This window comes from Zingiber officinale, chromosome 5A (genome assembly GCF_018446385.1).
Source record: "Zingiber officinale cultivar Zhangliang chromosome 5A, Zo_v1.1, whole genome shotgun sequence".
NCBI lineage: Eukaryota > Viridiplantae > Streptophyta > Magnoliopsida > Zingiberales > Zingiberaceae > Zingiber > Zingiber officinale.
Genome location: NC_055994.1, coordinates 46,105,855 through 46,177,943, shown reverse-complemented (window position 1 = coordinate 46,177,943; position 72,089 = coordinate 46,105,855). Strand labels below are relative to the sequence as shown.

Genomic DNA, 72,089 nt, shown 5'->3' with positions numbered 1-72,089 from the left:
AATAAAAAAAACACAAACACAAATTACAAATTCGAAAAACTAGAATCTAATGCCTCTTGTGTTTGGAATTCTTACAAAGAAAAATAACTAGCATGATGCGGAAAACAATTACTAGTTATACCTTTTCTTTGTATGCTAATAACCTCGAGATCTTCTGCCGTATTCCTCGCCTCGCCTTAGACGTCGTGTGGGTGACGATCCTCCAAATGAACACCACCCAAAATCCTTCTTCCTCCTTCTCTAAAATCCGACCACCACCACAAGAGAACAAAAGAGAGCAAGGGGAAAAAGAGAGGGAGAGGGCCGACCACAAGAGAAAGCACCAACTTGAGAATAAGAATTGATAATACATGAGGTCTCCTTTCCCCTTCTTTTATATTACTTGCCCAAGGCAAATAAAGAAAGACTTTTTACAAAAATTAAAATCATCCTCTTGTTTTTTCATTTCCCCTTTTATTTTTCCTTTTCTTTCCTCTTGATTGATTCAATCATCAATCATGGATTGATTGGCCGGCCCCTTGCTTGGGCACCAAGCAAGGGTGGCCGGCCACATCATCAAGGAGAAAAATAATTTTTATAAAATTTTATAAAAGAAGAAATCCTCTTATAAAATTTTACAAGCTCTCTTTCCTATTGTGGAAGTTAAAAAAGGAAAGTTTTAAAAATTTAAAACCAAGTTTTAAAATTTAAAACTTCTCTTCTAAAATTTTTCTTTTTTAACATGGTTACAAAAATAGAAAGTTTCAAATTTAAAATTTATCTTCCTTTTTTCTAAAAACCATGAGGATGATTAAAAATGAAAGTTTTCAAACTTTTGAACTTTCTTTCAAACCATGTGGCCTAATTCAAATAAGGAAAGTTTTTAATCTTAAAATCTCTCTTTTAAAATTTGTAGATTTCTACAAAGAGAAGATTTTAAAAATTCAAAACACCCCTCCTATTTGAATTTATTGTGGTCGGCCCCTCTTTGCTTGGACACCAAGCAAAGGGCCGACCCCTTTGAGAAGGAATTGGCCAGTCCCTATGGCTTGGTCACCAAGCCATGGGCCGACCCCCTCTTGGACACCAAGAAAGGCTTTTCATGAGTGGACTTGAGGCATTAATGAAGCTATGACAGGGACCTAGAGGAGAAATTGGTTTTGACCTTCCGATGAGCTTGAGTATCCCGTGTTCGCCCCGAACACACAACTCAAGTTCATCAACAATAACTCATTCCACTAGAGAGTTATTATTGCACTACCGTATTAGTTAGAGCCATAAAGCCAATCATATGATGATTGTTGTATGGACTCGATGTATCATATTCCTATATATTTATAAAGACATTTCATTATGGTTATTATACTTACTTGTATTGGTGTCAAATAACTAAGTATAATATCGTCCTTGAGTAGAAGGTTCTTATCTATATCAATCGATTGGTTGAATCGATAGTGAGATGATATAGAGAACACTACTCTTAATCATTCCTAGTCAAGTATTAACATTCAGGGACAATGTTAATGCAACGAGACTAGCATGTAGTTCAACTCGATGACTTGATCTCACAAGTCATGGATATGGAGATATCAAGTTCACACATGGGTATGCATTGGAGAATGCATACTGAATGACCCGCCATGAGAAAGTATCATGGATCGTTATATGAGTGTCATATACTTTCTCATGTGACTATTAGTATGACTATTAGTCCTTGAACCTGAAGTCACCATGGTTCCCTACATAAGGAGTTGCATACTTTGACTTCGTCAAACGTCACCCGTAACTGGGTGGACTATAAAGGCGATTACTGGGTATGTAACAATTTATGCGGAGGGATATGAATGATGTAGATGAGATCTATCCCTCCTATATGACGGGAGTGACATCATGATTCTTGATAGAGTGAGACCACTAAGTGCATGGCCATGCCCAAATGAGTCAATATGAGATATTGAGCTCATTTGTTTAGAGTGAGTCTACTTGGAGTTCAAGATATAGATTGATTAGAGGATGACACGGTCTATGCCTCAATTTAATCAATCTAGATGTCAAGGATAGAAGGACATTATCATATATTGTGAGGGTCACAATTAGTAGTCACAAGGTGATGTTGGATCTCAACATTCTTGTAACTTGGGTAGTAATGATGTGTTGCTAGATACCGCTTATTACTTATGCTTCTAAATGAGTTTAGGAGCATTGCCAACATTACAAGTACCTATAGAGTCACACACAAAGGGCAATTAGATGGAGATTAGGTTCATATGATGAATCAAGAGGATTAGGTTCATGTGATGAACCAAATTAGATCAAGAGTAATCCAAATTAAACTAATTGAGTTAGACTCAATTTGATTTATGTGTCCAATGAGTCTAATTTAGATTATGACTCATTAAATTAATTTAGTTTAATGAATAGAGATTCATTAAATCAAATTGGCTTGAATCAATGGTTAGATTTGATCAATCATGGGAGAATTTAGGTAAGTTTGACTTGACTTAGGAGGGAAGATGAAGAGTCAAGTTTTACTTGACTTTGACTTGACCAAATGCCATGTCATTGTGACTTGGCATAGGGCCGACCAATGATGGTGTTACACATCATCAAGGCCATATCATTTGGTCAAGATTGACTTGACCAAATGCCACCTCATGAGGAGACCAGGAGCCATGACTCTTGGTATCCCATGGAGGTTTATAACCTCTCCATGATGTGGCCGACCACTTGATTGCAAGTGAATGAAATTGTGTTCTCATTCACTCCTTCTTCTTCCTCATCTCTTCCTCTCTACTCTCCCTCTTCCTTCATTGCCGTGAGCCACAAAGAGTGCTAGCACACTCTAGTGACTTTTCTCCATCTCGTTGTTCGTGTCGATACATATAGAGGAGTGTTCACTTGACACTCTCGAGATCTGGCAACCTTGGACGAGTGGGATAAGCGAAGGGCTTCACATAAAAGGTATAAAATCTCTACCATGTAGATCTAGAATAGAAACAAGTACATGAATTTATTTTAATCTTCGCACAGATCCGGTGGCAAGACTTCGGGGTTTCTACAACGCAAAAAAAGCATTTTTTGTGGCCCGAAAGTCCCAACATATCGCACCAATCCCAAATTATATTATGGGCTCCTTCTTATCATGAGTGTGTTAGTCTCCCTGTGTTTAATATATCGAATGTCCACTAATTAATTGAGTTACTGACAACTCATTTTAATTAATGTCTTAGTCCAAGAATAGTACCACTCAACTTCATTGTCATGTCGGACTAAGTCCACCTGTAGGGTTTAACATGATAATCCTTATGAGCTTCTCTTGAGGACATTCTCAACCTAGATGACTAGGACACAGTTTCATTCTATAATCAACAACACACACTATAAGTAATATCATTTCTCAACTTATCGGGCCTATTGATTTATCGAGCTAAATCTCACCCTTTGATAAGTCAAAGAAATAAATACTAAATATATGTGCTTGTTATTATATTAGGATTAAGAGCACACACTTTCATAATAACTAAGATCTTGTTCTTTTATTAAGTCAGTATAAAAATAACTTACCTTAAATGGTCCTACTCAATACACTTAGAGTGTATTAGTGTAATTTATTAATCAAGATAAACTAATACCTAATTACACTATGACTATTCCAATGGTTTGTTCCTTTCCATCTTAGTCGTGAGCTACTGTTTATAATTTATAAAGAACCGATAACATGATCTTCTGTATGTGATACCACACACCATGTTATCTACAATATAAATTAATTGAACAACTACACTTAGCATAAATGTAGACATTTTTGACCAATGTGATTCGTTATTTAAAAATAAATGTTTACAAATGCTAGGCTTTTAGTATACACTCTAACACGGCCACCTCATGTGCTCCAAATAAGGCAAGTTTTAAACACAAAATTAAAACTTCCTTATTCGTTTCCGAAAATTTTTAAAATAAAAATTTCTCTAATAAATTTTCCCTTCATGGTTGGTTATAAAAGGAAAAATTTTATAAATTAAAATCTCTCTATTAAAACATGTGGATGATTTCCAAAAAGGAAAGTTTTCTTTAAAATTAAAATCTTCCTTTTAATCTACAAATAAGGAAAGATATCAAATCTTTACTTAATCTTTTGTAGAAACTATAATAGAAAAGATTTAATTTTAAAACTCTCTTTTAAATTATGTAGATGGTTACAAAAAAGGAAAGTTTTATCAAAAATTAAAATCTTCCTTTTAACTACAAATAAGGAAAGATATCAAATCTGTCACTTAATCTTTTGTAGAAAGCTATAAAATAAAAGATTTAAATTTTTAACTCTTTTTTAAAACCATAGTATCCACATAAGAATAGATTTAAAAAAAAAATCCTTTTATTTTATATATGGTTGGCCACACTAAGCTTGGGCTCCAAGCTAGGGCCGGCCACCTTTACTTGTCTCAACCTTTGGCTTGGCCGGCCTAAGCTTGGACTCCAAGCTTGCTTGGCCAGTCACCTAAGATTGGGTAGGAAGGTGGGTATATGTAGGTATAACACTTTATAAATAAAAGGCTACGATAGGACCGAGAGGAGGAATTGGTTTTGGTCTCCCGATGAAACTAAGCTTCTCGTATTCGCCCCGAACACCCAACTTAATTTCATCAATAATAATTCATACCACAAAGAATTATTATTGAACTACCGCACCAATCTCAAATTACATTTTGGGCTCCTTCTTATCATGAGTGTGTTAGTCTCCCTGTATCTAAGATACAAAATGTCCACTAATTAAATGAGTTACTGACAACTCACTTAATTAGTATCTAGCTCCAAGAGTAGTACCACTCAACCTTATCATCATGACGGACTAAGTCCACCTGTAGGGTTTACATGACAACCCTTTTGAGCTCCTCTTGGGGACATCATCAACCTAAATTACTAGCACACAGTTTCCTTCTATAATCAAAAATACACACTATAAATAATATCATTTCCCAACTTATCAGGCCTCTTGATTTATCGAACTAAATCTCACCCATTGATAAGTCAAAGAAATAAATACTAGATATATGTGTTTGTTATTATATCAGGATTAAGAGCAAACACTTCCATAATAACAAAGGTCTTATTCTTTTATTCAGTCAGTATAAAAAGAACTTATCTTAAATGATCCTGCTCAATACACTAGAGTGTACTAGTATAATTTTATAGTTAAGATAAACTAATACCAAATTACACTACGACTATTCCAATGGTTTGTTCCTTTCCATTTTAGTCGTGAGCTACTGTTTATAATTTATAAGGAATTGATAACATTATCTTCTGTGTGTGACACCACACACCATGTTATCTACAATATAAATTAATTGAACAACTACACTTAGCATATAAATGTAGACATTTGACCAATGTGATTCTTTATTTCACAATAAAATGTTTACAAAAGGCTAGGCTTTTAGTATACACTCTAACAATCTCCCACTTATACTAAAAGACTATGCTGCCATATTCTCTGCCATACATCTGATTCCCAACCCTTCAATATGCCCATCAAAGGGTCTTGCCTTAAGGGCCTTAGTGAAAGGATCTTCTAGGTTATCATCTGATATAATCTAGGTGGCAACAACTTCTCCTCGTTATACGATATCTCATATTGGGTGGAACTTGCGCTTGTAAGAACTTTTAAGCCGCAAAAATCACTTTTTGCGTTGTGGAAAACCTCGAAGTTCTTGCCACGGATCCGTGCGAAAATAAAAATTTACATATACATAGTTTTCTCCTAGATCTGCACTAGATATACATGGTAGAGATTATACCTTTGTAGCGAAGCCCTTCGCTTATCCCGCTAGTCCAAAAGTTGTCGAATCTCGTAGAGTGTCAAGTGAACACTCCTCTACAAGTATCCACACGGAAAAAAGGTGGAGAAAAATCACTTAGAGTGTGCTAGCACTCTGAAGGGGTTTCGGCAATGGAGGATAGGGAGAGAAGAAGAAGAAGAAAGGAAGAAGATGATGTCTTGAATGAGAACACAAAATGCATTCATTCACCTACAATGTGGTCGACCACTTTTAGAGACTTTTAAACCTCCATGTAATACCAAGAGTCATGACTCTTGGTCTCCGTCATGAGGTGGCACACACTTGATGTAGCCTTGATGATGTGGACCATCATCATTGGCCAGTCCTATGCCAAGTCACAATGAGGTGGCAATTGGTCAAGTCAACCTTGACCCTTCATCTTCCATCTCAAGTCAAGTCAAACTTGACCTCTCATCTCCCATGGTTGATCAAATCCAACATATGATTCAAGTTAACTTAATTCAATGAATCTCTATTTATTGATTTAAATTGACTCAATGAATCATAATCTAAATTAGACTCATTAGACACATGAATCAAATTGAGTCCAACTCAATTAGTCTAATTTGGATTACTCTGAATCCAATTTGGTTCATCATATGAACCTAATCCTCTTGGTCCATCATATAAACCTAATCTCCATCTAATTTCCTTTTGCGTGTGACCCTATAGGTTCTTGTAATGTTGGCAATGCTTCTAAACTCATTTAGAAACATAAGTAATGAGCGGTATCTAGCAACACATCATTACTACCCAAGTTACAAGAATGTTGAGATCCAACATCACCTTTGTGACTACTAATTGTGACTCTCACAATATGTGACAATGCCCATCTATCCTTGACATCTAGATTGATTAAATTGAGGCATAGACCGTGTCATCCTCTAATCATTCTATATCTTGAACTCCAAGTAGACTCACTCTAAACAAATGAGCTCAATATCTCATATTGACTCATTTGGGCATGACCATGCACTTAGTGGTCTCACTCTATCAAGAATCATGATGTCACTCCCGTCATATAGGAGGGATAGATCCCATCTACATCACTCACATCCCTCTACATAATTTGTTACATACCCAGTAATCGCCTTTATAGTCCACCCAGTTACGGGTGACGTTTGACGAAGTCAAAGTATGCAACTCCTTATGTAGGGAACCATGGTGACTTCAGGTCCAAGGACTCATAGTCATACTAATAGTCACATGAGAAAGTATATGACACTCATATAACGATCCATGATACTTTCTCATGGCGGGTCATTCAGTATACATTCTCCAATGCATACCCATGTGTCAACTTGATATCTCTATATCCATGACTTGTGAGATCAAGTCATCGAGTTGACCTACATGCTACTCTCATCGCATTAACACTGTCCCTGAATGTTAATACTTGACTAGGAATCATTAAGAGTAGTGTTCTCTATATCATCTAACTATCAATTCAACCAATCGATTGATATAGATAAGAACCTTCTACTCAAGGACGCTATTATACTTAGTTATTTGGCACCAATACAAGTAAGTATAATAACCATAAGAAATGCCTTTATTAGTATATAGGAATATAATACATCGAGTCCATACAACAATCATCATATGATTGGCTCTAGGGCTCTAACTAATAATCTCCCACTAGCACTAGTGCCAATCAGTGTAGGCTCTAAGGCCTAATGACCTAGTGTGTACTCTGCACCAAAGTCTTGGTCAAGGTATCAACGACATTAGCCTCTGTGGGTACTCTGCAAATCTTCACATCTCCTCTATCGATGATCTCTCGAATGAGATGGAAGCATCGTAGTATGTGTTTGGTCCGCGGTGTGAGCGAGGTTCCTTAGCCTGTGCAATTGCTCCATTATTGGCATAATAGAGCTCTATAGGATAGGCTATGCTAGGAACCACCCCAAGCTCAGTAATGAACTTGCGGATCCAAACTGCCTCCTTTGCTACTTCTGATGCAACAATATACTCGACCTCTGTTGTAGAATCAGCAACTATGTCCTGCTTCAAACTCTTCCAGCTCACACACCTCCATTCAAGCAAAACACAAACCCAGACTGTGATCTATTATCATCCTGGTCAGTTTGGAAGCTGACATCACTGTAACCCTTTACAGCTAGCTCGTCATCGCCTCCAAATATCAAGAAATAGTCTTTAGTCATTCTCAGGTACTTAAGAATATTCTTAACCACTATCCAGTGACGTTCACCTGGATCTGACTGGTATCTGCTTGTCATGCTTAAAGCATACAAAACATCAGGACGAGTATATAGCATGGCGTACATGATAGATCCTATGGCTGAAGCATAAGGGATCTTATGCATGCGATCTCTCTCCTCTCTAGAAGAGGGACTTTGAGTCTTCGAAAGGCTCACACCATGTGATATCGGCAGAAATCCTTTCTTGGAATTCGGCATGGCAACCCGTAGTAATACCGTGTCAATATATGTACTTTGACTTAGGCCAAGCAATTTCTTAGATCTATCTCTATAGATCTTTATGCCTAGAATATAGGCTGCTTCACCTAAGTCCTTCATTGAGAAATAATTCCCCAGCCAAGTCTTTACAGACTGCAGCAAAGGAATGTCGTTTCCAATGAGTAGTATGTCATCCACATACAATACAAGGAAGACAACTGTGCTCCCAACAACCTTCTTGTAGATACAGGGTTCATCTTCATTCTTGATGAAACCAAACTGTTTGATCGCATCATCGAATCGAAGATTCCAGCTTTGAGAAGCTTGCTTTAGTCTATAAATAGACTTATGCAGCTTGCATACTCTGCAGTATGTAGTGGATCTACAAAATCCTCAGGTTGTGTCATGTACACATCCTCGAGCAAGTTTCCATTCAGAAACGCGGTTTTGACATCCATCTGCCAAATCTCATAATCATGGTATACTGCAATAGCAAGCATGATCCGAATGGACTTAAACATCGCTACTGGAGAAAAAGTTTCATCATAGTCAATACCATGAATATGATTGAAACCTTTAGCTACCAAGGGACCTTTATAAGCATGTGGTGTTCCAGGAGGAGTGAGTTGGGATAGAATCTCACACTCAGCTAGATAGTCACGAACTCATGGCTAAGGTATTCACCACCTCTATCTGATCAAAGTATCTTAATACTCTTGCCTAGCTGGTTTTGTACTTCATTCTTGAATTCTTTAAATTTTTCAAAGGATTGTGACTTATGTGTCATCAGATACACATAACCATATCTACTGAAATCATCAGTAAATATAATGTAGTACCTATAACCACTTCTTGCAGCGACATTGAAAGGGCCATATACATCACTATGTATAAGGTCTAACAAGTCAGTTGCTTTTTCGCTGTGTCCACTAAAGGGAGTCTTGGTCATCTTGCCCAGTAGGCATGGCTCGCAAGTCTCATATGATTCGAAATCAAATGAGCCTAGCAAACCATCTTTATGGAGCTGGGATAAGCGATTCTCATTTATATGACATAAGCGACAATGCCAGAGATATGTTCAGTTCATATCATTTGACTTGAATCTTTTGGTACTTATGTTATAGATGGGGTTCTCTAAGTCTAGAATGTAGAGTTCGTTCATCAGAGGTACACTACAATAGAACATTTTGTTTAAGTAAACGGAACAACATTTGTTCTTTATTATAAACGAAAAACCTTCCTTGTCTAAACAAGAAACTGAAATGATGTTCTTTGTGAGAGCAGGCACATAACTGTAACACCCATAGGGTACTTAGCAAGATTTTAAATATTTTTATCATGAATAAAAATAATAGGCCTTATATGTAAAATTTCAAAAATAATAAAAATAAGAGAACCAAAAAGAGATGACCAAGGTTTGAATCTTGGATCTCTTACTAGATACATGTATGTGTTAACCAATAGACCAAGAGAAGATATTGTTATAAGGAGAAGTGACAATATAGTTAAGAGTAAGAAAAGAGTTTCTTTCATTTAGAAGGAGAAGTTAGAATTGCCTTCTTTCTCTCAAAAGAAAAGAGGATTCTTGCCTCCTCTTTTTCATTAAAGGAGAAGTAAAGAAAAAGAGAAGGAAAAACCCATTTTTCCTTCCTCTTCTCATTTGGAATAAAAGGAGAAAATGAAGGAAAATCTTCATTTTGCTCCCTTCTTCCTCCTCACCGTGACCAAGAGCCTCTTCCCCTCACCATTGCCGAGCCAAGCAAGAAGCTCATCTCTAGGAAGGCTCCACAAGCAAGGTCTCTTCCCTAAGAAAATCAAGCGAGGATGTGAGTATCCCCTCACTGCAGTACAAGTAGTTTTCGGTTTTCTTTGTACGTAAACGTTATTGAAACCTTAGAGATTTCTTTTTCAAGTTTCGGCCAAGTTAGATTTGTGGTCATTTAGGTTAACAAGTTTACAAGCTATGCTTCATGTTGGAAAAAAAAAAGAAAAAAAAGAGTCTAAACCTCATTTTTAAAGTTTCGGCCAAGATAAAAAAAAAGTAAGGTTTGGATCCAAGTTTTTTTGTAACAAGCTTGCCTATTTTCTTCATGATATAGGATCTTTTATATGTTGATGGCTAAGCTTAATATTCCATATGATATTAAAAATTTTAAGAACCCTAACCTAATGTTTCGGCCAAGATGAGATATAGGGTTTAGGGCAAGGCTTTAAAAAAAAAGAAACTTATTGTTTATGTTCCTAAACTTGTTAAACTTTCTTATATGTGGATAGCTTAGGTTTTCCATGCTCCATGTTGTATAAAGTTTGGATAAAGTTATCTTCAAGTTTTGGCCAAAGATAGGAATACAATTTAGGGCAAAGTTTTGTTAATGATAACATGTTGTTTATGCTCCTTTATGATGTATGAACCCTTGTGTATTGGTAGCCTAGATTTTTATGCTTCATGTTGTATGAAAATATGGAAACCCTAGTCACATGTTTTGTCCAAGAATAGAAATGAAGTTTGGAGTAAGATTTTTAAATGATAACATGCTTGGTTATGCTCCTTTATGATGTATGAACCCTTGTGTATTGGTAGCCTAGATTTTTATGCTTCATGTTGTATGAAAATATGGAAACCCTAGTCACATGTTTCGGCCAAGAATAGAAATGAAGTTTGGAGTAAGATTTTTAAATGATAACATGCTTGGTTATGCTCCTTCATGATGCATGAACCCTTGTGTATTGGTAGTTTAGATTTTTATGCTTTATGTTGTATGAAAAATATGAAAATGCTAGTTGCAAGTTTCGTCCAAGAGAGTATAAGAGGCCTAGGGCTAAAAATTTAGAACCTAAACATGCTTGTTTATGTTCATTCATGAAGTATGATACCTTGTATGTAGCTAGGTTAAGCCATTATGTCACATGTTGCACTAAAAGAATGGAAACCCTACTTGTAGGTTTCGGCCAAGGTAGAGTGTAAGCTTAGAGTTAAGTTTTTCTATCCTAACTATGCTTGGTTATGACTCTACATGTTGTATGATCCTTTGGATAAGATTAGATAAGTTTCCATGCTACATATTGTACAAATGAATGCTTAGAACCTCACCTTAAGGTTCGGCCAAGCAAGTATATGGGCTTAGAGCAAGGTCTTGAAATTTAACCATGCTTGTTTATGCTTCTTTATGATGTATGACTAATTATCTAGAGTTGGTTTAAGTTTCATGCTTTGTATGGTGGCCAAGGTTTAGAATCCATGCTAGTAAGGTTTCGGCCAAGATTGGAAGAATAGGATTGGGGAAAAGTTTTGAACCAACTATGCATGCTTATGTTTCCTCATAATGTATGATTTCATGATATGATATATGTTATGCTCCATGAGATGATAAGCTATGCTCATGATATGATATGCTATGCTCATAATATGATATGCTATGTTCATGATAGGATATGTTATGCCTTATGTTATGAGATAAGCTATGTTCCATGATATGATATGCTATGCTCAGGATATGATATGCTATGCTATGCTTCATGATATGTTATGCCATGCTTGATGTTATGAAAATCACATGTTATGTTTTATGTTAGGATACGAACATGTTATGTTTCATGATATATGTCTGAAAGGCTTAAGTAAGAAGAAAAGCCTAAGAGTTGCTTCCCTTAAGTTGGGATCAAGAGAACTCTTCATAGTATGACAAAGAGATGCTTCCCTTAAGATGGGATCAAGAGCTTTCTTCATGATATGACAAGAAATTATGACATGTATGATAAGCTATGATATGCATAATGACATGATATGTATGACATGATATTTTATTTTATATGGCTTGTACCAAGGGTGAGCTCCATAAGCGCCCCAAGGTCGATGGTCTATGAAACGGGCCTCGTAAAAATGGATGAGCTCCTTAGTACGCCCCTAGGTCGACGGACTATGAATGGACCTAGATCCATAGTAGGTTCGGGGCTAGCTACCCTGTCCTAGGGATTGCGCGCATTTATATATATATGTGGTACAAGTCGGGCCCTCATGATGATATTATGTTCAAGTATGTATATGATATGTTTTAATAGAGACATGATGCATATGTGCATTCCATGATACATGTTTTAAAAAAAAAATAACATACATCTTGCATCTACATGCACATATTTTATGAATTATGGTTTATGCACTATTATGAACAGGTATGAGTTATGATACATGCTTACATGATATGATATGTCTCATGATATGTGCTTACATGATATGATATGTTTCATGATATGCACTCACATGCTATGCTATGCTATGTTATACTTCTTATATGAGATGACATGTTTACGTTATGTTCCCTCATGCTATGTTGTGATATGTTATGTTTCTTACATGATAAGATATGTTCTATGTTATGATTTCTCATGCCATGTTATGCTATGCTATGTTTCACATGCTATGTTGTGTTATGTGCTTTATGTTTTATGAGTAGGAAAGGAGCTCATTAAGCCTTTTGGCTTATAGTTTTTATGTTCCTTGTACTGCAGATAAAGGCAAAGAATGGATGAATTAAGGGGAGCAGCAGGAAGGGCAATGATGATGTGTGTGGAAGTGGCATGGTGGATAGATCAAATTAAATTTAAATCTATATTTGGTTAAATTGTGCATGTGAACTAAGTTTGAACTCTATGCTTATGATGATAGCTTGAATTAGTATGTTATGCTCTTATGATATTTTGCTCATGTTAGAATGATCATGATATGGTAAAATGTTAAAAGTTATGATTCACATGCCATGGTTTAAGACAATCAAATGCATATGATAAAATTTTTAAGTACGTCTTCCGCTGCCATGAGTTCATATGCATTAGTATGTTAGGTGAATGTAAGTAACCCCGTCCCTCTAAGGGCAGTCAGAGTGTCCCTGGAAGGGCAGGCGTTACAATAACAACATTCATCTAATTCTAGTACAAGCCCAGAGGGCAGAGATAGAAAGTAAGTTCCTACAGCAACAGCAGCAACCCGTGCTCCATTGCCTACTCGTAGGTCCACCTCGCCCTTTGTCAATGCCCTGCTATTTCTCAGCGCCTACACATTAGTACAAATGTGAGAAGCACATCTAGTATCCAATACCCACGATGCAGAAATAGATAGATTGACTTCTATAACATATATACATGAAGTAGAAGTCTCACTCCTTTTCTTCTTAAAATCTTCCAGGTATCCTTTGCAGTTCCTCTTCCAGTGCCCGATTTGATCGCAGTGGAAGCAGGTAGCATCCTTGGCAACACCTCCTTTAGGTTTCATTACCTTGCCTTTGCCCTTGGCTTGGGACTTTCCCTTACCTTTAGGCTTGCCCTTGCCTTTATGCTTTTGCACCATCAAAATGGAGTTGGGCTTTACCTTCTTAAGGTTGAGCTTAGCAGTTCTTAACATGCTTAGCAGCTCAGGCAGTGACTTGTCAATTTCGTTCATGTTGTAATTCATGATAAATTAACTGTAGCTCTCTGGCAAGGATTGCAAGATCAAGTCAGTGGCCAGTTCTTGGCCAAGTGGGAATCCCAGCCTCTGTAGGTTTTCTATGTACCTAATCATCTTGAGCACATATGGACCTACAGGAGTCCCATCTTGCATCTTGCACTGAAACAGTGCCTTGGAGATCTCGAATCTCTCGTGCCTCACTTGGCCTTGATATAGTTGACGAAGATGTTCAACCATATCATAAGTAGACATCAACTCATGTTGCTTTTGAATCTCAGAGTTCATGGTCGCGAGCATGAGGCATGACACATCTAATGCATTATCTTGATGCTTCTTAAAAGCATCTCGATCAGCTCGCGTGGCAGTGGCAGGAGGTGCCTCGGGAATGGACTACTCCAGGACGTACATTTTTCTTTCTTGTGTGAGAATAATTCTCAGATTCCTGTATCAGTCCAAGTAATTAGCTCCATTGAGCTTGTCCTTGTCAAGGACAGAACGCAGGGAGAAGGTGTTCGTGTTTGTCGACATGACTATCTACAACAGAAATAATGCATAAAGTAAATATCATATTCCAGTTATCATTTAATTAGGCCTTTAACTAAATGATGCTCCCACTGAACTATAGGACTTTTGTAGAATCAAGTCATAGATGTGGTCAAACCACACTACTAGATTCTTACCAATTAGCTATAATTCTCATGGGACAAGATCCACATCATACTATGACTTGAGTTAGCTTTGGCTAAATCACCCAAGACTTAGTATGATCGGTAGATAACGTATTATCAATTACATCTCTATGCAACTCTTGTTTATAGGACCAATATCCTCATTTATAAGAAAACTTGAGTTAGCTTTGGCTAAATCGCCCAAGATTTAGTATAAATGTGATTTTTATCCTATCTTCCAACCATTGGAAAATGCCTATAGTTATACCCGATCAAATTGAGCTAACTAGTTATACTCAATCTAATTGAGTTTGTACTCACCCAAGCTTTGATAGGCGGGACCAAGATTGTCCCTCAGCACCCTACCAAGATAATATGCATTGCTCTGCTTTGGCATATTCAACAACAACAAATGATCGAGTTAGTGATGGGTATTAAAACATGGTAGGCATTTCGAGTTGACTCGATTAAGATCTAATCTAATCATTAATGTGTATCATATACGCATCAAGGCACTAAATACCCTACAATAGCATGCATCACATACACACAAAGAATATATCAATATTCAAAGATAATGTGACATGGTTATGGCCCTACTATGATCCTCTCTAGCCAAAGAGAAGATCGAATGGTAAACCTAGGGATAGCACCTTCTCTAAGGTCTTCATTTGACCACCTTGTGTTGTCGGCTCCCTTCTTGTAACTCCATCTTCAAATTGTACATTACAAAAGTGAAACTCGAGTTACATTCGAGTTTAAAACTATTTTACAATAGGAATATTAAAAGAAGGAGGGCACAACACACAGGTCGTGTAACAAAATACAACATTCACAATCAAATGACGGCTCGCAGGCCGTATTATGAATTACAACACATAATTTCCAATCATATTGGGTCTCTTGGGCCATAACCATGAACACATCACACACATATTCAAAATATGCATTTTTCATAAATTTTCATAAATTTACTACTATTCTAACAACCCTTTATGATCTGCAACTTCGCGGCGGTCTAGTTTGTTGATTTTTCGGCCGAGGTCAAGTAACAACTCCCCTTGCGGGGTTAGGGGCAGCACCCGTACTCACAAAATTAATTTTGTGAGTGTTACAAAGACCTTACAGTACCTAAAATCATTTAGATCACCGATTTGGCCGAGACCAACTCGTTTGCGAAAATTTTCTCTTAGTGGCTGAAACCTCCAAGTGACTATACACTTGTTGTTTTGCCCCCAAGAGAAATACACTCATAAAGATGTTAAAATTTAGTAAATTTATAGAAATTTACAAATTTGCAAATATCCAATACAATGCAAATAAAACAAGTATATGCTTCACACGTGGCTCTGATACCACTGTAAGAACTTTCGAGCCGCAAAAATTACTTTGTAGTGAAACCTCGAAGTTCTTGCCACAGATCTGTGTGAAAATAAAAATTTACATATACTTAGTTTTCTCCTAGATCTACTCTAGATCTAAATGGTAGAGATTATACTTTTGTAGTGAAACCCTTCACTTATCCCGCTCGTCCAAAAGTTGTCGGATCTCGTAGAGTGTCAAGTGAACACTCCTCTACAAGCATCCACACAGACAAAAGGTAGAGAAAAACCACTTAGAGTGTGCTAGCACTCTCAAGGGGTTTCAGCAATGGAGGATAGGGAGAGAAGAAGAAGAATAAAGGAAGAAGATGATGTCTTGAATGTGTTAGAATGTATACTAAAAGCCTAGCTTTTGGTATAAAATATTTATCTAGAAATAAGAATCACATTGGTCAAATGTCTACATTTGTGATAAATGTAGTTGTTCAATTAATTTATATTGTAGATAACATAGTGTGTGGTGTCACACACAGAAGATCATGTTATCAGTACCTTATAAATTATAAACAGTAGCTCACGACCATGATGGAGAGGAACAAACCATTGGAAGGTCGTAGTGTAATTAGGTGTTAGTTTAGCTTAACTATATAATTACACTAGTACACTAAGAGTGTATTGAGTAGGACCATTAGAGGTCGTTTCTTTTATACTGACTTTATAAAGGAATAAAGACCTCAGTTATTATGGAAGTGTGTGCTCTTAATCCTAATATAATAACAAGCACATATATTTGATATTTATTTCTTTAATTTATCAATGGGTGAGATTTAGTTCGATGAATCAATAAACCCGATAAGTTGGGAAATGATATCACTTATAGTGTGTGTTGTTGATTATAGAAGGAAACTGTGTCCTAGTAATCTAGGTTGAGAATGTCCCCAAGAGGAGCTCATAAGGATTGTCATGTTAAACCCTGCAGGTGGACTTAGTCCGACATGATGATGAAGTTGAGTGGTACTACTCTTGGAGCTAGATATTAATTAAGTGAGTTGTCAGTAACTTACTTAATTAGTGGATATTTGTTATCTTAAATACTGGGAGACTAACACACTCATAATAAGAAGGAGCCCAAAATGTAATTTGGGATTGGTGCGGTAGTTCAATAATAGTTCTTTAGTGGAATGAATTATTATTGATGAAATTAAGTTGTGTGTTCGGGGTGAACACAGGATGCTTAATTTCATCGGGAGACCAAAACCAATTCCTCCTCTCGGTCCCTATCGTAGCCTCTTAATTATAGAGTACTATACCACCTATACCCACCTTCTTACCCATCCTATAGGGGCCGACCAAGCTAGCTTGGAGACCAAGCTAGGGTCTGCCAAAGTTTGGTTCATGGGTGCTTCAAGGTGGTCGGCCCTAGCTTAGGTTCAAGCTTGGTGTGGCCGACCCAAATTAAAATAAAAGGATTTTTTATTTTTTTTAAAAATTTTTTCTTATGTAGATAACATGATTTAAAAGAGAGTTTAAAAATTTAAATCTTTCCTTTTATAAGATTCTACAAAAGATTAAGAGAAGAGCTAAATCTCTTTCCTTATTTGTAGATTAAAAGGTTGATTTTAATTTTGGTAAAAACTTTCCTTTTTAATCATGTTCATAATTTAAAAGAAAGTTTAAAAATTAAAAATTCTCTTTTATTAGTTTCTACAAAAAGATTAAGAAAAGATTTGATATCTTTCCTTATTTGTAGATTGAAAAGAGATTTTAATTTTTAGAGATAACTTTTCTTTTTGGAAATTATCCACATGTTTAAAAGAAAGATTTTAATTTATAAAATTTCCTTTTTATTAACCAATCATGAAGGGATAAAAATTATTGAAAATTTTTATAAATTTCTGGAAGCAAATAAGGAAGTTTTAATTTGTGTTTAAAATTTTATTTGCTTGGAGATTTGTATATGGCCGGCCATTGTAAATTGAGAAAAAAAAATTATTTTTAATTAAATAAATTTTTCCTTTTCATGGCAAAAGAATTAAGGAAATTTTTATTTAAATTTCCTTATTTGCCAAGACCAAGGATTATAAAAGAGGGGGTAGAGGTGCCTTCATAGTGAACGACTCTATTATTTTTCTCCCTCTTTTCTTCCTTGGTGTGGCCGGCCCTTCCCTTTCTCTTCTCTCCTCTTGTTGTGGACGAAATCTATCATCTCTTGGAGCTTGGAGGATGTGGCCGGATCAAGGAAGGAGAAGAAGGAGAGAAAGCATGCATCCCTTGGAGCTTGGTTGGTGGAAAATTCTTCATCCTTTGGAAGTTCTTGTGCTTGGCCGAAACTTGAAGGAAGAAGGAAGAAGGTGCCTAGGTGGTTCTCATCTTGGAAGATCGTTGCCCACACAACGTCCGAGGTTAGAAGAGGAATACGGTAGAAGATCAAGAGGTCTTTCTAAAAGGTATAACTAGTAATTTTTCTTTCCGCATCATACTAGTTATTTTTTGAAATAATACTAAATACAAGAGGCATACGATTCTAGTGTTTCGAATTTGTTTTCGATATAGTGTTCTTTTGTTTTTCTTTTCCTTGTGATTTGATTGTTCTTTTCGGTTGACCTAAAGTTATTTTAGGAAATTAAATATTAGCTTTCCTTAAAAGGTTTTGTCTAGTCGGTGGTGGTTGCTCCCATATCCAAGAAGGCCATGTGCCTCGCCACGTCAGTACTAGGAACCAATTTTGGAAATTAATATTTAATGGAATTAATAACTTAGGTGATTTGGATCAAACGTGTTAAGTTCCGCAGGAGATCCAAGTCAAAACCTAAAAGAACAAATAGATTAAGTTTTGGATCAAACGTGTTAAGTTCCGCAGGCGATCCAAAATTTAATTTAAAAGAACACATGGTAGCTAGGAAAAGGTTCAGATCTTTGTACAAAATTTTTGTACAGTGGAACCTCTAGGTTTTCCGAGTAGCAACCAACAATTGGTATCAGAGCTAGGGTTTTGCCTCTGTGTATTTGGTATTAGTTTAATTATGCACATGTCATACATAATTTAGGCAGGATAATAGTAGGATGTGCTAACTTTGTGGATGCAGGATCCAACTATTATGGCTTATAGTTATTATGTGTGTGATTGGACCCTTGGACATGTCAAGGGCATTTATTGTGTGTGCATGATTGTATTATAAAATACAGCAGGAGCTGTATTTAGTTTTATTAGGATTTTATTTTTTGATCTAGTTACATGTGCATTCCTTTTATGGAATATAGGATCGATGGATGTAAATTTTATTTTATGTTCGATCTAGTTTACATGTACATTCCTTCGAGGAATATAGGATCGAAAAATGTAAAATTCTATTTATGTCGCGGATCGAATCTTGCAAAGGCGTGGAACCTTTTGAGGACCAGAGGCGCAGCGGAACAAGGAGCAAGATGGATGCGACAACTAGACCCGGTGGCGGTGGCCAAAGATGGCAGCAGCTAGGGTTGGCGGCACACAGAGGACAGCAATAGATAAAAAGCCATAATAGTTGAAAATTAGTTTTTTCTATTTATTGCTTTTTATGTTGTGTTGTGTGTGCTTGTTAGTATGCATGCTAAGTAGGCTAGCATAGTCAAAATTCCTCACTTTAAATAACTAAGTGGGAGAGGGATTTATTTTTAAAATAAATTCCACGGTCTCCATTACTGGTTTATAAGTGATGCAACAAGCTTGCGCGTTGGCTCTGAGTGTCTTCCTCCATATTGGATGAGCTTGTTTGTGGATCACTAGCTTAAACTTCCATTTTGGATGACTATAGGAAATTAATTAAGAGCGTGTGATCTTCCCCATCGGAAGGGACACAATCTTATTAATGGACTTAGTGTCAAGTAATGGTATACACTTAGGCACGTCTAATAGTATCCTCCCCATCGGAGTCACTGCTATTATTTGTGTGACCGAAGAAAACCAACTATTAATTTGTCAAATAAATAGGTTGACAAGATAATAAAATTAAAAACTCCTCTTACAAATGTTTGATTTTGTATACGTCCACACTATCGTGGCATACAAAATTCAACGGTGTTTGAGGTAATTTTATTTTGTCATAAATATTTATTGACAAGATAATTAATGGGTAAAACCCTCCTCTCACAAATGTTTAAATTTTGTATACGTCCACACTATCGTGGCATGCAAAATTTACGGTGTTTGAGGTGTTGGTGAATTTAAATAATATTGTTTGAGGAATCAATGTTATTTTTAAATTAAAAAAGTTTTGACCAAATATTTGATCAAAGACAGATCAACTATTAATTTTATTCGTCATAAAGTAAAGTTGACGAGATAATAAAATTAATGGATAAAATCTCCTCTTTGATTTTGTATACGTCCACACTATCGTGGCATACAAAATTCATGGGGATTTTAAAAGAATTGATCTTGACCAAATATTTTTGTGATTCTTAAGATTTAAAATGTTTGTCAATTCCCTAGTTGTTATACTATAGAAAAGACTTAGTAGTCCCAATTGTAATGATTGGAAATAGGACTTGGACATTAAGGTAGACTGTCTTCTTAGAACTAAGAACAATATAGGTGTATTTAATTCATTAGTTGAAACATTTCTAGTGGTGTTATCTACCAGAACCTGGAGTGTAGATACAGATGCCATTAATCATGTCTGCAATTCATTGTAGGGTTCCAGGAAACCCGACAACTAAATGAAAATAAAAACACCATCCACATGGGCACTACTGCAAAAGTAGCAGCTGTTACAGTGGGAGAGGTTTATTCTCTAATAGAAATAAAATATGGATTATTAGAAATTATCTTTACATACTAAGTTTAGAAAGAATCTGATTTCAGTTTCTAAACTATTATAGAATAGATATTGTGTCTATTTTGATAATAAAGTTGTTATCAAGAAAAATAGGGAAGTTATCTATTCTGGTATGTTGGTTGACAATTTATAATCCAATAACTCTCACGATGCAACACATGGAAATTAGTAACACATCTTCTAACTTTAAGAGAAAGTAACTTTCGGAAATGAACCAATTATATCCTTGGCATCTAAGGCTAGGTTATATTAACTTAAGTAGGATTCATTGGTAGCTGATGAACTTTTGGGTTCATTAGTAGTGGAAATCTTTCCAACCTGCGAGTCTTACTTGGAAGGAAAAATAACCAAGAAACTTTTAAGTCTAAGGGGTATAGAGTCAAAGATATGTTGAAATTGGTTCATTCTGATTTGTGTGATCCTATGACTATCCAGACAAGAGGTAGTATTGAATATTTCGTCTATTTTATAGACAACTATTCAAGATACAAATAAATTTACTTAATGTACCGCAAGACTAAGTACTTTGATTAGTTCAAAGAGTACAAGACTGATGCGGAGAAATGTTAAAGTAAAAGTCACTATGGTAAGATCGTAGTGGCAAGTACCTCTTGGGAGAATTTAGGAGTCACTTATCAGAAGTAGGGATTCAATCCCAACTAACTGCACCTGGTACACCCCAACAGAATGGTGTAGATAAAGGAAGGTATAGGACTCTTATGGAAATAAGTAGATTGATGATGAGTTATTACAAAATTCATTTTAAGGATATACTCTGGAAACAGAAGTGAACATAGTACCTTCCAAAGTCAGAACTCTCTACTCATATAGAATTGCTAAATAGGCATAAGCCTATTTTGAAGCATATTCGGATTCGGGTAGTCCAGCACATATGCTGAAGAGAGACAATGATAAGTTGGACAGGAATTCACTTGTTTGTAAGTTATCCTAGAGAAATGAAAGTAGGTTTATAGTCTTAAAATTAGAAGGTCATTGTTAGCATCAATGATCTATTTTTAGAAAATGACTATGTAATAAACCACAAGCCCATAAGTAAATTTGTTCTTAAAGAAATTATAAAGGACATGTCTAATCTAGTACCAACTGTACAAGATGAAATATCACAAGAAACTGCAACACGTATCACAATTGATACACAATTATAGATAGTGCATCATCGTAGTGGGAGGGTTGTCAAACAACCTAAAAGATTCATGTTTTGGAAAAATCTTTGGATTTGATTCCAAATGAACATGAGCCTGATCCCGGACATATGATGAAGCACTCCAAGACAAAGATGCAGCATCTTGGCAAAGAGCAATGAATACAGAATTAGAATATATGTATTCTAATCAAATCTGGAAGCTTGTAGAACCACCAGATGGTGTAAAAGCCATTGGGTGAAAATAGGAAAAGATGGATAGACAGGAAGGTGGAAACTTTCAAAGCAAGGTTTGATGAAAAAGGAAACTTTTTCACTAGTAGCCATGCTTAAGTCTATCCAGATTCTTTTATCTATTTGGTAAGTGGATGTCAAGACAGCATTCCTTAATGGAGTTCTTGAAGAAAGCATCCATATAAAGCAACCAGAAGGGTTCATTGCAAAGGGCAAAGAGCATCTTCTGTACAAGCTCAATCAGTCTATGGACTGAGGCAAAGCTTCAAGATCTTGGAACATCCGGTTTATCAAAGTAATCCAGACCTATGGATTTATTTAGTAACCGGATAAGTCTTGTGTATACAAAAGGTGTGATGGAAACGTGGTGGTATTTCTTGTACTATACGTAGATAACATTTTTGGTAGTTGGAAACAATATCAAAGTGTTGTCAGAAGTAAGGGTATGGTTGTCCAAACAATTTGATATGAAGGACTTGGGAGAATGTATATATTCTTGGGATCAAAGTAATAAGGGATCACAAGAAAAGAATATTTTACTTATCCCAAGCTTCATATATCGAAAAAAAAATCCTTGCTCATTTTAAGCATGCAGAACTCCAAGAAAGGTTTCTTACCTTTTGGGCTTGGAGTAGTTTTATCTAAAGAGATGTCTCTGAACACATCAAAGGAGATAGAGGAAATAAAGGTAATTCTTTATGCTTCGGCTGTCGGAAGCCTAATGTATGCTATGCACGAGATCAGAAATCTGTTTTGCCAAAGGCATAGTTAGCAGATATCAAAGTAACTCTGGACAAGGACATTGGACTGCAGTAAAGCATATATTGAAGTACCTTAGAGGCACTAGAGATTATATGCTAGCTTACAAGGCAGTTAATTTGGTTCCTGTAGGTTGCACGGATTTTGACTTCCAATCGGATAGGGACAATAATAAGTCGACCTCGGGGTTTTGTGTTTACTTTAGGAGGAAAAGTCATAACTATGGAAGAGTGATAAGCATAGGTGTTTTTCTGGACTCCACCATAGAAGCTGAGTATATGGCAAGCCTCTGAGGTAGCCATAAAAGTTGAATGACTTAATAACCTCAAGATAGACTTAGATATGATTTCTAGTTTGTCCAAAGATTATTACAATTTATTGTAATAATAATGGTGCAGTAGTAAACTCGAAGAAACCATGAGTCTATAAGGCAAGTAAACACAATAGAGCGCAAGTACTACCCAATACGAGAAATTGTATAACGAGGAGAAGTTGTTGCCGCCTAGATTGCATCAGATGATAACCTAAGGTTCTTAAGGCAAGAGCTTTTTGAAAGGCATGAGAATCAGATGTATGGCAGCAGATATGGCAGCTTAGTCTTTTAGTATAAGTGGGAGATTGTTAGAATGTATACTAAAAGCCTAGCTTTTGGTATAAAACATTTATCTAGAAATAAGAATTACATTGGTCAAATGTCTACATTTGTGATAAATGTAGTTGTTCAATTAATTTATATTGTAGATAACATAGTGTGTGGTGTCACACACAGAAGATCATGTTATCAGTACCTTATAAATTATAAACAGTAGCTCACGACCATGATGGAGAGGAACAAACCATTGGAAGGTCGTAGTGTAATTAGGTGTTAGTTTATCTTACCTATATAATTATACTAGTACACTAAGAGTGTATTGAGTAGGACCATTAGAGGTCGTTTCTTTTATACTGACTTTATAAAGGAACAAAGACCTCAGTTATTATGGAAGTGTGTGCTCTTAATCCTAATATAATAACAAGCACATATATTTGATATTTATTTCTTTAATTTATCAATGGGTGAGATTTAGTTCGATAAATCAATAAACCCGATAAGTTGGGAAATGATATCACTTATAGTGTGTGTTGTTGATTATAGAAGGAAACTGTGTCCTAGTAATCTAGGTTGAGAATGTCCCCGAGAGGAGCTCATAAGGATTGTCATGTTAAACCCTGCAGGTGGACTTAGTCCGACATGATGATGAAGTTGAGTGGTACTACTCTTGGAGCTAGATATCAATTAAGTGAGTTGTCAGTAACTTACTTAATTAGTGGATATTTGTTATCTTAAATACAGGGAGACTAACACACTCATAATAAGAAGGAGCCAAAAATATAATTTGGGATTGGTGCGGTAGTTCAATAATAGTTCTTTAGTGGAATGAATTATTATTGATGAAATTAAGTTGTGTGTTCGGGGCGAACACGGGATGCTTAATTTCATTGGGAGGCCAAAACCAATTCCTCCTCTCGGTCCCTATCGTAGCCTCTTAATTATAGAGTACTATACCCACCTATACCCACCTTCTTACCCATCCCATAGGGGCCGGCCAAGCTAGCTTGGATACCAAGCTAGGGCCGGCCAAAGTTTGGTTCATGGGTGCTTCAAGGTGGCCGGCCCTAGCTTGGGTTCAAGCTTGGTGTGGCCGGCCCAAATTAAAATAAAAGGATTTTTTATTTTTTTAAAAATTTTTCTTATGTGGATAACATGATTTAAAAGAGAGTTTAAAAATTTAAATCTTTCCTTTTATAAGATTCTACAAAAGATTAAGAGAAGAGCTAAATCTCTTTCCTTATTTGTAGATTAAAAGGTTGATTTTAATTTTGGTAAAAACTTTCCTTTTTAATCATGTTCATAATTTAAAAGAAAGTTTAAAAATTAAAAATTCTCTTTTATTAGTTTCTACAAAAAGATTAAGAAAAGATTTGATATCTTTCCTTATTTGTAAATTGAAAAGAGATTTTAATTTTTAGAGATAACTTTTCTTTTTGGAAATTATCCACATGTTTAAAAGAAAGATTTTAATTTATAAAATTTCCTTTTTATTAACTAATCATGAAGGGATAAAAATTATTGAAAATTTTTATAAATTTCCGGAAGCAAATAAGGAAGTTTTAATTTGTGTTTAAAATTTTATTTGCTTGGAGATTTGTGTAAAGCCCGAAAAATTCCCAAATTTATTTTAGAAATATTCTAGGATTTTTCTGGAATTTTTAGATATTTTCCGGAATTTTCCGAGTAGCGGAAGTAGCAAAAAGAAATATAAGCGTAAAACGGCCTAGGCGGGGATTTAACCCGAGACCTATGATTTAGAGGGACAATGTCATAACCAGTTGACCCAGCAGGGCTGTGCTGAAAGAGGAGGGGAACGATTATATTTAAGTTGGGTTTAGCCGAATTAACCACTTAATATAAATAGAAGGTTTAAGTGGGTTTGGTTTATTTTTGCTTGGTTCGACAACCTTCTCCCTCTCCAAACCCTCAACGCCGACGCCACCCTCTCCTCTCCCTCACGCACGGCACACCAAGCCCCAAGGTCCCTAGGGCCATCTTCCGGCGACGACTCCTACACGAAAGAGGCTCTCCTCCGCGAGAGGAACGCGAAGACGTGAGCGGATCGTCGAGAGGACCACCTCCACCGGAGTTCTAGCGAATAGAATCGTAAGAAATTACGATTAGAAGGTAAGAAACCCCTCACCTGCAGTATAATAGTTTCCGCTTGAGTTTTTATGCTCTAGTTAGGATGTATGCAAATTTTTATCGATACCTAGGGTGTATTTAGCTCTCTTCGCCAATTAGGGATTAGTTTAGCGCTTTTAGATGGGCCGAATACGTCTATTCTCCTTCAGTTGGGGATCATAGACGCTGTTGGGTGCCTAGAAGCGATTCCCTAATGGAGAGGAGGGTTTAGGCACACCAAGCGTTCGATAAAATGATTAGATCAGCTAAAATGCAACTTAGGCATTTTAACAGCTTAGATAAATGCATTAGAAGCATTTAAACCAGTAAAATAGTTATTTCAGCTTATATGGATTAGATATCCAATGGGTGGGCTCCCATAGTTGCCTCTAGGTTCAGATAACCTAGTCCTAGGTTCAGATAACCTAGTTGCAGCAAAACAGCATTAGCTATTGCAGTATTTTATTTTCAGTGGCACTGTACGGGATCAGATATCCTAGTAAGGTTCAGACAACCTGGTCGCTAGGTTTAGATAACCTAGTAGACCCTACTAAATTCGGGACTTGCAAACCCGGGTCTAGTTAGGGATGCGCGCACAGCAAGTACAGTTGCCGGGCCCAACAGTATGTTTATTATTTTCACTTATTATGTACTAGTTTTCCAAACTCAAAATCAGTTATGTTAGATGAGTTGAGTTCAGCTTCAGTTTAGTTTAGTTTAGCTCAGCATTATGCTTCAGTTCAGTTCTCTATGTGGGCTTTATAATTAGTTTGTATGCTATCCATGATTAGCTCAGTATGCCATGTTTATATGATTGTATGCCATGCCATGCTAGCCTGTTCATTATGTTTTCGAATAGCATGTTTTCAAATCATAATTGCATCGTATGCATGATTTTGTGAGGTAGATGGTTTCTTACTAAGCTTTTAGCTTACAGATACTACTTTTCTTATACTGCAGATAAAGGTAAAGGAAAAGTGGACCAGTAGCGGAGGCTGGAGGTCAATGCAGATGAGGATGTGTGTGCATGGAACTGGAATCAAAGGTCCTTAGGGGACGTAGCAAATTGAGCATTGGACTCCTTAGCATTTACTTTAGCGTTTTATTTATTGGTTTTGGTTTCCATGTTCTAGGCACTTTTAGTTGCGTGTTGCCATGAAATTCCTAAACTATGTCTTATGTTAAGTTAGATTACTAGTTTATGCCGTTAGAATGTTAGTACATGTGGTTAGAATAGTTTCTGATGCATTAATTAGTTGGTATGTGGAGTTGGTACAACCCAGTTGCTGGAAATCAGAGTGCAGACTCGAAATCAGACCTCTGATCGGTCTACAGACCGATCAGAGGCTGAATTGTGCCACTGGATCGGTCAGCCGACCGATCCAGCGAGATACAGTAGCATACTGTATCCTCCTGGATCGGTCAGCCGACCGATCCAGCACGATACAGTAGCCTCCAGGAGAATTTCGGGTGCCTGGATCGGTCTGCCGACCGATCCAGCTATACCTGGATCGGTCTGCCGACCGATCCAGCCTCTACTGGATCGGTCCCCAGACCGATCCAGCCAGTGTTAGCGTGGGGGGTCAGTGGATCGTTCAAGGGACCGATCCAAACCCTAGTTCCACCTCCTTAGTATAGCTATGAACATTTATAAGGTAGTGGGATATGAAGTCTCACCCTCACGGAGTTTAGCAGAGGCAACTACAATAGTTTAGTAAAATTTTTATTTTACCCAGTTTTCCGCACAGTATAGTTTAGCACTAAACTGTAGCGATTCGCCTTATAGCCTAGTAGTAGAAGGCGGGTCGTTACAGAGTGGTATCAGAGCAGTGTTCCATACTTCCTACACACACATCAGCATTGCACCTGCAGCTTCCAAGTAAGAATACCTCTACTCTCTTTATTGTTCTTGTTTATAGTGACAATTCATGGTATATGCTTCTTGCTTATAGTTACAGTTCATGTTATATGCTTATTGCTCGTTAGTATGTGATAGGTTAAACATGATATCAGAAACTATATAACCGTGATAGTATTAGTTATACATATGTTCCTTATGTCATTAGAAATGGCACGAGGACGCCCATCTAGAAGGGCACTAGCCAGTGAGCCCCAGCAAGAGGCAGGCAGTTCAGTGCCTCCTCCAGATCTTACAGCATTAGTGGCTCAGTTACAGCAGCAGCTAGCTGAACAGCAGCAGGAGATAGCCACCCTCAGGGCTAATCAGCAGCAGGAGCAAGTCCTCACAGAAGCTAAAGGTCAAGGAGGCTCATGCACTCGGAAACAGCAGGGCCATAGCTCTCACGGCTCTAACCGGAAAGGGAACTCCAGCAACAAGCGCAAATCAGGAGGTTACCCAAAAGGAGGACCAGCCAGCAAGCAGCCCAGATATCCAAAGTGTGCTACTTGTGGGAAATTCCATCTTGGAGTTTGTCGTAAGGGCACACGAGGATGCTTTGAATGTGGACAAGAAGGGCACATGGCCAAGCAGTGCCCGAACAAGACCGGTCTTCCTCAGCCACAGCAGATTCCGTATGCAGGCCAGTCAGCTCAGTTACATCAGATGCAGGCCGCTCTAGAAGGTCCACTTATCAGCCAGGGCAGATTAGAAGCCCCTCCAGCTTTAGCGAATGCGAGGATCTACGCACTCACCAGAGAGGACGTAGCCAATGCCTCGACGGTTGTCACAGGTCAGATTAGCATTTTTCAGTATAGTGCTACTGTTCTATTTGATACTGGGGCAACCCATTCATATGTAGCCAGGATGTTCTCCGAAAAATTAGAGGTACCTCCAGAGATACTCAGCGGTCAGTTTTTGACGACGCTACCTTCAGGAGAGATCATGGCGTCCACGCACTGGCTCAGAGCAGTGCCGGTCATTATAGCAGACAGGGAGCTCTTTTGCGATCTGATAGTGCTAGAAATGACCGACTATGACATTATCTTCGGAATGGACTTTTTGGTCAAATACGGTGCCTCTATCGAGTGCCGTAAACAGAAAGTCACGTTCCAACCTGAAGCGGAAGCACAGTTCGAATTCGTCGGGGAACCAAGGAGAAAGGCCAAGAGGTTTCTCTCAGCTATGAAGGCACAGAAGTTACTGGATTCAGGATGCACGGGATTCCTAGCACACGTAGTCAGCACCAGTCAGGACAGGGACCAACAGCTAGCAGAGGTCCGAGTCGTTTGTGACTACCCAGCAGTCTTCCCTGAAGAGCTACCAGGCTTAGCACCAGACAGGGAGATTGAATTTGAGATAGAGCTTATTCCCGGCACAAATCCAATTTCCAAGGCACCATACCGCATGGCTCCAGCAGAACTGAAGGAACTTCAGGAGCAATTACAGGAGCTGCTTGACAAGGGTTTCATACGCCCGAGTCACTCACCATGGGGGGCGCCTGTACTTTTCGTGAAGAAGAAGGATGGAAGCATGCGGCTATGCATAGACTACAGAGCACTGAATCAGGTCACGATCAAGAACAGGTATCCTCTTCCCAGAATAGATGACCTGTTCGACCAGTTAAAGGGAGCAGCTGTGTTCTCTAAGATTGACCTCAGATCAGGATATCACCAAGTCAGAGTCAAGGAGGGTGATATACCGAAGACAGCATTCAGAACCAGATACAGACACTACGAGTTCGTGGTCATGCCCTTTGGCGTGACCAATGCTCCAGCTACATTCATGGATCTCATGAACAGAGTATTCAGGGAGTATTTAGATAAGTTTGTTATTGTGTTTATCGATGACGTTCTTATCTACTCAGGATCTCAGGAAGAACACACGGAGCACCTGAAACTAGTATTACAGACCCTTCAGCAGAACCAGCTATACGCCAAATTCACGAAATGTGAATTTTGGCTAGATCAGGTGTCCTTTCTGGGTCACATCATCTCAAAGGATGGTATTATGGTGGATCCCAGCAAGATAGAAGCAGTAAGTAACTGGAAGCAGCCGAAGAACGCCAGTGAAATCAGGAGCTTTCTGGGATTAGCAGGATATTACAGGAAGTTTGTGGAGGATTTCTCCAGGGTAGCCTCCCCACTGACAGCTCTTACCAGAAAGAACAGGAAATTCCAGTGGACAGAGGACTGTGAGAACAGCTTCAGCGAGCTAAAAAGGAGATTGACCAGTGCTCCTATTTTGGCTCTGCCAGACGACACCAGCAGCTTTGACATCTATAGTGATGCCTCTAAGTTGGGACTAGGAGCAGTACGGCAAGGTGATCGCCTATGCCTCCAGACAACTCAAGGATTATGAGAAGAATTACCCTACTCATGACCTTGAGCTTGCAGCAGTCGTCTTTTCTCTCAAAATTTGGAGACATTACTTATATGGAGCTCAGTGCAGAGTGTATACAGATCATCAGAGTCTGAAGTACTTCTTCACTCAGAAGGATCTGAATATGCGACAGCGCAGATGGCTTGAGCTGGTCAAGGACTACGATATAGACATCCTCTACCATCCAGGGAAAGCCAATAAGGTAGCAGATGCACTTAGCAGGAAATCCAGTGCTACCTTATTGTCTCTTACAGCCATGTCGCCGCCCCTACAGAAGGAGATCGTGGATTTCGGTCTCGAGCTCATCGTGGGACAGCTCTCTACTATGACCTTAGAGTCTACCTTGCTTGGTGATATTCAGTCAGCTCAGGATCAGGATCCTGAAATTCAGAAAATCAAGCAAGGGCTAGCAGAATCAGAAAGTGGAGAATTCAGAGTGTCCGACAGCGGGGTGTTGTATTTTGGCGACAGACTCTGTGTTCCAGATCGGGAGGAGCTACGGAGACAGATTTTAGATGAGGCTCACAGGACTCCCTATGCGATGCATCCAGGCTCCACCAAAATGTATCAAGACCTGAAGAAGCGTTTTTGGTGGCCCGGGATGAAGCGAGACATCGCCAGATATGTTAGCATCTGCCTCACCTGTCAGAGGGTCAAGGCAGAACATCAGCGACCAGGAGGAGTTCTGCAGCCTATCGATTCCAGAATGGAAGTGGGAGGATATCTCGATGGACTTCATAGTGGGGCTACCCAGAACCACAAATGGTTTTGATGCCATCTGGGTAATAGTTGACAGGTTGACTAAATCAGCCCACTTTCTAGCTATCAAGATATCCTGCTCCATGGAGAAGCTAGCTCGGTTGTATCTCCGGAGATCGTCCGACTACATGGAGTCCCACGAACCATCATTTCGACAGACAGAGATTTACATCACACCGGAAGTGTGTTCGACTATGGGCACCCGCTAAAATTCTGCCTTTCCATCCTCGAGACGGATGGTCGACGGAGCGAGTAAATCGGTACTCAAGATATGCTCGAGCTTGTGCCCTAGATTTCAAGGAAGTTGGTGCAAATATCCGAGTCTAGCGAATTTACAACAACAGCTATCGGCCACTATCGGCATGGCACCTTATGAGGCACTCTATGGGCGGAGGTGCGGATCACCTGCTGGTATGAGAGTGGTGACAGAAGGAACTAGAACTTGAGACGGATCTAGTAGCGGCTACCACAGACCAAACAGATTCGCAGAGGATAGAGACAGGCCGTCGGAAGAGCTATCTTGATACACGCAGACCCCTAGAGTTCTCGGTTGGCGTTTTCCTCAGTAGCTCCCATGAAGGGAGTCATGCGTTTGGAAGAAGGGCAAGCTAGCTCCCGGATATGTGGGACCATACCTTATCACGAAGAGAGTGGGCAAGGTAGCATATGAGCTAGAGCTACCTCGGAGATGTCGGTCCCAACGTATTCCATGTCTCCATGTGAAGAAGCATATTCCAGCCACCGGTGATTGAGCCCCAGTTGGTACAGGTCCGTGATGATCTCAGCTATGACAGTCGGCCTATTCAGATAATAGACCGAGCAGTAAAGAAATTACGGAACAAGGAAGTACCATTAGTGAAAGTCAGCTGGCAAAATCACACAGCAGCAGAGGCGACATGGGAGACAGAGGCCAGCATGAGACAGAAGTACCCAGAATTGTTTTAAGTTCGGGGACGAACTTTTTATAAGGTATGGGGGATTGTAAAGCCCGAAAAATTTCCCAAATTTATTTTAGAAATATTCTAGGATTTTTCTGGAATTTTTAGATATTTTTCCGGAATTTTCCGAGTAGCGGAAGTAGCAAAAAGAAATATAAGCGTAAAACGGCCTAGGCGGGGATTTAACCCGAGACCTATGATTTAGAGGGACAATGTCATAACCAGTTGACCCAGCAGGGCTGTGCTGAAAGAGGAGGGGAACGATTATATTTAAGTTGGGTTTAGCCGAATTAACCACTTAATATAAATAGAAGGTTTAAGTGGGTTTGGTTTATTTTTGCTTGGTTCGGCAACCTTCTCCCTCTCCAAACCCTCAACGCCGACGCCACCCTCTCCTCTCCCTCACGCACGGCACACCAAGCCCCAAGGTCCCTAGGGCCATCTTCCGGCGACGACTCCTACACGAAAGAGGCTCTCCTCCGCGAGAGGAACGCGAAGACGTGAGCGGATCGTCGAGAGGACCACCTCCACCGGAGTTCTAGCGAATAGAATCGTAAGAAATTACGATTAGAAGGTAAGAAACCCCTCACCTGCAGTATAATAGTTTCCGCTTGAGTTTTTATGCTCTAGTTAGGATGTATGCAAATTTTTATCGATACCTAGGGTGTATTTAGCTCTCTTCGCCAATTAGGGATTAGTTTAGCGCTTTTAGATGGGCCGAATACGTCTATTCTCCTTCAGTTGGGGATCATAGACGCTGTTGGGTGCCTAGAAGCGATTCCCTAATGGAGAGGAGGGTTTAGGCACACCAAGCGTTCGATAAAATGATTAGATCAGCTAAAATGCAACTTAGGCATTTTAACAGCTTAGATAAATGCATTAGAAGCATTTAAACCAGTAAAATAGTTATTTCAGCTTATATGGATTAGATATCCAATGGGTGGGCTCCCATAGTCGCCTCTAGGTTCAGATAACCTAGTCCTAGGTTCAGATAACCTAGTTGCAGCAAAACAGCATTAGCTATTGCAGTATTTTATTTTCAGTGGCACTGTACGGGATCAGATATCCTAGTAAGGTTCAGACAACCTGGTCGCTAGGTTTAGATAACCTAGTAGACCCTACTAAATTCGGGACTTGCAAACCCGGGTCTAGTTAGGGATGCGCGCACAGCAAGTACAGTTGCCGGGCCCAACAGTATGTTTATTATTTTCACTTATTATGTACTAGTTTTCCAAACTCAAAATCAGTTATGTTAGATGAGTTGAGTTCAGCTTCAGTTTAGTTTAGTTTAGCTCAGCATTATGCTTCAGTTCAGTTCTCTATGTGGGCTTTATAATTAGTTTGTATGCTATCCATGATTAGCTCAGTATGCCATGTTTATATGATTGTATGCCATGCCATGCTAGCCTGTTCATTATGTTTTCGAATAGCATGTTTTCAAATCATAATTGCATCGTATGCATGATTTTGTGAGGTAGATGGTTTCTTACTAAGCTTTTAGCTTACAGATACTACTTTTCTTATACTGCAGATAAAGGTAAAGGAAAAGTGGACCAGTAGCGGAGGCTGGAGGTCAATGCAGATGAGGATGTGTGTGCATGGAACTGGAATCAAAGGTCCTTAGGGGACGTAGCAAATTGAGCATTGGACTCCTTAGCATTTACTTTAGCGTTTTATTTATTGGTTTTGGTTTCCATGTTCTAGGCACTTTTAGTTGCGTGTTGCCATGAAATTCCTAAACTATGTCTTATGTTAAGTTAGATTACTAGTTTATGCCGTTAGAATGTTAGTACATGTGGTTAGAATAGTTTCTGATGCATTAATTAGTTGGTATGTGGAGTTGGTACAACCCAGTTGCTGGAAATCAGAGTGCAGACTCGAAATCAGACCTCTGATCGGTCTACAGACCGATCAGAGGCTGAATTGTGCCACTGGATCGGTCAGCCGACCGATCCAGCGAGATACAGTAGCATACTGTATCCTCCTGGATCGGTCAGCCGACCGATCCAGCACGATACAGTAGCCTCCAGGAGAATTTCGGGTGCCTGGATCGGTCTGCCGACCGATCCAGCTATACCTGGATCGGTCTGCCGACCGATCCAGCCTCTACTGGATCGGTCCCCAGACCGATCCAGCCAGTGTTAGCGTGGGGGGGTCAGTGGATCGTTCAAGGGACCGATCCAAACCCTAGTTCCACCTCCTTAGTATAGCTATGAACATTTATAAGGTAGTGGGATATGAAGTCTCACCCTCACGGAGTTTAGCAGAGGCAACTACAATAGTTTAGTAAAATTTTTATTTTACCCAGTTTTCCGCACAGTATAGTTTAGCACTAAACTGTAGCGATTCGCCTTATAGCCTAGTAGTAGAAGGCGGGTCGTTACAATTTGTATATGGCCGGCCATTGTAAATTGAGAAAAAAATTTATTTTTAATTAAATAAAATTTTCCTTTTCATGGCAAAAGAAGTAAGGAAATTTTTATTTAAATTTCCTTATTTGCCAAGACCAAGGATTATAAAAGAGGGGGTAGAGGTGCCTTCATAGTGAACGACTCTATTATTTTTCTCCCTCTTTTCTTCCTTGGTGTGGCCGGCCCTTCCCTTTCTCTTCTATCCTCTTATTGTGGACGAAATCTATCATCTCTTGGAGCTTGGAGGATGTGGCCGGATCAAGGAAGGAGAAGAAGGAGAGAAAGCATGCATCCCTTGGAGCTTGGTTGGTGGAAAATTCTTCATCCTTTGGAAGTTCTTGTGCTTGGCCGAAACTTGAAGGAAGGAGGAAGAAGGTGCCTAGGTGCTTCTCATCTTGGAAGATCGTTGTCCACACAACGTCCGAGGTTAGAAGAGGAATACGGTAGAAGATCAAGAGGTCTTTCTAAAAGGTATAACTAGTAATTTTTCTTTCCGCATCATACTAGTTATTTTTGGAAATAATACTAAATACAAGAAGCATACGATTCTAGTATTTCGAATTTGTTTTCGATATAGTGTTCTTTTTTTTTTCTTTTTCTTGTGATTTGATTGTTCTTTTCGGTTGACCTAAAGTTATTTTAGGAAATTAAATATTAGCTTTCCTTAAAAGGTTTTGTCTAGTCGGTGGTGGTTGCTCCCATATCCAAGAAGGCCATGTACCTCGCCACGTCAGTACTGGGAACCAATTTTGGAAATTAATATTTAATGGAATTAATAACTTAGGTGATTTGGATCAAACGTGTTAAGTTCCGCAGGAGATCCAAGTCAAAACCTAAAAGAACAAATAGATTAAGTTTTGGATCAAACGTGTTAAGTTCCGCAGGCGATCCAAAATTTAATTTAAAAGAACACATGGTAGCTAGGAAAAGGTTCAGATCTTTGTACAAAATTTTTGTACAGAAGAACCTCTAGGTTTTCCGAGTAGCAACCAACAGAATGAGCAGACAAAATGCATTCATTCACCTACAATGTGGCTGGCCACTTTTAGAGGCTTTTAAACCTCCATGTAATACCAAGAGTCATGAATCTTGGTCTCTCTCATGAGGTGGCACACACTTGATGTAGCCTTGATGATGTGGACCATCATCATTGGTCGGCCCTATGCCAAGTCACAATGAGGTGGCAATTGGTCAAGTCAACCTTGACCCTTCATCTTCCATCTCAAGTCAAGTCAAACTTGACCTCTCATCTCCCATGGTTGATCAAATCCAACCTTTGATTCAAGTCAACTTAATTTAATGAATCTCTATTCATTGATTTAAATTGACTCAATGAATCATAATCTAAATTAGACTCATTAGACACATGAATCAAATTGAGTCCAACTCAATTAGTCTAATTTGGATTACTCTTAATCCAATTTGGTTCATCATATGAACCTAATCCTCTTGGTCCATCATTTGAACCTAATCTCCATCTAATTTCCTTTTGCGTGTGACCCTATAGGTTCTTGTAACGTTGGCAATGCTCCTAAACTCATTTAGAAACATAAGTAATGAGCTGTATCTAGCAACACATCATTACTACCCAAGTTACAAGAATGTTGAGATCCAACATCACCTTTATGACTTCTAATTGTGACTCTCACAATATGTGACAATGTCCTTCTATTCTTGACATCTAGATTGATTAAATTGACGCATAGACCGTGTCATCCTCTAATCAATCTATGTCTTGAACTCCAAGTATACTCACTCTAAACAAATGAGCTCAATATCTCATATTGACTCATTTGGGCATGACCATGCACTTAGTGGTCTCACTCTATCAAGAATCATGATGTCACTCCCGTCATATAGGAGGGATAGATCCCATCTACATCACTCACATCCCTCCACATAATTTGTTACATACCCAGTAATCGCCTTTATAGTTCACCCAGTTACGGGTGACGTTTGGCGAAGTCAAAGTTTGCAACTCCTTATGTAGGGAACCATGGTGACTTCAGGTCCAAGGACTCATAGTCATACTAATAGTCACATGAGAAAGTATATAACACTCATACAACGGTCTATGATACTTTCTCATGGCGGCTCATTCAGTATACATTCTCCAATGCATACCCATGTGTCAACTTGATATCTCTATATCCATGACTTGTGAGATCAAGTCATCGAGTTGACCTACATGCTACTCTCATCGCATTAACATTGTCCCTGAATGTTAATACTTGACTAGGAATCATTAAGAGTAGTGTTCTCTATATTATCTCACTATCAATTCAACCAATCGATTGATATAGATAAGAACCTTCTACTCAAGGACGCTATTATACTTAGTTATTTGGCACCAATACAAGTAAGTATAATAACCATAAGAAATGCCTTTATTAGTATATAGGAATATGATACATCGAGTCCATACAACAATCATCATATGATTGGCTCTAGGGCTCTAACTAACAATCTCCCACTAGCACTAGTGCCAATCAGTGTAGGCTCTAAGGCCTAATGACCTAGTGTGTACTCTGCACCAAAGCCTTGGTCAAGGGATCAACGACGTTAGCCTCTGTGGGTACTCTGCAAATCTTCACATCTCCTCTATCGATGATCTCTCGAATGAGATGGAAGCGCCGTAGTATGTGTTTGGTCTGCTGGTGTGAGCGAGGTTCCTTAGCCTGCGCAATTGCTCCATTGTTGTCACAATAGAGCTCTATAGGATTGGCTATGCTAGGAACCACCCCAAGCTCAATAATTAACTTGCGGATCCAAACTGTCTCCTTTGCTGCTTCTGATGCAACAATATACTCGGCCTCTGTTGTAGAATCAACAACTATGTCCTGCTTTGAACTCTTCCAGCTCACAGCACCTCCATTCAAGCAAAACACGAACCCAGACTGCGATCTATAGTCATCCTGGTCAGTTTGGAAGCTGGCATCACTGTAACCCTTTACAGCTAGCTCGTCATCGCCTCCAAATATCAAGAAATAGTCTTTAGTCATTCTCAGGTACTTAAGAATATTCTTGACCGCTATCCAGTGACGTTCACCTGGATTTGACTGGTATCTGCTCGTCATGCTCAAAGTATATGAAACATCAGGACGAGTATATAGCATGGCCTGCATGATAGATCCTATGGTTGAAACATCAGGACGAGTACCTAGGCTTAACACTCCTTCATTGTTTTGACTTTACCTTTTAAAGTAAACACAAAACTCCGAGGTCAACTTACTATTGTCCCTATCTGATTGGAAGTCAAAATTCGTGTATCCCATAGGAAGCAAATTATCTACCTTGTAAACTAGCATATAACCTCTAGTCCCTCTAAGGTACTTTAATATATGATTTACTGTAGTCCAGTGTCCCTGTCCTGGGTTACTTTGATATCTACTAACCATGCCCATGGCAAAACAGATATCCAATCTCGTGCATATCATAGCATACATTAGGCTTCCGACAGCTGAAGCATAAGGAACTTCCTTCATGTCCTCTATCTCCTTTGATGTCTTCGGAGACATCTCTTTAGATAAAGTTACTCTATGCCTAAAAAGTAGAAAACCTTTCTTGGAGTCTTGCATGTTAAAACGAGCAAGGATTGTATCGATATATGAAGCTTGGGACAAGCACAACATCCTTTTCCTTTGATCCCAAGAATATGTGCACATTCTCCTAAGTCCTTCATATCGAATTACTTGGACAACCATACGCTTACTTCCGACAACACTTTGATATTGTTTCCAACTATCAAAAATATCATCTACGTATAATACAAGAAATACCACCATGTTTCCATCATACTTCTTGTATACACAAGATTTATCCAGATATTGAATAAATCCATAAAACTAGATTACAACATTAAACCGGATGTTCCAAGACCTTGAAGCTTGCTTTAGTCTATAAATAGACCGACTGAGCTTACATACTAGATGTTCTTTGTCCTTTGCAATAAACCCTTCTTGTTGCTACATATGGATGTTTTCTTCAAAACTTCCGTTAAGGAAAGCTGTCTTGACATCCATTTGCCAAACCTCATAATCCATATGAGCAGCAATAGATAAGAGTATCTGGATAGACTTAAGCATAACTACTGGTGAAAAGGTTTACTCATAATTTCCTCTTTCTGAGTATACCCCTTCGCAACAAGTCTTTCTTTAAAGGTTTCCACCTTCCCATCTATCCCTCTTTTCTTTTTGTAGATCCATTTACATCCAATAGCTTTTACACTATTTGATGGTTCTACTAGCTCCCAGACTTTGTTAGAATACATAGATTCTATTTCTGAATTCATTGCTCTTTGCCAAGATTCTGCATCTATATCTTGGAGTGTTTCGTCATATGTTCGAGGATCAGGTTCATGTTTACCTGGGACCAAGTCCGACGACTCTTCCAAAAACATGAATTTCTCAGGTTGCCTTACAACCCTCCCTTCGCGACGAGGCACTGTCTGTGGTTGTGTATCATTTGTGATACGTGTTGCAGTTTCTTGTGATATTTCGTCTTGCACTGTTGGTACTAAAGTAGGTGTGTCCTCTCTCATTTATTTTAGAACAATTTCACTCATGGGTTTATGGTTTATTACATAATCTTCCTCTAAAAATCGAGTATTAGTGCTAACAACGATCTTCTGATTTTTAGGATTATAAAACAAACCACCTTTCGTTCCCTTAGGATATCTTACAAAGAGACAAACTTTTGTACGTGATTCCAACTTTTTAGTATCTCCCTTCAGCACATGTGCTAGACAACCCCATATCCGAATATGACTTAGACTAGGCTTACGCCCATTTCATAATTCTATGGGAGTAGAGGGTACTGACTTAGAAGGTACCATATTCAGAATGTACACTATTGTTTCCAGAGCATATCCCTAAAATGAATTTGGTAATTCTGAATAACTCATCATTTATCTAACTATTTCTATAAGAGTCCTATACCTTCGTTCTGCCACACCATTCTGTTGGGGTGTATCAGGTGCAGTCAGTTGGAATTGAATCCCGACTTTTGATATGTGACTCCTAAACTCTCCTAAGAGGTACTTACCACTACGATCTCACCGTAGAGTCTTGATACTTTTACCTTAACATTTCTCCACATCAGTTTTGTACTCTTTGAACTTATTAAAGCACTTAGACTTGTGACGCATCAAGTAAATGTACCTATATCTCGAATAGTCATCTATAAAAGAGATAAAATATTCGAAACCACTTCTCGTCTGGATAGACATAGGACTACATAAATCAGAATGAACCAGTTCTAACACATCTTTGCCTCTATACCCCTTGGCCTTAAAAGGTCTCTTGATCATTTTACCTTCCAAGCAAAATTCACAAGTTGAAAAGTTTTCCACACTAATGAACCCAAGAGTCCATCGGCTATTAGCCTTTGAATCCTACTTAAGTTAATATGACCAAGCATTAGATGCCAAAGATATGTTTGGTTCATCACCGAAGGTTCCTTTCTCTTATTAGAATTAGAAGATGTGTTATTAATTTCTATTTGTTGCATCGTGGGAGTTATTGGATTATAAATTTCCAACCAACGTACCAGAACAGATAACTTTCCTATTTATCTTGATAACACCTTTGCTATCAAAAATAGACAGAATATCCATCTTTGTATTGTTTAGAAACTGAAATCAAGTTCTTTCTAAAACTTGGTACGTAAAGACAATTTCTTAAAACCAATATTTTATTCTTATAAAGATCTCCCACTGCAACAGCTGCTACTTCTGTAGCATTGCCCATGTAAACAGTGATTTCTCCTTCGTGTAGTTGTCGGGTTTCCTGGAACCCCTGTAATGATTTGCAGACATGATCAGTGGTTATCATATCTACATGCCAGGTACCGGTAGATAACACCACTAATAATGTTCCATCTACTAGAGAATAAGATATACCTATATTGTTCTCTTCCTACGAGGATAGCCTGCCTATAAATGTCCAGACTGCTTGCAAATGAAGCACTTGCCTTTCGGGTTCTTCATTCCTGCTTTTAGTCCAGTACCTAGAGATCATCCTGTCAGCCCGATTCTAGTGTCCGAAGAGTTCCTTGAGATTGTACATCATGTCTCGGACAATAGGCATGGTTTGATGCTGATGTTGCAACACATTTGATATAAAAGCCAAATGTAACTCCGCGCCATCTCATCTGCCTTGACCCATTTCCTATGATACTCAATCTCCTCTTCACTAGAATCGCTATTAGGCACATTATAGCAGACCTCTAATAGTACAAACTAATAGCCTTCAGCAGTTAGGACAATGCCCATGTTTCTTTTCCAATCTATGTAGTTGGGATCAGTAAGTTTGTTCTCTTTCAGTATAATAGCTAGTGGGTTGAAAGCCATCCTAAGAATCACAAAATAAACTTTGGTCAAGACTCTAAATTTAGAATAATATTGATTCCTCAAAAAATATTATTTAAATTTACTAACACCTCAAAAATCATGAATTTTACATGCCACGATAGTGTGGACATATACAAAATTAAACATTTGTAAGAGGAGGTTTTACCCATTAATTTTATTCTTGTCAACTTAACTTTATGAAAAATAAAATTAATAGTTGATTTTTCCTTCGGTCGCACAAAGAATAGTAGTGACTCTGATGGGGAGGATACTATTAATTGTGCCTAAGTGTATACTATTACTTGATACTTAGTTCATTAAATAGGATTGTGCCCCTTCAGATGGAGAAGATCGCACACTCCTAAATAATTTCTTATAACCATCCATAAGGAAGTTTGATCTAGTGATCTGCAAACAAACTCATCCGTTGTGGAGGGAGGCACTCAGAGCCAACACGCAAGTTTGTCGCATCACTTACAAACCAATAATGGAGACCGTGGAATTTATTTACTAATCACTCTCCCACTTAGTTATTTAAGGTGAGGAATTTTAACTATGCAAGCACACATCACATACACACATCACAGTAAATAAAAGCAATAAATATAAAAATTAATTTTCCAACTATTATGGTTTTTTCCAACACTGGCCTCCGTGTGCTGCCAACCCTAGCTGCTGCTATCTTTAGCCACAGCAATCGGGTCCAGTTGTCGCATCCATCTTGCTTTCCTTTTCGCTGCGTCTCTGGTCCTTAAAAAGTACCACGCCTTGCAAGGATACGATCCACAAAAAAAATAGAATTTTACATATATTGATCCTATATTCCACAAAGGAATTTACATGTAATCTAGATCGAAACAAAAATGTAAAATCCTAAAACTAATACAGCTCCTGCTGTATTTAATATATACAATTATGCACACACAAAAATGCTCTTGACATGTCCAAGGGTCCAATCACACACAATATCTATAAGCCATAATAGTTTGAGCCTGCAACCACAGAGTTAGCACATCCTACTATTATCCTGCCTAAATTATGTATGACATGTGCAAAATTAAACTGAAAACTAAAAACACAGAGGCAAACCCTAGCTCTGATACTAATTGTTGGTTGATACTCGGAATATCGTACCGGTTCCCCTGTACAAAAAATTTGTACAAGTCCTGAACCATTCCTAATAACCTATTGTGTTCTTTATAAATTAAATTAGGAATCACAAGCGGAACTTAATATTATTGATTCCAAATTTAACTTATCTGTTTTTAGAGGTTTAGACTTGGATCTCAAATGATACTTAACATTATTAATCCAAGTCCACCCATGTTACAAAGTTGATTAAATATTTATTTCTAAAATTAGCTTCCAGGTTAAACATGGCGAGGCACTAGGCCTTCTTGGTTATGGGATCATCCACCACTTCCTTGACAAAGTCTTTTAAATAAATTCAATATTCAATCTCCTTATAGTAACCCAAGGTTTAACCAAAAAGAACAATCGAATCACAAGATCAAAAAAGAAAAGAAAAGAACACAAAACTTGAATCACAAATTCGAAACCTAGAATCATATGCCTCTTGTGTTTGGTATTTCAAAATTCTTACAAAAGAAAAACTAGTATGATGCGGAATAGAATTACTAGTTATACCTTTCTTTGTAAGTAACAACCTCTTGATCTTCTATCGTATTCCTCTTATTATCTCGGACGTTGTGTGGGCAATGATCTACCGAGATGAGAACCACCAAGACTCCTTCCTTCTTGCAAGTTTCGGCCACCAACCTTCAAGCTCCAAGGGATGCAAGAGCAAAGCCTCATTTCTCTCCTTCTTCTCCTAGCAAAAACCAGCCACCAACAAGAACTCTAAGAGAGGGATGCACCGACCACTAAAGAAGAAGAGAAGAGGAGAAGAATAGGGCCGGCCACACCAAGGAAAAGAGGAGGGGAATACTAGAAGATACGTTATGAGGTAAGGCACCTCTACCCTTTCTTCTATATTCCTTGGTCTTGGCATATAAGGAAATTAAAATTCCCTTATTCTCCTTGCCATTGGTTAATAAGAAAATTTTAATTAAAAATTCCTTTTAACCCATTACATGGCCGACCACCTCATGTGCTCCAAATAAGGCAAGTTTTAAACACAAAATTAAAATTTTCTTATTTGTTTTCGGGAATTTTTAAAATAAAAATTTCTCTAATAATTTTTCCCTTCATGGTTGGTTATAAAAGGAAATTTTATAAATTAAAATCTCTCTATTAAAACATGTGGATGATTTCCAAAAAGGAAAGTTTTCTTTAAAATTAAAATCTTCCTTTTAATCTACAAATAAGGAAAGATATCAAATCTTTACTTAATCTTTTGTAGAAACTATAATAGGAAAGATTTAATTTTAAAACTCTCTTTTATATCATGAAGATTGTTACAAAAAGGAAAGTTTTATCAAAAATTAAAATCTTCCTTTTAAGTACAAATAAGGAAAGATATCAAACCTTTCACTTAATCTTTTATAGAAAGCTATAAAAGGAAAGATTTAAATTTTTAACTCTCTTTTAAAACCATGGTATCCACATAAGAAAAACTTTTTTTTAAAAATAAAATCCTTTTATTTTATATATGGTCGGCCACACCAAGCTTGGGCTCCAAGCTAGGGCCGACCACCTTTACTTGGCTCAACCTTTGGCTTGGTCGGCCTAAGCTTGGACTCCAAGCTTGCTTGGCCAGCCACCTAATGTTGGGTAGGAAGATGGGTATATGTGGGTATAACACTTTATAAATAAGAGGCTATGATAGGGACCGAGAGGAGGAATTAGTTTTGGTCTCCCGATGAAATTAAGCTTCCCGTTTTCGCCCCGAATACCCAACTTAATTTCATCAATACTAATTCATACCACTAAAGAATTATTATTGAACTACCGCACCAATCTCAAATTACATTTTGGGCTCCTTCTTATCATGAGTGTGTTAGTCTCCCTGTGTCTAAGATACAAAATGTCCACTAATTAAATGAGTTACTAACAACTCACTTAATTAGTATCTAGCTCCAAGAGTAGTACCACTTAACCTTATCGTCATGACGAACTAAGTCCACCTGCAGGGTTTACATGACAACCCTTATGAGCTCCTCTTGGGGACATCATCAACCTAAATTACTAGGACACAATTTCGTTCTATAATCAACAATACACACTATAAATAATATAATTTCCCAACTTATCGGACCTCTTGATTTATTGAACTAAATCTCACCCATTGATAAGTCAAAGAAATAAATACTAGATATATGTGTTTGTTATTTTATCAGGATTAAGAACAAACACTTCCATAATAACAAATGTCTTGTTCTTTTATCCAGTCAGTATAAAAATAACTTACCTTAAATGGTCCTGCTCAATACACTCAGAGTGAACTAGTGTAATTTTATAGTTAAGATAAACTAATACCAAATTACACTACGACTATTCAAATGGTTTGTTCCTTTTCATTTTAGTCGTGAGCTACTGTTTATAATTTATAAGGAATTGATAACATGATCTTTTGTGTGTGACACCACACATCATGTTATCTACAATATAAATTAATTGAACAACTACACTTAGTATATAAATGTAGATATTTGACCAATATGATTCTTTATTTCACAATAAAATGTTTAAAAAAGGCTAGACTTTTAGTATACTCTCTAACAGTAACAAGAAGGGGCATTTCAAAAATGAATGCTCAAACCGGAAGGAAGAAAGGCCCAAGTTGACAAGAAATAAGAAAGCCCTCCAAGCGACATGGGACGAGACATCTTTTGACGAATCCGATATGAAAAAACCGAAGTACTCGAGCCATCTTGCATTTATGGCAAGAAACGAAGACTCTAAACCTGAGGAAGAATATGAGTCCGAAGCCGACATTGAGTCCAAGATCGACATCGAGTTCGAGAGAAGTCATGGATCTGCATCCGTCTCTGAAGGTCCAAATATGGTAACAATTTATTCAAAGTCAAATTTGCTTAAAGTAGTTAAATATTTATTTAAAAAGTTATCAAAATTTGGAAAACAAAATAACTTGCTACTTAAGAAAATAGACCACCTTAAGAAGCAAGTTAACTTGAGTAACTTGACTAACTAAGTTCAAGTCGAAACTTCAACTCAAGTTGCAAAACTTGAGAAAAAAAACTCCAACTTGAAAGGTCAAGTCGAGCGACTTAAGAAAATGTTGAAAACGTTCGAACCAGGATCCAAGTGTCTAAATATGGTACTTGGATCACAATGAGCTATGTACAACAAATCAGGACTTGGCTATAAACCAAATCGAACAAACAAACCATATTTGTCATTATTTAGTCAAAATGTTAAAAGTCAAGTCCAAACATGGGTTCCAATAAAATATTTAACCAAACCAACTAAACCAAATCTCTATTTGTTCCCTAAGAATTAGATTCACTACTTAGATAGACCATATCTAAGCTATGACTCAGGAGGAGCAATTAGAAAAATGGTTCAACCAACTTGATCAATCTACTATGCATGATTAGGAGTAGGTTTAGTTTCTCTACCTAGTTTAGAACAGTTAGTTAAAAAGGTTTACCAAACCCTATAACATAGCACTAGAATGGATTGGGATGATAGTAGGTCAAGGAACCTTTGTCGAAGGCATGTCTAGGATGAATCTTGTGTATTCTACCTGGTGCACTAGACTTAGTGGATCTGACCGAAGCTACCCCTGTCAAACATGGGCTAGTTAAAACAAAACCTAGTATTAAGTTTTTTGGGCAGGACTATTTTGGGAAGTATTCAGCAAGTGATCTACTATTCATACACAAGAAGGGCATATGTCTCGCCACTGAACTGAAATCTTATTTATAGAAGCTTGCTTGATTAACTCAAAGCTAGTTTGAATCTAACAAACGTTCAATAACCTTTTTCAAATTCAATTAAAAACATAAATTAAAATTAAAATTTAACTTTACTTAAAATAATAATAATGAAATTTAAATAAAAAAATCGATATTAAAATTATTTTAACATTTAATTATTTTTTAAACATAATTAAAATTATTTTAACATATAATTAAATTATTTTAAAGCTTAATTAAATTATTTTTTTAAAAAAAACTTAATTAAAATTAAAATTATTTTAAAAACTTAATTAAAATTATTTTTAAAAACTTAATTAAAATTATTTCAAAAACTTAATTATTTTAAAAACTTAATTATTTTAAAACTTAATTAAAAAAACTTAATTAAATTATTTTAAAACTTAATTAAAATTATTTTAAAAACTTAATTAAAACTTAATTATTTTTAAAACTTAATTAAAATTATTTTTAAAACCTAATTATTTTAAACCTTAATTAAAAAAAACTTAATTAAATTATTTTAAAAACTTAATTAAAATTATTTTTAAAAACATAATTAAAATTATTTTAAAAACTTAAATATTTTAAAACTCAATTAAAAAACTTAATTAAAATTATTTTAAAAACTTAATTAAAAATAAACTTAATTATTTTAAAACTTAATTAAAATTATTTTAAAACTTAATTAAAATTTTATTAAAAACTTAATTAAACTTAATTAAATTATTTTGAAACTTAATTAAATTTGTAAAATACCGAAAAATGACATATAACCATAAGAGAATTTTTGAGAATTTTAAAAAAAAATTTGGATTTAATCGAGCTCGTATGATGTATTTAGAGTGGATGCATTTATAGACTTGGGAAAAGTCTGTTTGGAATATCCAAAAACAGAAGTTGATTGAGAAGTGTACTTAAGGTTTGATTAAGCAAAACCTTAAGTTCATTTTTCCTATTTATCCTCGCCGAACCCCTCTTCTTCCCCTACCCGCCGAGCCTTTCCCCGATCCATCGTCGCCCCTTTTTCCTCCTCTCCCTCTCGCGACACCTCTTCTCCCCCGAGTACAAAAGCCATCGGCGAAGGAAGGCTTCAAGCCTTCCCCTTGAGTCGATCCCCTTTTCTCTTCCCATCCTCTTCCCCTACTCGCTCCACCACCCAACGCGCGAATCGGCGCTAGCCGATCGTCAGCCACCGGAGGCTTGAGCCTTCCATCTTTCTCCACCTCACACCGACTCCCTTCTGATCTCCCTGTGCGTTGCTGCCGACCACCATGGAACCATGACTAGTCGTCGCAGCCTGAAGCCCGACTGCCACAACCCGACACCGGTCGCCAGCCACCCGATCTCCTCTCGCCAAAAGCTGAGCACCCCAGGTCCTCCCATATTCTGTGCTATAGCCCTCCCAATCTCTCTCTCTCGGGCATGAAGCTGTGCCCCTTCCTCCTCCGACAGTGAACCAATAGGGAGGGCATCCGAAATTTGGTGAGTTTTGGGTTTGATTACTTCTGTTCTATTAGATCTAGATCTTATTGGTGGTATCAAGTGTATATCAAAGGGTTTGAGATTTTGGATCTGTGGACTGATTATGACAAAGGAGGTAATTGGATTGCTGCTGGAACAGAAGAATCAGAGGAGGTGTTTAGATGGCTTTCAGAATAGCTAGTTTGCTTCCGGAAGAGTAGGGGATTGGTGGAGAAGATTTGACATTAGGGTAAGTATTGATTACCCAAATTATGTTTTTATCTAGTTCTTGCTATTGGAATTTAGATTTGAATTAGTAAGTTCAAATGGATTTGAATCTGATACTAATGTAGATTTAGTTTTGGTGGATGTGGAGGTTTGATTTCGGTGAATAGCTAATTGCTTCATGTCATAGATTAATTACTATCTTATATTCAGATTTGGATCTTGGTTGGTGCTCTATGTTGAAGGGTTGGATTGGATAATCAGGATTTATTAGGAGCAAGGGTGAATTGTGAAGGGAATGTGGATTTATTGGGTTGATTCAAATATGATTTATTCCTAATAAGTTTAGGATCTAGTTTATTTTGTTTAATGATAGAATTAGTTGTAACATGTGATTATAGGAAGTTGATTCGAGGCAAGCGTCTCAACGTGAGATTTTTCGGATACGATCTCTATTTTTGAGACGAGTACCTTTGACTTATCTTTTTGATATTGTCATTCTGATATGCTTAGTGAGTTATAACTAGTAGTAATAGTTAGGCTTATATCTGCTTGGTATGTCACTACTTGATACCATAATTTACTATATTGTTATCTGTTCTGTATTTATGCTTATGTCTGTTAGTATTAGCTCTAGTACCAATTATGAGATGATTGTAAAAGGCACATTATTGTATTATATTTCATTATAAATAAAAAGGCAAAGTTGGTTATTATATTTATTTCAGTTCAATACCGATTGAATAAATATAATAATGTCCTTGGGTAGTAAGTTCTTTATTTACGGTATATCAATTGGTTGAATTGATAGTGAGATATTGTAGAGAACACTACTTTTAACTATTCCTAGTCAAGCATTAATATACAAGGATAATATTAATGGGTTGAGACTAGCATGTAGGTCAACGGATGACTTGATTTCATAAGTCATGGATATGAGATATCAGGTTGACACATGAGCATATATTAGAGAATATATACTGAATGACCCGCCATGAGAATGTTTCATAGATCGTTATATGAGTGCCATAAACATTCTCATGTGACTATTGATATGAATAGTCCTTAGACCTGAAGTCACTATGGTTCCCTACATAAGGAGTTGTGTACTTTGGTATCGACAAACGTCACCTGTAACAAGGTGGACAATAAAGTCGATCATTGGGTATGCAATGAATTATGTGGAGGGATGTGAGTGATGTTGATGGGATCTATCCCTTCTATATGACAGAGGCGATATCTGTGAGCCCCTTGATTAGTAGGACACAAAGAAAACATGACCATGCTCAAATGAGTCAATATGAGATATTGAGCTCATTTGATTGAGTGTGCCTACTTAGAGATTAAGAAACATAAAGATTGATAAGAGGATGACACGGTTTATGCCTCATTGATCAATCTATAGATATCAAGGATAGAGGGACTAAGTCATATAAGATAATAGCCACAGAAAGGTTAGGTCGGATCTCGACTTTCTCGTCACTTGGGTAGCAATGATGCCTTGCTAGATACCACTCATTGCTTATGTATCTAAATGTTGATTTGGGTACATTGCCAATATTACGAGAACCTATTGGGTCACACACAAAGAACAAGTAGATTTGGAGATGTATTCATATGATGAATAATTGTATTAAGTCTAATCTAAATTGAACTTATTGAGTTAGACTCAATTGGATCTAATTATTGGATCAAGTCCAATTCAAACTAGACTCGAGGAAGTCAATTCAAATTAATGAAATAGTGATTCATTGAATTTGAATTGCATGAGAATTAATTGAGTAACACTCGATTGAATTAGACTTGAGTTAGATTCGAGTGAATTAGACTTGAGTTAGACTCAAGTGAGCTAAACTTGAGTTAGACTCAAGTGAATATGAAATGAGAGAGTATTCATTGAATTTTTGAAATTCCATGAATCACAATATTTAATTTTCGAAATTGAATATGAAAGGAGTTTTCAAAATGGTCCTTAATGAAGAGTGAATACTAATTAAGGCTCATTAATGGAATTAATGAGCATTAAGTGTTTTTCATTAGATGAAAATACTTAAACCATTTTTCTCTCATTTTTCCTCACGTCTTCATTCTCTTTTCTCTTCTTCTTCCTCCCTTGGCTGAAATCACTCTTGGTTGCTAGCACAACCATATGTGATTTTTCTTCTCCATATTTGAGAGTTTGTAAGACAAACGGAGGAGTACTTGTTCGTGTGGATACCGAAAGAGGCATGGACGCTTTGATCGTGCTGAGATCCGAGCAATCGGGAGATTGAGTGCACGCTACAAAGGTATACTCTATCATGTTCTTAGATATAAACTTAGTATATTTTACTTCTCCCCTCGCATGGATCTTCTGGAGGAAATAGGTTTTTCCGCTGTGCATTTGTGTGTTTAGTAACTTATTTCCTTACAATGTCCTCTTGATTATTGCATTGTGCACTTATGTAGTGACATGCACTGCATTACCGAATATAGATCTTGTAGCGACCACCCTTCTTACTACTACTTTCTAAGGGTGACCGTTACTTAACTATTAACTCTACTTAACCGGTATGATCGAAACCACGAGGAGTCTCTATCGAAAAATTTCGGCAACATCTCCCCTGTACCGATGACCACAAACTGAGATACATATATAGTATACATCAGCCACAGGTGGCTGGAACATATATAAAACACCCACGCAATTAAATAAGTGTCAAACACCAAAATATACCTACTTACTAAACAGAACTCATCTTAACATGCAATCTAAAACAAGAATAAACTCGAATGACATGGAGTATAAAATACAATCTCAAATATTTACAATCTCAATAAATCTTATCCACTAAAACACGGAAACTCAATAACATCCCAAGTCTCTCCCATAGTCCTGGCATCACACACCATCCACACCTCCTTGTCGCCTTCCTTTATCTGCAGTAAGAGGAAATGCAAACTATAAGCAAAATTGCTTAGTAAGCGCTATCTAACTCACAAAACTCGAACATGCATGTGAATATACTAAAATCTAAAAACTGAATGCTCAAAAGGAAAACTACTCATGCTCATCTACTAGTAAAAGAACATACTGAAAAGCTAGACATGTAAAGCAAATCTATACAATCATGCTAGCATAAAGAACTAAACTTGCTGAATTTTAAACTTATGTGAAGCTTATTTCTTTTGTTTAAAAACTTATAGTTTAATACTTTTATACTTATGTGAAACTTATTTTACTTGTTCAAAAGCTTATACTTTTAATACTTCAAAATAATAATCAACTTCTTTTGGGCCCAGGCTTAGTACCAAAGCGCGCTCCCTAATAGAAACTGGGGTAGCGAGCCACCAGTCCTACGAGGGTAAAGACCTCGGTCTTACTAGGGCCAAGACCTCGGAATTGGTCACCTGGATTTATTTAACGACAACCTCGGAAGTCGGGTACTAGTCTCTTAAAAATAAAATACTTGTTATCTTTTATTACTTCTTCTTTAAGTGTCTTGACATTTTAACAAGCACCTTGTGTGCCAAAATTCCTAAAGTCTTGACTTTGGGATCTACTTAAGGCCTTGGCCTTTTTCTTTCTTTTCTTTATCTTGCTTATACTTGTTAATACCTCTATTAAAAAGATGCCTCATACAAAACTGCACTAAAATGCTTATTAACTCTGCACTGAAATGTTTAACATAATTGCATGGAAATACTTAATAGAACTGTACTGAAATACTTATTAAAACTGCACTAAAACTAAATCTGCATACAAGCTTAATCAAATCTGCCTACAAACTTAATCAAAATTCTGCACTATAAGCTTAATCCAAAATTCTGCACTATAAGCTTAATCAAAATTCTGCACTGCTCTACTTAATAAAAATCTGCACTGCTCTACTTAATAAAAATCTGTACTGCTCTTCTTAATAAAAATTTGCACTGCTCTTCTTAATAAAAATCTGCATTGCTCTACTTAATAAAAATCTAGATGCTACATTCATGCTAAACAACTTTCGGCCGAATTCTCCTAAGACTAGGCTGTTTATGTCCGGTTAATTGCAAAAGAAACCAAAATCCGCAAGTCTAAATAAACTGCCGGAAGATCTAACTAAATACAAACTAAGGCTGTCCATAACTGAAAATTTAACCATATCATACATCTCATCTAAACTGTCAATTTATCATAAGTAAGCAATGTATCCTTTTTAGAACTTCAAACTATGCATCAACATTGAAATTATCCTAAGGAAACAATGGACCACAACTACTCATCACAGAATTCTAACCGCACAGCAAGCTTTAATACAATTTAGACTTCACAGAATTCTTCCAAGACTGTGTTGTTCATACCCAACGCAATCACAAACCGAAAAACAGAAATACGTCCCTACTTTAATGGAAACTTGAATATGTCCAAATCTAATAAATTCTGCACTAAGTTTTATGGCAACAAACCTCAAACATCCAAAATCATAGCTAATCCCCCTGTTCCGTGCCACAACAAGGAAACCATAAGGAACCAAACTGTTCAACATACTTAACTTGGTGTTCTATTCTGTTCATGCTCCATAATCTGGACTATACCCTTGGACTAGAGTTATTCATGCTCAGCATTTACAAGGGAAATTCTGTACTGTAATGCTATAAACCTATTCCTACACATGACAGCAAGAAGGAAACACTAATTCTAAGATGTTACAAGCATGAAGATCAATTCTGTTAACAACAATAATCCATGAAAACAACGCAAATAGATTTGAAACCTACTAAAACTAAAGTTCCATGTAAATATGTTCACAACCTAAACTTTCTTAAAGTAACAGAAAACTTTAGGGCAAAACATGCTGCGGCAGAACTTCAAAAGCCTCACACTTTACAGGAAATAAAGGCTGAACTAAAGATTCAAGAACTACCCTTATTCCTCTAGAAATCCTGATTCTATACAGCCTTCCGGAAATAAAGAAAGGAATCAAAAACTCTTAGCAAACTCAAATTTCTGTACAGCATGTTCCAAAGCAAAGAGGGAGAGAACAAAGCTCGGAACTACTCTTACTACAGGTGAGGAAACGCTTACCTTTGCGTTCTTGGGCTTACAACCGGGAAGAGGGCTTCTAGGGTTTCGGAAGATTGAAATTTCCGACGACTCCTCGTGGTTCCATGCTCTCCTCGACGAGAGTATCATGAAAATATGAAGAACTCTCGGAAAGACCCCTTGGCCGGTCGCCGGAGAGAAGACCTAGCCTCCTTCATTTCCGCCCAAGCAGGTGCTGCCGCATGCCGTTCGCGAGCGAGAGAGGAGAGGAAGGGAGAAGTTTTAGGTCACGGGAAAAATAATCCCTAAGTTCTCTCTTTATAACTAGGGTATTCTGTTATGGTTTAAGAATATTTCGCTTCCCTTTTATTACGAAACATCCATTGGAACACCTGGCAAGCTGCGTTTTGATCGGGTCAGAGGTCGCGGGTTCGATTCCTCAGCTGAATCCCTTTTTCCTATTTATTTTCTGTTTCCTATTAACTATTACTTAAATAAATTTCATTCCCCTTTTAATCAACAACGCTCGTTGGAACACTTGGTCAGTCGGATTTGCTTAAGAGTTGGCTCGGCCGGAGGTCACGGGTTTGAATCTCGGCTTGAACATTTTTTTGTCGAAACTTCTTTCATTTAGTAAAAATACCAAACGAACTCTAAAAATTACATAAAAATACTCTAAAAATTTCTAAAAATCTCTAGAATATTTCTAAAGCATTTCTAAATATTTTTAAATTACTTTTAGGACTCGAAATTGTAATAACCCAAATTTCCTTATTTTGAGCCCCAAAAATAATTCAAAAATATTTAAAAATGCTATAGAAAATTTTAGAGATTTTTAGAAATTTTTAGAGTATTTTTATGTAATTTTTGGAGGTCGTTTGGTATTTTTACTAAAAAAAAGAAGTTTCGACAAAAAAATATCTATGCCGAGGTTCGAACCAGCAACCTTTGACCCGGTTAAAACGCAGCTAACCAACTGTTCTACAAGCGTTTTGTGAATGAATATGGAGCGAGATATATATAAGTTATAATTGAAACCCTAGTTATAAGAAAAGAGAACTTAGGTATTTGCCGAACCCGAACCTTTCTCTCCTTTTCTCCTCTTTCTCGCATGCAACAGCGTTTTTCCTTCTCGGGCGAAAACGAAGCCGAGGAAGCTAGGGCTTCTCCGGTGGCCGGCCAAAGGGACTTCTCCACAAGCTCTTCTCGGATCTGAGCCCTCCCGTCGAAGAGAACACGCAGACACAGAGGAATCGCCGAGTTTTGGAGCTCACCCGAAACCCTAGAAGCTTCTTGTTCGGCTGTGAGTCCAAGAAACATCTTGGTAAGTTGTTTCTCACCTGCAGTAGGAGTAGTTTTCGAATTCCTTGTTTTGTCTGGATTTTCTTTGATACATGCTGTAAGGAGAGTTGTTTTGGAAGCTTGCTGCCGAGAATTTCAAAGAAGGGAAACAGATTGTATTGTTTCGAATTGTAGTTTGGATTCGGTGGATAAGATTAGTAGCTTGTGATTTCCCTTGCTATGAGGTTTGCTGCTTTGTGATGGTTTAGTTTCGTTTCCAGAATCTTTACAAGGTTTTAGATTGAATTTGCCTCTTGTTGTTTCCTGTCGAAATTTGTTAATTAGGCATTGAAGAATTTGGGTTTGTTAACAGTATCTCAAAGCTTAGACATTAGCAGAAAAGTATAAGTACTGCAATTTATTTTAGCTTGTTTTCTGTTGCTGTTGCTAGACATCGGATCTGTTCTAGAAGGGAATGCACGATTCATGCTGGGTTTCGGGAATTTGAAAGGATAGTAAGGTTGCTTGAATTTTTCATTGTAGGTGTTGAGTCCTTCTCCTGTTGGACATGGCATGGGTAGTTAGGTTTATGGATTGAAGTAAGATTTCTTGTGAATTCATTTGGATTTCCGGACAGTGCATGTTTCCATAAGGAATTAGTGTAGAGTTCTGATATAGCATGTTTAAGGATTTCTGATGCTTTATAAAGGTATAAGCTTTGAACTAGTGTACATAGTGTGAAGAACAGGAGAATTAGTTGTGGTTTTGGTTTTTCTTCCTTTAGTTTGGTAGTTGCATGCTTTAAGAATTGTTGCTAGGGATTTAAGAGTAGCATGAGTTTGATTTGTTTTTCCACGTCAATGTTGCTGTGAGATTTCTGCATTATACCTATTTGATCAAGTGCCTGATCGAGAAGTTATTTAGAGGATAGATCATGTTTCCAGTGTGAATATTTTGACCATGTAGAACTTAATGTGCTTATGTAATCTTAGTGGTAGGATTACTATACTTAGACAAGTTAAGAGTATCTTTGCACATAGAAATTTAGTGTACAGATATATGTATGCAGGAATTTATTGTGAACAATTGCGCATGTGCTGGAATTTTTCGTATTAGTTTAGGCAGTGCTGGAATTTCGGGATAATTTTGGATATGATGAGATTATTTTAAGTTGTGATGGTTTCCTGGTGTTGTTGGTATTTCAGGGACAAATCTAGGGGCATTTGAGTTAATGTAGCTTAAGTTGTTGAGGTATTCATGGTTTCCTTGGGATGCTTAGTAGTCCCCACTGTTTCCTTTGATATTTCGACGTTTTCATTGTTTCTGTATGCAATATGGATAGTATGTGCCCTATCAGTTTTTCTTTTGGGTTGAATGGGAGCTAGCAACCTTCTGTTTCCTTTTGTTACTGTAGCAATTTCCTTGAATTGGGTTGTTGAAGGCTTAGTATTCCAGTTTTTGATCATGTTGTAGCGTGTTTAAAGATTACGATTGCCTTATAAAAGTATAGTTGTGGATAAGTTTTATATAAGTATTGTTTTAGTTTTCCAGCAAGCTCAAATTGGTTGAGAAGCCTTGCAAATCTTGGTTTGTGGTTGGAAATAGCATGGATATCTGGAAGTGTATGGATTGTAGTTTTGAGCCATTAGGTTGTGTAGTATTTTCTTTAGTGTGAAGATGAACATATGTAATATGTTTTTTTGGTAAGTATCATGTATTAAGACTAAAGATGATTTGAATTGAGGTAATGAATTTAACAAGTGAGAAGTATGTGAGTAACTTAGATATGCAAGTAGTAAGTTCAGAGTAGAAGTTTAGTTTAGAAGATGAGAAAAGAGATTTATATGTTGATCAATATAGATTTTATACTAAGAATTCCTTTCTGACCATAAGTTTAATGGCATAATTGATGTTCAGAATTAAAGTACTTGGATGTGTCAATATCAAGGATTCCATTTGGTCTCAGCCGGTTACTAGAATATGAAATTCTAGGTTTATAATTGCCATGTGAGAATTTTAGTGCAGTTTAGATCTCCTTGAAGTGCAGAATTTTAATGCAGTTGAAATCTCCTTGAAGTGCAGAATTTTAATGCAGTTGAAATCTCCTTGTAGTGCAGAATTTTAATGCAGTTTAGATCTCCTTGTAGTGCAGAAGTATTAGTGTGCAGATTTTATTAAGCATTAGTGTGCAGATTTTATTAAGCATTAGTGTGCAGGTTTTTATTAAGTATTAGTGCAGATTTCTGTTAAGCATTAGTATGCAGAATAGTATGTAGATTTTATAAGTATAGTAAGCAGATTTTTGGTTTAAGCCTTTCAAAGTTAGAATTTGCTTAAACATTTCAGTTTCTTTTTAAAGAAATATTCTTTTAGAAGTATAAACAAGTATAAGAAAGATAAAGAAACGAAAGAAAAAGGCCAAGGTCTTAAGTAGATCCCAAATTCAAGACTTTAGGGATTTTGACACACAAAGTGCTTATTAAAATGTCAAGACATTTAAAGAAGAAGTAATTAAGATATTTTACTTTGAAGAGGCTAGTACCCGACTTTCGAGGTTGTCGTTAAACAAATCCAGGTGTCCAATTCCGAGGTCTTGGCCCTAGTAGACTGAGGTCTGCTCTTTTAGGATTGGTGGCTCGCTACCCCAACCTATTAGGGAACGCGTATAAGATGGTACTATGCCTGGGCCCAAGAAGAAAGTTGATTATTATTTTGAAGTATTATAAGTATAAGTTTTTGAACAAGTAAAATAAGTTTCACATAAGTATAAAAGTATAAAAGAATAAGTTTTAAACAAGTGAGATAAAAGAATAAGTTTAGAACAAATAAAATAAGTTCACTTTGTTTGAAAATCAGTAAGTTTAGCTTTCTTTCGAGCTAGCATATTATTTAGATTAGCTTACTGCTATTTGCTATTAGAAGAGCATGAATAGCTTTACATGTTTAGCATTTCAGCCTATTTGATTTCTTTACTATTAGATGAGCATGATTAGTCTTCAGTAAGCATTCAGTTAGTTCATGTTATAGATATAAGTACATGCATATCGAGATTTTTGTGAGTTAGATAGCGCTTACTAAGCATTTTGTTTATAGATTGCATTTCCTCTTACTGCAGATATAGGAAAAGAAAAGATTTAGCAAAGGAAGGCGACAAGGTGGCGCAGATGCTGTGTGATGCCAGGACTATGGAAGTCTTGGGACTTAGTTTAAGAATTTGTTAGATTAATTCTGTATATAGGTTGATAAGAAAATTTTGGAGTAAGAAGCTGTATTTTATTTTGTTTCCGCTATTCATTACTTGCATAATTTGATTTTATTAAATTGCGTGGTGATGTTATTTCTTTTGTGTGTTCGATATATATTCCAGCCACCTGTGGCTGATGTATATTATGTTTGTATCTTAGTTTAAGGTCACCGGTATAGGGGAGATTCTTTCGAAATTTTTCAGTAGGGATTCCTTGTGGTTTCGAACATACCGGTTAAGTAGAGTTAATAGGTAAATAACGGTCACCTTAGAGAGTAGTAGTAGTAGTAAGAAGGGTGGTCGTTACAGAAATGAGGAATTTTGGGTCGTTACAGATCTAGCTACTAGATTTACTTGACATGTGTACATAGTTGATTACTTGGCATGCGTACCTAGTTTATTACATGACATGTGTATCTAATTTTATTACTTAGCATGTGTACCTAGATCATTGATATGGACTTGATTTTCCTTTTGGTACACATTATGAGGAGGTTGGTATTTTCAAGATTACATGCTTAGTGTCGTGCACCATTTTGCATGATTGCATGTTGAGCGATTATCGGCTTCATTGTTGTTGAGCGCATCGTCAGTTATATGATCTGCACACACATCCATTTATGGGTTAGTGGTTTATTAGGTAGGGTGTGTGGTAGTTTTGCTCTATCAAGCTCCGTTGATCCACTCATGGGTAGTGTTGACTGTAGCATGGTAGCGGGCAAGGATCCCTCCTCTTGACTATGACATAGGGAGATGAGAACTTTGGCTCCCTCACTCTATTTGGGGTAGGAGGATAGGTGTACTCCGACAACATCTTGTCCACTTGGTCACTCAGGAGTAGTGATGACAGAGTGCACAGTTGTCACAACCCTACCCACTCGACCTCACCATCGTGTGTGAGGTGATTGACTGGCGTCAGGGGTGACTAGGACATTTGCATCATATTCATGGATTGCATTTATTACTTGTGATTGCTGCATTTTGGATGCTGTATTGTTGTGGTTGCATATGATTGACATGCATACAGGAGACATGATGTGTTTGGTCTGACGACCCTTATATTCGGATAGGAGGTCCTGGTGAGTACAGATTCTTTGCTTGTTTAGTTTTCGCATTTCCTATTTTTGATCAGGAGACTGTACTCTATGATTATTACTGTTAGATATATCTTACTATATATGTTAGCTTGATACCCGCTGAGTTGTTGAACTCACTCCATTGCTTTATTTCTATTTCAGGTTGAGGTTGTCAGGAGGTTCCAGTCGCTAGTCCCCCACCTCGTGTAGATATGATTTTCTACTTTTAGACTTTGTTTTCTTGTTTGTTAATCTACATGCGTGTGATATGTAGATCTTTTACTTGTGGATGTTATATCGAGTTTTGGTCTACTACACTTGTTTTTCGCTGCGATGGTTTTATGTTGTGGGTTGTATTTTTCTCGAGTAGTGGAGTAGGTTTTATAATAAACTGCTTGTTGTGATTTGTTATGTAGTTAACCAGAGGCTGATTTATTATAAACTGCGTGGATTGCTTGTTTATATTATTGTATATGTTCCGGCTATGTTGGCCAAGGATTGTGAGGCCCTGCGGGCTATGTAGTCAAGTATCAAATTGTCACCCGTACAGAGGAAGTGCTGCCGGAATTTACTCTCGTGAGGACTCCCTCGGGATGTGACAAAAATTATTTTAAAACTTAATTAAAATTATTTTAAAACTTAATTAAATTATTTTTTAAACTTAATTAAATTATTCTTAAAACTTATTTTAAATTTTTTTTAAAATTTAATTAAAATTATTTAAAAAACGTAATTATTTTAAAATTATTTTAAAACTTAATTAAAATTATTTAACTAAATTAAAATTAAAAATTACATAATTTTTTTTAACTTAATTAACTGTACCTTAAAAAACTACCGAACAACCAAACTCATAAATTTGAACATCCTTTAACCAAATTTTGGTTCAAATCCTACGTTATATATAGGAATCCAAAGCTTTGGATAAATGGATCTTGGACAATAGCTACTCCAGACATATGACTGGGGATAAGCACAAATTTACAAATATCGAGTTCAAAAAGCTAGGATAAGTTGCCTTTGGAAACAACGGTAAGTTAAAGGTAATTGGTACAGGTGAAATTCAATTACAATCAAATATATCAATTAAAAAGGTTTTGCTTGTTAAACATTTTAATTATAACTTGCTTAGTATAAGTCAACTATGCGATTCTTGATTCAAAGTAAAATTCTTATCTTCTGAATGTCTAATAAGTTACACTGAATCAACTAATATATTACTAAAAGGGTTTAGGAATAAAAATATTTATTCAATTAATATACCAAAAACATTACCAAGGTGTTTTCTAACTCATCATGAAGAAATTTGGTTGTGACATAGAAGACTAGCTCACACCCATATTAGGAATTTACTAAAATTAAACAAAAATGTATTAGTTAAAGGACTACAGAAATTAGAAAATTTTGAAAATAAAATATGTAATCCTTGTCAACAAGAAAAACAAATTAAATAAACCCATAAACTAACTAATCAAAATAAAATTAATAAAATACTTGAATTATTACATTTAGACTTATTTGACACATATGGAATAAAATCACTAAATAGAAGTCTTTATTGCTTAGTAATAATAGATGACTATTCTAAATATACTTGGGTTAAATTCTTAACTCATAAATATGAAACTTTTGAAATATTTACTAATTTTTGCAAACAAATAGAAAACGAAAAAGAAATAAAAATTAAGAAAATTAGAAGTGATAATGGAGGAGAATTCAAGAATTAAAATTTTACAAACTTTTGCTTGAAAAACGAGTATCATCATGAATTTTCATGCCTCCACAACAAAATGGTCTATTAGATTGTAAAAATAGAACTTTACAAGAAGATGCAAGAATAATGTTAAATGAATATGATTTACCTAAATATTTTTAGGCTAAAGCTATTAATATAGCTTGTTATGTCCAAAATAGAACAATAATTAATAAATTTCTGAATAAAACATCTTATGAGATTTATTTTAATAAAATTTCAAACATAAAATATTTTAAAGTATTTGGATGTAATGTACATATTTTAAACCTTAAAGACTACTTAGGAAAATTCACCTCAAAAACTCAACAAGGAATTTTTATTGGTTATTATTCATCTACAAGTAGAGCCTCTAGAGTTTACAATAAATCTACCTTAAACAATTGAAGAAACAACAAATGTAACTTGTGATGAAAATATAGATAATATCACAACTAAACAACATAGTTCTATAAATCAAGAAGAAGAAGAAATAACACAAACTAAACAGTGTGAAAAATCTAACTCATGTACAATGAAATCAAACCCTAATCATCCAATTGAACAAATCATAGGTAATCCTGAATTAAGGGTTCAAACTAGTTCAGCCTTTAGGAATTTAAGTCAAATAGCACTATTATCTAAAATTGAACATAAAACTATAATTGATGCGTTGTCAGAGCCCGACTGGATAATTGCAATGCAAGAGAAGAGTTAAGTCAATTTGAAAGAAATCAAGTTTGGGATTTAGTATCTCCACCAAAAGGAAAAATAATTATTGACACCAAATGGGTATTTAGGAATAAGTTAGACGATCAAGGAGAAATCATAAGGAATAAAGCTCGACTAGTTGCCAAAGGGTTTAGTCAAGTCGAAGGACTAGATTGCGATGAGACTTATGCCCTGGTAGCTAGACTTGAATCAATTAGGATGTTGCTAGCCTATGCAGCATACAAAGGATTCAAATTATTTCCAATGGATGTTAAATACACATTCCTAAATGAACAAATTAAAGAAGAAGTCCATGTAAGTTAACCACCAGGTTTTGAAGATCTAGAAAACCCTAACTATGTCTTTAAGCTCAAAAAGGCACTTTACGGATTAAAAAAAGCACGTAGGGCTTGGTATGAAAGGTTGTCCAGCTTTCTAAATTCAAAAGGGTTTAAGGAGGGTCAAATTAATCCTACACTTTTTATAAAAACCCTTAATTATGATATTTTCATAGTCCAGGTTTATGTCGATGACATAGTGTTTGGATCAACAAATTCAAAATTCTTAAAAGAATTTATAACTTTAATGGAAACTGAATTTGAAATGAGTTTAGTTGGAGACTTAAATTATTTCCTAGGACTTTAAATTAAATAAACTAAAGAAGGCAACTATGTGCATCAAACTAAATATACAAAAGATCTACTTAGAAAATTTGGTTTGGAAAACTCAAAAACCTTAAAGACACCTATGGCTAGTAACATTAATCTAGATAGTGACCCAAATGGTAAATTAGTTGATTTAAGACATTATAGAAGCATGATAGGTAACTTATTATGCTTAATTGCAAGCAGACAAAACATATTATTTGCAGTAAGTATGTGTGCTAGCTATCAAACATGCGCCAAAGAGTTCCATCTATCATGTGTTAAAAGAATAATAAAATATCTAAAAGGAACTATTAATGTAGGAATGTAGTACCCTAGATCTTCACATTTTGAATTAGTTGGCTATTCTGATTCGGATTATGCTGGATGTAAGTTAGATAGAAAAAGTACAAGTGGAGGATATCAACTGCTAGGACCTTCTTTAGTTAGTTGGAAGCAACATTATGTTGCCTTATCTACTACTGAAGTCGAATACATAGCAATGGGTTAATATGTAGCTCAATTGCTATGGATATACCATACCTTAAAAGACTTTAATCTAGATTATAAAAATGTGAAAACCTATATTGATAACATAAGTTCTATAAATCTAACTAAAAATCCAATCCATCATTATAGAACTAAACACATAGAAGTTAAACATCATTTCGTTAGGGATCATGTCTCTAAAGGAAATATTGAACTGAACTATATTGACTCAAAATCTAACCTAGCTGACTTATTCATAAAACCTTTACCTGAAGCTGAATTTAGTAACTTTAGAAGACATTTAGGAATATGTTTTATAGAATAGTTTTCTTTTAACATGTTTTTGAAAATATTACTTAATAGTTTTTCAAAATTATTTTTGTAAAATTTCTCCTTTCAAAATTTTGTGTTCAAAACTTTTCAAGATATTTTATTTTTCTAGAGTAGTTTAGGTCTTTTCCGTAGAATTGCATGATCCTATAGTTTTAGCAGCCAGCATCTCACAAGCACAGTAAGATCCCTTGCTTGTACAACTTAGAATGAGTGAGATACTTAGGACTTAGCCTAAGATTTCAGATGCTTATGTCAGTGCATCACCATAAATCTGGGCTTTAAATAACATACATTGATCAATTTGAGTTTTCTAACTAGTAACAACCTAGTTAGTCACAAATGCTCAAATTTACCAACCCGAGTCAAGAGCTACTATCTTGTGGTAGTTAGCTTTGTACAAAGGTTGGACATTTCATCATAAGGATATTTTTTTTAGTTTTTAAAACATGCTTGGACTTTTAGAAAATTATTGATTTTAGGGGGAGCTTCACACTAAACAATCAAAACCCCTTCCTTTTCTTTTAACAAAATATTTTGAAAATTATTTACTTCTAAATTTTTTCAAAATTTTATCTATACTTTTTAAATTATTTTCTTTCTAATTTTTCAAAATGATTCCTTAGTAATTTTTCAATATAATTTCTCAAAACTTTCCCTATACTATCATTTTCAAAATTTCTCCTTAACAATTTTTTTTTCAATCTTTTATCTTTTCTAAACTTTTCTATTTACTTTACAATTTTCAATAATAATAATAATAATAATAAACTTTTAAATTTTAACCTTGCTGAAATTTTTCAAAATTTACACTTTCCTAAACCTTGCATATTTTTTTAACCATTTCATTAGAGGTTTTCTTTACGAAATTTTGTAAGCCTTACCTTTATTTAATCTTTTCAAATACTCACAATTGTTCATTATTTTGAAAACTTTAATTTGCTAAAATTTCAAATGTATTTAAAATTTCTTTTTTCTCTTATAAAATTTTTAAAATCAGGCTTTACTTATGTGTGTTGGTTTTCCCTATTTTTGATGTGTGTCAAAGGGAGAGAGATAGTGAATTCAGGGCGAGATGTTTAACTCAGGGGGAAAGTTAAAATGCTTGTTTATTTATTTTTGCACTTTTTAACTTAACTTTGAACCTTAGTTGCCAAACATCAAAAAGGGGGAGATTGTTGGTGCAAGTTGCACCAGAATCAAACCTAAGTTTTGATGTTGTCAAAGGTTCAAGTTAAGTCTTGTTGTGATCTAACAAGTTAACTAAGTGTACAGGCTATTTACTCAATTGAGAAATACCTAGTTGGAGGCTAGGCAGGAAAAGTCTTAGCAGATCGTGGAACCTAGGTGGAAAGACCAAGTGGGTTGAGAGGACCTGACACTTGGCAGTGAGATCAAGAGGTCTGGAGGATCGAAGATCGAGAAGAAGTCCTGGCGAGCTGATCAAGGCTAAGTAAAAACTCCAAACAGATCTAGAGGATCAAAGTTTGACAGGTAGGTTGAGGTAAATAACTGGAGGAGCGACAGTGATGTAACACCCATAAATTTTCTCTATTCAAAAAGAGCAAAAAAAAAAAGAACTAGAAGAAGAGAAAAAGAAATAAAATTTTATTTAAAGAAGGCCTTGGGCAGGATTGAACCCAAGACCTCTTATATATGATTGGTTAGAGTTTCCATTAGGGTGGTGGTAAAGCATCACATTAGAAGTAGGAAACAATTGATTATAAGTAGATTTTGTGTGGGGAGATGCTTCAACTTCCATTTAGTATAAAAGGGAAAGGAAGAGAGGAAAACCTAACTTTTCATCTCCCCTTCTCCTCTTCTTTCCCTAGCCGAATTTCTTCTTCCTCTCTTTGAATTTTCGGCAAAGAAACCTAAGGCTCCAAATCTTGAAGCTTTCCAAGGGAGGGATCTACGGAGAGGGTTCCTTCCAAGGGAAGGGGGGGGGGGGGGGAGGTGTCTTGGAGATTTCAGCATTCAAGAGAGGATTTGTCTTCCCTACACCCTAGAATTGTAAGACTTAGCGAAAGGATGAAAGTACCTCTCACCTGCAGTATAAGTTGTTTCGTTTGTGCATGTAAGAACTTCCTTGTTGTAGTTGGGATAGTTATATGCATAATTAAGAAGTAAGCATGTACACATGTTAGAGAAGTAAACATGTTTAAAAGTTACAGGCAAGGAGATGTAAAATGCTCTCTAAGTTTGGGATTAAGAGCATGTGAGTACCTTGAACTGTTTCCCATGAAGTTTTGGGACAAAGAAGCAAATTCAGGTGCCTTAAGGTGCTTCCCTATAAGTGAGGGGGATTTAGCACACATAAAGTGTTTGTTGAAATTGTTGGAACCCCAAGGTTGTTTTGGTGTGATCAACAAGTTAAGTTAGGTCCTGTGTGTTTCTAACCTTGTGTCTAAGTGTGCAGGAGCTTAGGAGCACAGGTAGTCGAGCGGAAGACACAGCTAGCGAGAAGGACGGCAGTCCGAGGGACGAGGTGCTGCGGAAGAGTACACCGGCGGATGAGAAGGAAGCGTGTGGTGGTTCCGAGGGACGAAAGCCGGAGCGGAAGATTGCTCGAGGAGCAAGAGTCGCAGTTAGCGAGAAGGACGGCACGCGGTGCGTCTGAGGGACAAAGACTGCGGATGAGTACGCCGGTGGACGAGAAGGGAACACGCGGTAATTCCGAGGGACGAGAAGCCGGAGGGAAGCCCGCTCGAGAAGACCGGAAGTTGGGTTCGGGTGAGCCCTTTTCCGGATGGCAGAGATCACCCAATCAAGCGGATCCGGAGAAGAGGACCCGGACAAAAGTCAACCAGAGTTGACTCAGCATCTAGGGCGCTCGGAACTGTCCGGGGCGCCCTGAGCAGCCCAGGGCGCCCTGAACCCTTCTGGGGCCCGGAACTTGAATTTTGACCGGATCAAACTTTGACTCGATCTGAACGTTGGGGGATTAAATTTATCCCCCCTGGGCGCCCGGAACCCTTTCAGGCACCCCGACCAAGGCTATAAATATAGCCTTGGTCCAGAAGCTTTAAATCGACTCAGAAATTTACATTCCAAACACTTGTGCGCTCCTGTTCTAGTTTAGCTTCTGTCTTTTGTGCTTTCACTGCTGTAAGAGGCTTCTCCACGTAAAGGAGATATTTTAGTGCACGTTTATTCCTTGGATTAACAACCTCCTTGGTTGTAACCAAGTCAAGTTGTGAGCCTCTTTTTTCTGTTTTATTTACTGCTAATTTACTTTATGCAAGTGTTAGCTTAAGAGTTCGAGAAGGGTTGTTCGTTTTGATTTTACAGGCTATCCAACCCCCCCTTCTAGCCGGCCGCAACGGTCCTATAAGTGGTATCAGAGCCGAGACGCTTCAGGAGGACTAACCGCCGAATGAAGCAACAAGATGGTCGGATCTAACATCCACCCGCCAAAATTCGAGGGGGACTTTGCAAGCTGGAAGAAACACATGGAGGTATTTTTCGGTACCGATTTCGATTTATTACTTACAATGGAACTCGGTTTTGAATCTCCCGAGGGCAAAGCGAAAAATTCATGGATAAAGAAAGAACAGGCCGTGTACGTGGCAAACAAGAAAGCAGAATTCCATCTGCTAAGCGTACTTCCGCCACAAGAAGTCAACCATGTCGGCACTTACAACTCGGCAAAGGAGCTTTGGGAGAAGTTCCTTGAACTACATGAAGGAACATCCGAAGCCAAGCTTGCGAGACGGGACTTAATTCGCAACCAGCTCACCAACCTCCGTCTTGAAGAAGGTGAAACAATTGCACATCTACACTCAAGGATACAGGAGCTCATCACCAGACTTTCGAATCTCGGAGAAGAGGTAAGTAACCGAGATTCGCTTAGGTACGCTTTAAATTCCTTTCCGAGAAATTCAAAATGGGCATCACTAGTAGATGCCTTTTATATTTCAAAAGACCTAGAAAAAGTTTCTTTAGAAGAATTTTTTTCGACATTTGAAGTGCACGAATCAAGATGTGCAGGTTCGAAAGAGCCCAAGAACAACATCGCCCTTAAAGCATCGAGAGACGAACCTGAGTCGGAATCTTCTCTCGACGACGAGGAAATGGTAATGATGGTAAGACGATTTAAGAAGTTATACAATTCTAGAAAAATTAACTGTAACACCCCACCCTCCTCACTACTAGACTGTGAGGGCGGAGCACTACCGGACTACTAACTTTACTTAACTAACATTGCACACATGTTGATAGTAATTCCTAAAACTCTCGGAGAACTCAAAACATACAATTAACTAGCAGCGGAAGACTAAATGACTCATCTAATACATTCTACTCAACTCTTTGTTAATAAATTCTTATGCTAGATCCCAAGGCTTCTATAGTCCAGGCATCACACATCCATCCGCACCGCCTTGTCGTCTTCCTTTACTATAGCTTTTCCTTTCCTTTATCTGCAGTAAGAGGAAATTCATCTATAAGCAAAATTACTTAGTAAGCGCTATCTAACTCACAAAACTCGAATATGCATGTGAATATACTGAAATCTAAAAGCTGAATGCTCAAAAGAAAAACTACTCATGCTCATCTACAAGCAAAAGAAATATACTGAAATACTAAACGTGTAAAACAAATCTATACAATCATGCTAGCATAATCTTGCTGAATTTTAAACACTTTCTGAATCTTATTTCACTTGTTTAAAAACTTATACTTTAATACTTCAAAATAATAATCAACTTTCTTCTTGGGCCCAGGCGTAGTTCCATTTTATGCGCGTTCCCTAATAGGTTGAGGTAGCGAGCCACCAATCCTAAAAGAGCAGACCTCGGTCTACCAGGGCCAAGACCTCGGAATTGGACACCTGGATTTGTTTAACGACAACCTCGGAAGTCGGGTACTAGCCTCTTAAATAAAGTAAAATACTTGTTATCTTTTATTACTTCTAATATATAATGCCTCGATATTTTCTTTAAGCACCTTGTGTGCCAAAATCCCTAAAGTCTTGACTTTGGGATCTACTTAAGGCCTTGGCCTTTTTCTTTCTTTTCTTTATCTTTCTTATACTTGTTAATACATGCTTCTTTAAAAACTAAAATGTTTAAACAAATTCTAACTTTGAAATGCATAAACAAAAATCTGCATACTATGCTAATCAAAATTCTGCATACTATTCTAATAAAGATTCTGCATTCTATGCTACACTATTTCTGCATACTATGCAAACATAAAATCTGCACTATAAGCTTAATTAAAATCTGCAATATAAGCTCTACATAAAAATCTACATTATAAGCTTAATTAAAATATACACTATAGGCTTAATTAAAAATCTGTACTATAAGCGCTTAATTAAAATCTGCAATATAAGCTCTACATAAAAATTTACATTATAAGCTTAATTAAAATCTGCACTATAGGCTTAATTAAAAATCTGCACTATAAACGCTTAATTAAAATCTGTAATATAAGCTCTACATAAAATCTACATTATAAGCTTAATTAAAAAAATGCACTATAGGCTTAATTAAAAATCTGCACTATAAGCGCTTCTTATGCTTTGAATTCAAGAAGAACAAAGATCCGAAACTACTCCTACTGCAGGTGAGAAGCACTAACCTTGATTCTTGGACTCACAACCGAACAAAAAGGGCTTCTAGGACCTTGGCCGGCCGCCGGAGATGATGCCCTAACTCCCTTTCGTTTTCTGCCCGAGCTCCGCCATTATACGTAGAAGAGAAGGAGAGAATGGTTTAAGTCACGGGAAAATAGAGCATCAACTTATCCCTTTTTATAACTTAATATTTCTGTTAACTCCTTAAATAAATTTGCTATCTTTTCTAAACAGACAAATCCAACATCAACTTATCCCTTTTATAATATTCTGTTAACTATCTTAAATAAATTTGCTACCTTTTCTAAACAGACAAATCCAACATCAACTTATCCCTTTTATAATCCAATATTCTGTTAACTATCTTAAATAAATTCGTTGCCTTTTTTAAATAGAAAAATCCTTTTGCCCACCTGGTCAGCTGGGTTTTGACCGAGCCAAAGGTCGTGGGTTCAATTCTCGGCTTGGATATTATTTTGTCGAAACTTCCTTCGTTTAGTAAAAATACCAAACGACCTCCAAAAATTACATAAAAATACTCTAAAAATTTCTAAAAATCCCTAGAATATTTCTATAGCATTTTAAAATATTTTTAAATTACTTTTAGGACTCTAATTGAGGAAATTTGGGTCATTACAATTCCCCATATCTTATAAAAAGTTCGTCCTCGAATTTAGAATAATTCTATAGCATGTTCTCTACCTTGTACATGCATTAGTTAGTATCCATAATCTAATGTACTAAGTAAAACCACATCAAAGGTATCTTAGGACCTCCTAACCTACATACAATGAACATAAGCATAAGCAGTGACATAAGCATGACAGCATAAATGTAAGCATGGTAGATGAACTAAACATAATGATAGACTCGATCACAAGCATGTCCATATGCATAGACAAAAACATAACATGAACATAACGTAGACCTAAACATAAATGTAAATATAAACATAACATGACTTGAACATACTTGCATGCATACTCATAAACATACTATTGTGGTGGCCTAGTTGCACTTAGTAGTACCATAACATAAGTTGTTGATCAGACAACTGCCCTAGCGTTAGGTTGGTAGGGGTCCGAACTTAGGACCGGAGTTCCCCTTTATTCTGGCGCGCTCACCGGGCTTAGGTCCCCGGATCATACCACCATCCTAGAACATATCTTTGTTGATTTTGGCGCGCTCACTGGGCTTAGGTCCCCAGATCATACCACCATCCCAGAACATATCTTGTTTGATTCTGGCGCGCTCACCGGGCTTAGGTCTCCGGATCATACCACCATCCCAGAACACATCTTGTTTGATTCTGGCGCGCTCACCGGGCTTAGGTCCCTGGATCATACCACCATCCCAGAACACATCTTGTTATGTACAAGAAACTAAGCAGAATTCTTAACTTTATAAGCACTTCTAAACATCTCCCTATTCTGTACATATAATCTAATACTTCTAAGGATTTCTCTTTACTGTAAAGAATAAAGAAAAGCATACTAAAAATTAAATACTTTCTTACTTGAAGACGGCAAGGTTGGTGCTGATGTGTGATGTTGGAGAATAGGAACTGCTCTGACACCAACTTGTAACACCCCACCCTCCTCACTACTAGACTGTGAGGGCGGAGCACTACTGGACTACTAACTTTACTTAACTAACATTGCACACATGTTGATAGTAATTCCTAAAACTCTCAGAGAACTCAAAACATACAATTAACTAGCAGCGGAAGACTAAATGACTCATCTAATACATTCTACTCAACTCTTTGTTAATAAATTCTTATGCTAGATCCCAAGGCTTCTATAGTCCAGGCATCACACATCCATCCGCATCGCCTTGTCGCCTTCCTTTACTATAGCTTTTCCTTTCCTTTATCTGCAGTAAGAGGAAATGCATCTATAAGCAAAATTGCTTAGTAAGCGCTATCTAACTCACAAAACTCGAATATGCATGTGAATATACTGAAATCTAAAAGCTGAATGCTCAAAAGGAAAACTACTCATGCTCATCTACAAGCAAAAGAAACATACTGAAATGCTAAACGTGTAAAACAAATCTATACAATCATGCTAGCATAATCTTGCTGAATTTTAAAACAAAGTGAAACTTAATTCATCTGTTCTAAACTTATTCTTTAATTCACTTGTTTAAAACTTCTTCTTTAATACTTTATACTTATGTAAAACTTGCTTTACTTGTTCAAAAAACTTATACTTATAATACTTCAAAATAGTAATCAACTTCTTCTTGGGCCCGACAACTGTACTTGCTACGCGCGCATCCCTAACTAGACCCGAGATAGCTGGTCCCGAATCTAGTAGGGTTTACTAGGTTATCTAAACCTAGGGACCGACTATGGGAGCCGAGCCCAAGGACTACTGAGAGTCCTGCATATTAGGTTATCTAAACCTAGGGACGACTATGGGAGCCCAACCCAAGGACCACTGAGAGTCCAGTACAGTGCCACTGATAAAAGTAAAATACTTGTTATCTTTTAATACTTCTAATATATAATGCCTGGACATTTTCTTTAAGCACCTTGTGTGCCAAAATCCCTAAAGTCTGGACTTTGGGATCTACTTAAGGCCTTGGCCTTTTTCTTTCTTTTCTTTATCTGTCTTATACTTGTTAATACTTATAAAAGAATGCTTCTAAAAAATAAAAATTGAAATGTTTAAGCAAATTCTGACTTTGAAATGCTTAAACCAAAAATCTATCTACTATGCTAAATAAATTCTGCAATGCAATACTTATAAAAAGATCTGCATACCATACTTATAAAAATCTGTATACTATACTTATGAAAATTTGCATGCTATAAAAATAGAACTGCTCATGTTCAACTAATAGCAAAGGAAAATTGCACGTGCTCAATAATAGCAAATGAAAACTAGAAAATCTGCTCATGTATATCTAATAATAAAGCACTAAAATTTGCATATCATACAAGCTTAAACTAAATCTAAAACTTGTTGGAATTTTTAGGCACTTAATTGGTTTACAAAGTACAGATCTTAATCTTATCTGACTTGTGGTATACTTTGTAGACCTATACGTGGTTTACAAATCTGCACTTTGTAAATGGATTTACAAATAAAACAACACACAGATTGTTATTACTTATTGCCCATCAGATTTTAAATATACTGTATTGTATTTTGTTCCAAAAGTCTGCACCGTTTCATACTCCCTGCCCAGTACAAAACTTTAAAACTAAAGGCTAACTGAAAACCGAACAAACCCATCAAGGTAGCAAGGATGCCTAAATTGAAATCCTAACTAATAGGGCCTGTTCTTGCTAAAACAAGGCTATGCACATTTGGCACGTATAACTGAGTGCCAAATAATTGCTTAACACATATTATCATGTACAGGTTAACACCAAAGGAAAGCAACATAATTTAGGAACTCACTTCTAAGGCAATCTGTTTTGACAACTGGACCCATTATGGAAGCAACCCAAAATTTCCAATTATGTTTTATCAGATTGGTAAGGAAACAATTCAAGGTTTTAATTGCTTCATGAAAACCACAGCAGACAACCAAAAGGATACCAACGTGCTGCTATAGGATAAATTGCTATCAACTGATTAGCAAGAAGGCAAGCAAAAATCTTAAATCTATTCTAAAATCCCTAAACATCATGATTCTCTACAACTAAAATCTGAAAACCAAAGAAACAACCCCTCCTGTTCAGTGGCACGGCAGGAAACCAAAGGAAACAAAATACTCCAACATGAAACTGATCTGCATGCTACAAATCTGTTCTTAGGTTGCAAACTATTTAAGTAAATAAGGACAACACCGAAATAAATCCTAAACCTCTAATCCCTTCTCAAAAACTCACGGCAACAAGCATAACTTCACAATCTCAACAGCACGTCTCAAAACTCGAAGGAAACACCAAAACAAAACTCGAAACTATTCTCAAACCTCTAGAAATTCCAATTCTGCACAGCGTGCCCATAAGCAAACAAAGGAGAATCAAAACTCGCGGAACTACTCCTACTGCAGGTGAGTAGCAACTCACCTTGATTCTTGGACTCACATCCGAACAAAAAGGTAATGATGGTAGAGTCAGAAGTGCACGAATCAAGATGTGCAGGTTCGAAAGAGCCCAAGAACAACATCGCCCTCAAAGCATCGAGAGACGAGCCTGAGTCGGAATCTTCTCTCGACGACGAGGAAATGGTAATGATGGTAAGACGATTTAAGAAGTTATACAATTCTAGAAAAATTAACTATCCACAGGGTAGAAAGAAAAGAACGATTCGCTGCTACCATTGCGACGAAGAAGGGCACGTCAAGGACAACTGCCCCAAGCTAAAGAACAAGGATAAAGATAAAGGGAAAAAGCCTGTTCAAAAGCGCAAAGCCCTAAAAGCGACGTGGGACGATACATCGTCCGAATCGGAGTCGAAGCATTCTCCGGACTCGCACTAATGGCGAGTCATCAAGACGACGATTGCGATTCAAGTTCCTCCGAGATGAGCATCGATGAAGGGGGAGCTTCGTCGGAAGAAAGCAGCAGCTCAGGGGGAGAAACAGATAACGAGATCGACAAGGTAAGTCAGGTACGATCTCTTCCTCCCGATAAAATGTTTAAGTTCATTAAACTTTTAACAAAAGATTGCTGCAAATTAGAAAGTGAAAATAAAAATTTAAAAGTAATTCTAGCTAAGTCTTGTCCCTTAGAAGAATTAGATAAATTAAAACTAACAAATGAAAAATTGAAACTTGAAAATGATGATTTGAAAATTTAAGTAGATAACTTGAAAAACTATGCATGTTCATCTAAAACCAATGTTTGAAGATTTAATAATTTAAATTGGTATTATAGATATCACCAGGGATAAATTAGGAATATCTCTAGAAAATATGTCCCTAAGAAATTTTTAATCAACCCAGTAGGCTGGAACTTTTATTGGGTTCCTAAATCTTGCTTAATCTAAATATTAATAAAAGTTAGCGCTTTCAGTCAGAAAATTAAACAATGAATTTCTTTATGAGGCTTTGTTTAAGGAAGTGGTTGTTGCTCCAATAACCAAGAAGGCTTAGTGCCTCGCCACGACCTAGAAGCCAAAATATTGAAATAAATGTTTAATTAACATTCTGTCAAAGTATTAAAATTAGAATTAATTAATGCTTTCAATGTTTTTCAAACATTTTTTTAAACTTTTTTTTGAATTTTTTTTAACACTTAGAAAAAATCTCAGAAGATTTCTTTAGTTAAAGGTTATAATGAAATTGAAAATTTCTGCTTCAAGTTTTTTTGAAAATAATTTTTTTTTCATAAATGCCTAAGTTAGAATTTTTTTTATAATTTCCCTTAGAAAATTTTACTTATTTTTTTTTCAGAAACTCTTTGTG

General features: G+C 36.8%; 1 long non-coding RNA gene across 2 annotated transcripts; it reads left to right on the top strand.

Moving 5' to 3' along the window:
• Positions 1-45,891: 45,891 nt before the first annotated feature.
• Positions 45,892-57,694, top strand: LOC121980472. Of its 2 annotated transcripts, none has more exons than XR_006111547.1 (3): positions 45,892-46,422; positions 46,535-46,651; positions 57,395-57,694. It is a non-coding gene; the product is annotated as an uncharacterized LOC121980472 (long non-coding RNA). The 2 variants fall into 2 exon arrangements; XR_006111548.1 differs by lacking the exon at positions 57,395-57,694 and adding an exon at positions 56,028-56,087.
• The last annotated feature ends 14,395 nt before the right edge of the window (positions 57,695-72,089 follow it).